The sequence below is a fragment of the Centropristis striata genome, chromosome 2 (assembly GCF_030273125.1).
Source record: "Centropristis striata isolate RG_2023a ecotype Rhode Island chromosome 2, C.striata_1.0, whole genome shotgun sequence".
Classification (NCBI taxonomy): domain Eukaryota; kingdom Metazoa; phylum Chordata; class Actinopteri; order Perciformes; family Serranidae; genus Centropristis; species Centropristis striata.
Window position 1 is genome coordinate 25,060,484 of NC_081518.1, and position 72,089 is coordinate 25,132,572.

The 72,089-nt window shown below is 36.8% G+C and overlaps 4 protein-coding genes across 4 annotated transcripts in view; all 4 read left to right on the forward strand.

Moving 5' to 3' along the window:
* The first annotated feature begins 3,669 nt into the window (after window positions 1-3,669).
* Window positions 3,670-7,011, forward strand: slc35c1 (solute carrier family 35 member C1). The gene is made up of 2 exons (XM_059324139.1): window positions 3,670-4,329; window positions 6,234-7,011. Exons 1-2 carry the CDS (start codon window positions 3,819-3,821, stop codon window positions 6,812-6,814), a joined length of 1,092 nt encoding a protein of 363 aa, XP_059180122.1. The 5' UTR covers window positions 3,670-3,818; the 3' UTR covers window positions 6,815-7,011.
* A 6,417-nt stretch (window positions 7,012-13,428) lies between these two features.
* pamr1a (peptidase domain containing associated with muscle regeneration 1a) lies at window positions 13,429-26,106 on the forward strand. Its single transcript, XM_059354030.1, has 11 exons — window positions 13,429-13,694; window positions 14,599-14,769; window positions 15,090-15,215; window positions 17,848-17,962; window positions 18,955-19,172; window positions 20,674-20,865; window positions 20,979-21,185; window positions 21,635-21,701; window positions 22,529-22,791; window positions 24,108-24,448; window positions 25,186-26,106. Exons 1-11 carry the CDS (start codon window positions 13,589-13,591, stop codon window positions 25,756-25,758), a joined length of 2,379 nt encoding a protein of 792 aa, XP_059210013.1. The 5' UTR covers window positions 13,429-13,588; the 3' UTR covers window positions 25,759-26,106.
* A 1,503-nt stretch (window positions 26,107-27,609) lies between these two features.
* On the forward strand, window positions 27,610-50,069 carry slc1a2a (solute carrier family 1 member 2a). Its single transcript, XM_059323805.1, has 11 exons — window positions 27,610-27,732; window positions 40,691-40,830; window positions 41,690-41,842; window positions 43,494-43,744; window positions 43,842-43,950; window positions 44,332-44,458; window positions 44,638-44,871; window positions 45,644-45,838; window positions 46,616-46,750; window positions 47,648-47,855; window positions 48,910-50,069. Exons 1-11 carry the CDS (start codon window positions 27,674-27,676, stop codon window positions 48,976-48,978), a joined length of 1,680 nt encoding a protein of 559 aa, XP_059179788.1. The 5' UTR covers window positions 27,610-27,673; the 3' UTR covers window positions 48,979-50,069.
* Window positions 50,070-64,225: 14,156 nt separating this feature from the next.
* The window catches only part of apip (APAF1 interacting protein), an 11,409-nt gene continuing 3,545 nt past the window's right edge, over window positions 64,226-72,089 (forward strand). Inside the window, exons 1-5 of the mRNA XM_059323846.1 lie at window positions 64,226-64,444; window positions 68,373-68,441; window positions 70,297-70,397; window positions 71,666-71,714; window positions 71,819-71,936. Coding sequence (XP_059179829.1) covers window positions 68,376-68,441; window positions 70,297-70,397; window positions 71,666-71,714; window positions 71,819-71,936 — 334 coding nt within the window. The 5' untranslated portion in view covers window positions 64,226-64,444; window positions 68,373-68,375. The remainder of the gene's footprint in view (window positions 64,445-68,372; window positions 68,442-70,296; window positions 70,398-71,665; window positions 71,715-71,818; window positions 71,937-72,089) is intronic.

A 72,089-nucleotide genomic window follows, 5' to 3' on the forward strand; every position in this document is an offset into this window, starting at 1 on the left:
GCAGCAACTTCCCTCAATTTCTCTGCCTGATAATAAAGTGTGGAAATCTGCCCAGCTCGCAGGGAAGCAGACTGCCTTGTGAATGGTGAAATTAGCTCCATCGCTCGTCTACCAAAGCCCGAGCAAAAGGGAGCACAATGAGGGGTCAGACACACGCTGATGGATGTGTTGTATCGGCTGAGTCACACCGCACAAACACTGCCTCTGTGTTCTTGGAGGATGATGGAGTTTTACATCCTTGCTGGGAGCATATATGAGTCCATGGGCATTGCTTACCAACTCAGCAGCCTGACACTGGTACACCAGCGGAGTAACTTGCTGTGTACCGTAGCAGGAAATATAACACCAACAGACAACATTCACTTACAGCAATTTTCCAGCAACTGAGCAAGCCTGAAACTGAACGCTGACAGCAGGAAGACAGGGTTTGATACGAGGTCTGGAGAGGGAAGTGAAGTGCAAGTAAAACTTCCTTCAGCGTTTTTTTTAAACACACTTGAAAAGCTACAAGTGAAAAGAAATGTGTATAATAAAACGCAAAGCAAGTATTAAAGCAAGCAAGGCAACTAAAAACCTATAAAAACGTGTTTTAAGGCTGCGCTCGAGGCGATTAACAGATGCCGCAGATAAAATTGGGTTGGGTTGGTTCTGTAGTGTAAGGGAAATTATATTTATGTGGGTGTCCTCTGGGATTTTGGGTTTTTGAAGCCGTTGCATATCACGCACCCCTTTCACTACATTTATTTACTGTCAAATAAAACAACAATACAGAAGCATACAGATGTTTAGCTTTAGAAAAAGTACTCCTTGAAGGATTTAACTCGCCGCATTTTGACATGATCACAGGCTGCTTTGAGAGGCAAGTGAAAAGGAAAATCTAGTAGTCTAAATGGGTTAAATGAATGAATTACTTGTTTAAAGAAAACTTTATAACGCTATGTGATCCAGGTAATTAGTTTTGTGGTTGTGGTGTTTCATTGTTCTCTTTGTTGAAAATATTATTTTCCACTTCGTATTGTTTCACTTCACTTCACTTCAATATGCATTTGCACAAGTTGGGTTTTAATCCTGCAGCCAGCCACATAATCAACATTGAATATCTGCTGCCACCTACTGTCTTAAGGCTTTAATACAGTAGTAATATATTAGTGCACAGTGCGTGCCTGTTGCTGTCTGTGCATAGCTTATGAAAACTGATTGCTAAAGGAGTCATCAGACTAAATAGAACACACCTTATTACGGATGATGAATTCATTAAGGATGTAGCAGGAAGGTGTGGTTCCTTAGAAACACCATCCTCCACACCTGAAAATAAAATAGTCACAAACAAGTCAGTATGTTAACACTGAGGCTTATGATTATGTGTGAATTTAAACATTTGTTTAACTTTTCTTATATAATTGATCAACGCTTTCATTATTTCTAATGCATATAATATTCTAACATCCAAACATCTTCTTCCCTTGTCTAAAATAAGCATCAGACATTGAAGGTCAGTCAATGAGAACATGGTTTCAGTCAGAGCCTGAAGTGAAATAAAAATATATCACAACTGGTGGAAAAGATATCTAAACACATTAAGATAAGATATTCCTTTGTAAGTCACACAATAGGGACTCTGAACTGTAGTTTTATCTCACCTTGAGTACTGCTCAACAGTCAGGTCAGGTGCAGCCAAAAATCATCAGTCTCAGCTCCAAATAGCTCAGAATAAAGCTGAAATGGTGCACTGCACCGTCCATTAGGTGTGAGACAGAGAATGCATGCCAGAGTCTCATGGCTCAGAGTTGAAGATTGGCTGGCATGAAGTTTTTTTTAGGGATATCTATTATAGTAAACAAAGAAATGGTTTCCCAATATAATTATATGAGAGGCAAACACAGTCACACTACCAGGCTGGTCACAAAGGGGTTATTTAGTTAAACAAAACAAAAACCCAGAAGAGAGGCAGGATGCAGAGCTATAATAGAGCCATCACTAAGAGACACAAGTTACCAACCCAATAATTTAAGCCCCCTTTTAGTTTTAAAATACTACAACAACAAAAAACATTGACTAATGATTATGATGACAGGCAATTTGTCTGTTGTGATGTTTACACATTTATTTGTCTTTGATATATTTTTATTAAGACTTTTTATTTGTTTGATATGCTTTTATTTTATTTATGCATGTGGACCCTGGGAAGACTTTAGTTGCAACTAATAGGGATCCAAACAAAGAATAAAGAATGAGGAAATAAAGAGTTTTATCCAATATAACTGATCCAAACAAAGTGAAATAATAATTTTACACCACCGCAGTGATGAATGTAACAACTAGACCTGAAAAACAGGCATAATGACCAAACTTGAGCATGTAATTTCTGTTGTTCACTTCTATTCTAGTTCTTTACTGTTCAGACATCTCTTGTTCAGTGTACGACTGCCATTACTCTCTTTTCTTAGGCTGCCCAAGAGTTGTATGAATTAGTTTCTGGATTTTTCTGCTTGAGTTGCAAGGCTGAGATCTTCAGGCACCTCCTGACAGATTTATAACTTGAAATGTTACAAGAAAAGATAAATAGGGCAATGTATTTATTGTATTGGGCTGTATTTGTATTGTCATAATCAGATGTCAGATTATAATTTCCTTGTTTTTCCCATGCAAATTGTGGATAGCAGGAAGTACAGGTTCTACAGAAGCCACCGGTGCTGCTGCCTCATAGGAGAGTCAGAATGTACAAAGGCAAGATCCTTCCTTAGACACTGATTTTCTTCTACGCTGGAATTATCAAATATGGAGCAGTCCGACAACTTAAGGTAGGAAAATCTGTTAAACAATGCTTCACATGCACAATCCAGATAAGAAAATACAATAGTATGTTGTCAGTATTTGGTCAGATTATATTTTTAAAAAAGGGTGAAATAGATTGGTTACTCGCTTAAAAAAGAGAGAAAAGGGTAAATGCAACATTTAAACTATAGTTCGCAATGTACTGTGGGTCTACATCTACATTAGTGAACTAGTTTGATTGTTGGAAGGTCGGGAATTGTTTAGTGAAAGAATCGCGAATAATGTTGACAAATGATCTTTAACCTAAATGCGTTTATTCAAGGACACTACCACTTTAAATAAAAAAGGAAGTAGTGACTTCCAAGGGACTTCCGGTATAGACGTCTACCTTCAAGATAAAAGTGAGGATTTAAGAAATATATATATTATTTTAACGTAAGCAACCATCAAGTAAAAGACCGGGTTGATCATAATTGTAAAACAAAAAAAAGGTATTGAAATATGTTTTCTGCTTAAACGTCAAAGTAAGAGCAGGTTTAACAAATTAATGGGAGTTTTCTTTCTTTTTCTTCTACATAAAAAGCGCAGAACAGCAATTGTTTTAATATTAAGGCCTATATTTGTATTCATACTGTTGACCTTGCATTTTATGACGATGCAAATTTCCATTCAAGCATGGAGGTGATTTTGTAATTTATTTGGGAAAACTTTCAAACTATTAATACCAGCATGATGTAGCACTGCCCATGTGCCACTTCTCGGTTCCTTTTTTATGTGTGTGTGTGTGTGTGTGTGTGTGTGTGTGTGTGTGTGTGTATATTTTTGGAAGTATAAAGTCTTATTGTATTCTATCTGAAAAAGTGGCTTTTGCAGCGATTACATTTTATTCTGAAAGATTAGACCGGAAGTTGCATTGTTATTGCCATTGGCGGAACTCAGTCGTCATGGTTGTTTCGTGTAGTTAGCACTGCTGGGTTGTAGCTACATATTAGCTCATGTAAATGCTGCACTTTATCCCAGATTCTTCTTCCTTCGTTTAAACCATGAACAGGAGCCAGCTGAAGCGGTCCAATATCTTGAGGATGGCTCTATCCGGCTCGGGAACGATGGAGCATGGAGAGACTTTCCTCCTGCGGGCTGTAAGGATAGGAGCTGTGGTTGCCCTGTACTGGTTTGTTTCAATAACAATGGTGTTCCTTAATAATTATCTGCTGGACAACCAAGACTTGGACGCGCCGTTGTTTGTGACTTTTTACCAGTGTGTGGTGACTGTTGGGCTGTGCTGGCTCATGCAGCTGCTGTCCAAATTGTGCCCGGGACTGATCGACTTCCCGTCGGTTAAATTCGACGTGAAGACATCCCGAGAGGTCCTGCCGCTGTCCATTGTGTTCATCTGCATGATCACCTTCAACAATCTGTGCCTGAAATACGTCGGAGTGGCCTTCTACACGGTCGGTCGGTCGCTCAGCACCGTTTTTAATGTGCTCTTATCCTACGTTGTCCTGAAACAGACCACATCATTCCGAGCCATACTGTGCTGTGGCATCATACTGGGTATGTTCTCTCTCTTTCTTCCTCTAAATGGATTATAACGCAGTTATATATTCTGTATTAACAAGATAAATGGTAAATTAAAGTATTTTCAGGCTGTGTATCAAAAAGTATATCGTCACCCTGTTAAAATAATCGCCTAAGTCATTTTTTCAAGTTTTGCAGGAAACACAAAAAACTTCACCAATAGTGTAACATATGATATTTATTGATCATTTCACTCAAAAAGGATGTACCAAAGGATGGCTATTGGCATAGTAATAACACTGTGTGTAAATTATGTAACTTAAGAGAAATAAATGACTTATAATACAATAAAACACTGATAAACTAAACTGATAACTAAACAATCTCCCTCTAGCTCTTCTTTGCTGGGTTCTTATCTTATCCATATGAATATGGCAAATTGTCAAAGAAGTGATGATCTTAAAGGGGTAAAATCACATGATCTGATCAACTGAGGATGTAGGTGATTTTACCATAGGTGGCCGGCATCATGAGGAGATGATTTAGGCAAAAAAAAAAAAAATTTTAACAAAAAATGACTTGATTATTTTAACAGTGTGACAATTTTGCTCCTTTGTTGAAGATCAGTTATTAAAGATACATTCTGCAATTACTAGATAGCTACCCTCAGACATGTGTTTCCCTTATCTTCATGCATTTAGTCCAAATGTTTGTGGATACCAGAGCACCCATGTGATCATTGAACACTGGTATGATTGAGAAATATAGTTCATCCTAAAAATGTTGGATGTGGTTGAGGTCAGGGTTCTGTGCAGGCCAGTCGAGTTCTTCAACACACAACTAGTAAAATAGTAGTTTGAAGTGTATCTGGCCTTGTACTCTGGGTAATGTTGAAACAGGAAAGGTCCAAAAGAGGAAAAGAACATTTGCAAATGAAGTTGTTAATTCTTTTCGCCATTTGAAAATGTTGTTTACATTTCAGTGATCAGCTCATTCAAACCTAATGGCTGCATACCAAGAAAGAAATAAGTCAATCCCTATTACCATTTGTATAATTTACAGTATACATTTGTGGTTTCAGTTCCTCGGATGTGACTGTTTTCTGATAGTTCGTTATTTCTATATATCCAGCCTGATTCCAGAAAAATTGAGATGCTGTGTAAAATGATTAAGAATGAAATCATAAAAACAAATGTTTCCCAGTATGAGCATTAGATATCTTGTCTTAGGTTTCAGTTGAATGTAGGTCACAAAGAATTGGCAAGTCATTGTAATATCTTTTATTACATCTTTCACAGCATGACATGAACATTTTTTGGAATTATGGTTGTATCATTATAAATAATTGTGATGGGGTTTTTGTTTTTGAAAAAAAAACATTTTAGGATATGACTTTTGGCTCTGGGAACTTTGGAAAAATATAATTTTTGCAGCTCTAGTTTAAAACAGTATTTTAATTATATGCTGAAAAGTGTGGAATAAATCAGAGAAACATAACACAGGGTTTGTACGGGTGCTTAAATTCCTTGAAAATGCTTAAATTTAAATGTTGTATTTTCAAGGTTTAAAAAGTGCTTGGATTTTGGATAAAGTGCTTGTAAATGCTTGAAATTCTTACTGTATTTCTCTTGCAATCAGACTATATCCATCTATAGACTATAGATAATCACATGTTCAATGTAAAAAGTAATGAGTAGCCTATCTGAAAGACCATTCCTCCTAAAAGTGTATACCATCTCTGTTGGTATGGTTCAGTGAAATCTCCCCCTTTTAGTATGTAAGTACTCATCTAAAACATGCAATTTACAAGAGGTGTAAGACACTGGAAAAGCTTGAAAATAGACCTTGAAAGTCCTTGAAAAATGCTTGAATTTGACCCTGCTCCATTGTATAATATGCTTTATCGTGTATTCAGTCCTGCATGTGTCCATGCTTCTCAGGTGGATTCTGGCTCGGTGTGGACCAGGAAGGCATGACCGGGTCCCTCTCCTGGACAGGGGTCTTTTTTGGGGTGGTGGCCAGTGCTTGTGTCTCTCTGAACGCCATCTACACTAAGAAGGTGATGCCAGCAGTGGATGGAAACATCTGGAAGCTTTCCTACTACAACAACATTAACGCCTGCGTCCTCTTCCTCCCACTAATTATTGTGTTCGGGGAGTTTGGTCGGCTCGCCAGCTTCAGCCGTCTCACTGACCTCGGGTTCTGGTCCATGATGACACTCGGTGGAGTGTTTGGTTTCGCCATTGGCTACGTCACAGGCCTGCAGATCAAGTTTACCAGTCCACTCACACATAATGTCTCAGGGACAGCGAAGGCCTGTGCACAGACAGTCATTGCTGTGGTGTATAACTCCTCCAGTAAAAGCCTGCTGTGGTGGACCAGTAACATGATGGTTCTAGGTGGCTCGTCAGCCTACACTTGGGTCAAAAGTCTAGAAATGAAGAAGACTCCCCACAGAGTCCCTCAGGACTCAGCCAGAGAAAAACTGCTGCCGGGAGAGAAAGGAAACCTGGGAGTGTAAAGACTATAACCATGCTGAGAAACCCTTGATTTTTTATTATCTTTCTGCTGTGAGAATGTGAAATAATGTAACATTTAGAACATGACTGATTAGTGACTGAAGTCAATCAATGATTTTTGATCTTGTGGTTTTATACACTATGACTTGAGGACTGAAGGAATTTGTATATATATTTTATTTAAAGATATTCACGTGGATTTGGGGCCTTTTTACGATTATTTTGAATGAAGTAACTGAGATTTATCATAATGTGTCTTAGATTATCTACAAATGAAGGGGGGAAAAATCATGTTTTTCAACTGATTCTTAAACTTGTAATAGTGGGGATGTAAAACATACAAGTGTATGTTCATATCTTATTAAAGGTGCTGTACGTGACATTCGGAAAATTATGAGAGCAGTAAACACATATTTGCTATGTAAAGATATAGTGGAGTGTTGGTTTCCTGACCAGAGAATGAAGTCATGCTCCCCGGTGTGTTTTATAATTTGAGTAGTGTATTAGCAGTAGCTGGACTGGCCGTGCTTGCAAGCGAGTACCCGGTGCATTAAAAAGTGACGCTAAGGGGCGTCTGAAGGGGACCTATGTGGAAACAATCCCTGCTCACATACAGTCATGGAAAAAATTATTAGACCATTGTTTTCTTCAATTTCTTGTTAATTTAAATGCCTGGTACAACTAAAGGTATATTTGTTTGGACAAATATGATGATAACAAGAAAAATAGAAAATAAGAGTTTAATTTAAGAGCTGATATCTTGACATTTTCCATGGTTTTCTTGAAAATAACCAAAATCATTATCAAGAAAACCATGGAAAATGTCTAGATATCAGCTCTTAAATTAAACTTTATGAGCTATTTTTGTTGTTATCATTAGATTTGTCCAAAGAAATGTACCTTTAGTACCAGTCATTAAAATGAACAAGAAATTGAAGAAAACAAGGAACAAGGGTGGTCTGATAAATTTTTCCCAGGACTGTATATGCTCTGAATGTTGTTTAAAGCAACTTTTTTAGGGTAGCGTCTGGCTAAGAACATGTCTCCTTTCTCAAATATGAACAAAGTTGAGACAGAAGGATTTGTATTGTCCTGTGGTAAGGTAATCTAGGTAACATAACCTGGGTAATCAGAAACCTTGTGTCAATAGGAGGACATACAATAGGCCTTTTATCTCCAAAGAAAACACTCCTGCTTTTTAAACTATTGCATTCATAAACTTTTGCATCATTTGCAACAGCATGTGATGTTTCCGAGCTGGTCAAATTTTAAATCGTTAACCCAGGCAGTGGCATAAAGTCTATGGAAATACATTTGCATTTCAAAACAAAAGTGGAACAGACAAAGAGAGCCCTGTAGGAATATCTGCTCTCTCGTGCTAGTCGGACATTTCCATGTGTCATTACCTTTACATTTCACATTATTGTACAATTTCTCCACGGCTGAGAAGTCTTTCTTTGCACTTGTCATTCACTCTTAACTTCTGGTGTGTGGCAAACCAGGTTCCTCTTTACCAGCCTGGAATTACTATTGTCAGTCTTCAAAACCAGCTTTTTAAGATGTATTTAAACTGCTGTGACATTTCAATTTAACAAAACCAGAGCCAGAGAGCTTGTTAAGAAGAAAACATTAAAGATGGTAAACAATTCAACTTTTGCCAAGTTTTCTTATTAAATGGGAACATTGTGCTTGTACTGTTAAAACATGGAAATCATTTGTAATTATGATATTTTGGCATTCTTGTCGAATAAAATATGTTTATATACATACAGAATGTTGTGTCAATTTACATTTTCTAACTGCATGTTAAATTTACAGACTAAGTAACTATATATCTTTGATTTCATGAAAGTTCAGAGACAGAAAACGTGTAGCAAAGTCTGAGCATTGACACCATTATCTGTCTTATACTTTATGAGGGAACTATTTAAGGTCAGCTCAGCTCCCTTATGACTGTGCTTATTCCTGATGTGAGAAAAGTTAATGAAGCTGGTGGTCGTGATTTTTGGCACGTCGAAGCGAGACATTGACGTGCTGTGGCCGTACGTGGGCCTTGAAAGGTCAATATGTCGTCTGTTTTAAGCACAAAAAATCACGAAGCATATCCGCACAGACCGCCGGATCACAGTTTTCAAGGTGACCGATGCTTGGCAGATGGAGCAGATGACCATAAATGCAGAGGACTCTGTTCAGTGAGTATCTGAATGCTTTAACAACTTTCTCCTACTGAAGTTTATTTTTTAAATGAAGGCAGAAGGGCAAAGGAATGATGAATGATGAATGAATGCGTTGATCTATTTATGACCATTATTCACAGCATAAATGAGTGTGAATATCATATATGTCTATTTATTTATTAGCAAAATAAATATACATGCTTCTGAAGATTACTGTATGTAAATCAACTTGGTTTATGTCTCCGTGAGGAAGCCTGAGAAAGAAAACTAGTTCTAGTTGAGGCTTGACTCGTCCTACCTCACACCAAACTAGTGTTTTTAAATAAGAAATAAAGGAATATAATGTCCCCTTTCATTGCTTGAAACTGCAATCAAAAGAGAATTTTTACCAGTGTGACAAAGAGATGTGTGTTCATTTAACTGATGAGGGGAATTTCCAAAAATAAACAGAAATAGACCATATCCCTGTCTATGATAAGATGACAACATGTTTTAATATTATTGCAAAATTTTTTCTTTATTTATTATGGTAATTTCATTATTTTTACAAGGTCTTATGTATCTCTCTACGGTTTGACGAGTCTGGGCACTAGCTCCACCTACTGGAAATGTAAAATAAGTGCAGCTGAAAGCTTTGATTTCTGCCTTAACTGAATTGCTTGTTTTTAATAAAGATTACATTCGGTGAGATGCAGCAGCAGCTAATTTTCAACATACACGGTAGTTCATAAATTTTGAATAATTTTGTTTTCAGACAGACATTTTCATTGAGGTATGTTTGGAAAAGACTGATTAATAAAGTTTTGAGAAGATAAACACTTTATATGTCAAGAGTAAATCCCATTGTCATAGAAAGAGGTAAAAAAAACAACAAATTTTATTCCAACTTTATGAGCAACCTTGTTTTTGCATTTAAGGATTAAGAGCAAATGTAGAGTTACAAGCAACATTTTTTCGTGCTTTTCTATTTTTTTCTTCTTCTTTTTTCCCTGTTTTTAATGTTCAGCTACTGTATTTAATCAAGTCTGCAGGCAAAGACATTCACACACGCTTAGCCTAATATTTATCTATCCTCATAATTCTTGCTACTTGTGTGCCCTCATTTAAGATTATCTGGCATGTTTCAGTGAGAATTCTTTGTGTCACTTGGTTATTGTCCTCACTGAATGGATGTGAGGAAGGTTTGTGTAGATGTTGGAGCACAGTTGGATGAGAGTCTCTGGGCTCCAACTGGAATATTTCTCTGAGCAACAGGGGCGCTAAAAATAGCTGACAGCACACCATGGGCCATTACATGTACCAAAAAAACACTGGTCTCTGAAGTCAAGAACTCATTTCAACAGTGAATGTGGCCTTGTGACACCAATGAAAGTTTTATAACTGTGTCATAATGTGGAATACATAATCCCCCTCTCCTCATCTCTCTCTCTCATGTCTGCTCGGGTCAGGATCAACATGACAGGATGAAGTGAAATCTTCAGCAGTGACTGACAGTTCAAAGGCTGCAAGTACAGTAAGTAGTCACTCATGTTTCTTTATGTGTCTGCTCAAAGTAGTGGTCAGAATGTGGTTGTCACTTTATTGATGCAAGAGTTCATGACTACTTGGACACTTTAAGTTAAAAAAATGTGACTACAGCATCTTCCTTGCAGTGAGTAGAAACATTCACAATGTAAATGCATAATTCAAGTTTCTCAAGGCATCCTGAAAGCTGTAAATACCACTCTACAGTGCCACCTTATAAAGTCGCAATAAGATCTCCATCCTAAAGGACGGAAAAGGTTGTTTGTCAATACCAACAATAACGACACCTGTAAGTGTTTCGCAGTACAGATCGGAAAACGTTCTTATAATAGTGTACACGTCATTATACGTACGTACGTACATACATGCAGGGCACGCAGTTGTAAAAAATAAAAAATAAAAATCTGCTACAAAACCACTGATCTAGGTTTAGGGAAAAAAACTTCCTGGTAAAGTGTTATAAAAGACAGTTTAAACAGTAATTAAATGTACGTAGATGTCAGAAGTGAAGTAGTTTTGAGGGCGACATGACTACCGGAAGTTACATAACATAATTACGTAAAAATTTGAAAGTTCGGGGTCTGTCGAACCCATCCACCCGCCCCAAGTGCAACTTCTGCAATTTATCCTCTGCATTGCCATCATTTGTAATAACTGTGGCCACTAGAGGGCGTGGGAGGACAGTCTAAAACGTAAATATGGGCCATATTTTGCTGCCTGACGGTCGTTTTTGAGGGGAGACCAGTCTCTAAAGTTGATATGGCAAACATGTTAGCAATAGTTATATTGCTAACAAGTAGCTCACTTATATGGAGCAAAATAAGCATTCAGTTGGAGCCATGTTTCTGGTCACATAATGGATCTAAGTCTAATATTCACTCTACTTTGTGCTAGGTTTTGGTCTACACCAACCCCTGAGAAAATGTCTCTTTCGCTGCTAGATGCTCTGCTATGTTTACTAGTTCATTAGATTAAAGATGTCGTCGGAAGTCTATTGTACCTGAAATATTTGCCTTATGCAACAAAATGGTAAAATAGTATGAACCAGAGCTGGGTTTTCAGGCTTTCATATGTTTTGCCTGACCATACATTTGTAAATGAATTGACATGTAATTATAGTTTGTAAGCCACACCTGCTGTGTACACTCAGGATATAAAAAATATTATATTTACTTGTAGTCTTGAGAGTGTGGGACTTAAACATGGTGTGCCATCAAGATGACAAGTTGAAACTATAATAATTATTTCAAAATGTATTCCAATTTAAATGCAGCTAATACACACATGTCTCTAGTTTGTACAAGCACCTTCGGCACTAATTACAGCTTATATTTCCTTTTCCTTGACACATCTGTAATTTTCACATATCACGCCTCCGCATCCCTGTGTCCACACAAACACACACACACACACACACACACACACACACACCTGCATGTTTGTTCACATTCATGTTGAACGTATCTTCACACTAGTTCCCAAGCACCGATTGCCATACAGATAAATGTAAGTAAGCTTGTAAAGAAAGGCCAAACATCTACAGCAGCAAGCTGATGACCAGAGGAACTACTGAATACCACAACAGAAGACTCGATATTGAACTCTTGTCTGCTAGATGTGTATATACATTTACTATTATATCATCATCAAGGTTATGTTGCTATGAACATATTATTTAGATGCTCTGTCCTCTACTGGTCAAAATACTTATTATTATACTTACTAATAATTGGAGCTTTTAAAGAAAATTCTTAACAGTGAAGTCTTGGTTACTGTGTGCATGGACATATGAAGCCATGGATCTCCAAAGCATCCATTTTTCCTGAGCCAATTAAAACAGCCATGCTTTCAGATTTGTGACTATTTCAAATTTTGAGACATTTCTCAGCCCAAAGGAACACAAAATCCTTCATATTTTGTAGTTTCTGAAAAATGTAACAACACAAAATCTCCAGATTCATGGTTTTCACTTGATGTTAATGACATTGCACATTCATGATAATACAATCTAATGAATCTCTGTTTACATTTATGTAAATCAACAACAATATAGTAGATATAACCTATATTAACAAAGCACATTTAATGAGGATATTTTTCAAGTTTGTAGAAAGCCAAAAGTTCCAGAGTCTCTAAATCATCTCTTACACATGCAGCCTAAAGTTTGAAAACCACACCAATTATTTATTAACACCAGAAAAACATCAGATCGTGATACCATCAGATATTCCAAAAAGTAAAAGGGTCTTTATAAACATCAGTTAAAGTTGTGTAAAATTATCAGCCTCAATCTCTCTGCTTACAACCTGCTGTAATGGAGAAGATGAGAACAGATATGAAAACATGGAAACTCCTAGGTAAAGGCTTAGGTAATGGAAAAGCAACCTTGGGCATGAAATGGGCTGTGACGATCCTGTCAGCCTCATTGCTCCTGGAAAATCTATGGAGCCTGACATCATAAACATTTCACATAGAAGACATCTGTTATCTGTCTTCCAAGGAAGCTGCTAATGTTGTCATGTCCAGCATCAGTAAATACATTTGGCACCTGCAGGTATGTATATTTCCACTTCTTCTAAAGTATGGGAAAAAAAGAATGTCTGAATATGTAACTTGCAGCTGAAGAGAGATTCACTGCTATTCTCTCCTTGTAGACTATCTCAGGAAACTGACAGATGGCTTTTTTTCCCTCCTCTGGACTTCCTTCATCACCCTTCACTGTTTTCCTCATTAGCATGTTTTTATTCCCCACAAATGCACTTTCCACCGCCTTTGCCAACAAGTATTTTCCCCCGTTACTATTCAGCACACAGCACTCATTCTGGACTCACAGCAGGAGCAGAGCAACAGGAACCAGTTGGACACCGAGGACTGGATTAAGCTGAGTAATTTCAAAGAAATACTGATCAAAACACCATGGAAGGAATGGGTTAAGGATCTCTGTCCATTATGCTGAGATGGGAGAATTCATCATCCATATACGTCATGTTTTGAGCAGACAGGAAGATCTCTAGAGCTAGTGCTTCTTTCTTGGGGCATATTTGGGAGTTTATTGCTGTGAGTTTGCCAGCAAACATGCTGTCTTTCCTCACAAGAAAAGTGTCTGTATCAAATCTTCTGGACCTTAAACTTTACTGCCTCCTCCTAAATCTTTGTTTGTGTGTGACAGCTTGGCCACATGGTAAGTAAAAGGCACTTCTTCAAGTTTTTGTCAAATAGTTTTCTGTACTTTACATCAGTTGGCCTCTACTTTGTAAAAGTGTTACAAAAAAGTTAACAATTTGTTAAAACGTTGACATAATTGCTGACTAACTGTGGAGTTATTTCATGACGATGAGTCACTTTTGCTGCTAAGACTTGTCTGGGTTCATGCTCCAGACTCTGCCTCACTGAAAAAAAAATATTGAAAAGATATTGGACATATGAGTGAGGGTTCAATATCTGGGAGGCTTTTACACTTCATTTAGCATAGAAATCCATAACTATTGAGAGGCAGAACTGAACCTGTGATGGTAACAATTGGATGACGCCTTTTGTGAACTTCATTCAGAGTTTATTTTCCTCTCCTCTGTTGTATATTTACTCAGAATGGGGTTTGGGGAAATTTCTTTCTCTCAGCTGGGTTTTGGGACATATTTCAACCATTCTCTGCATCCTAAGCTGTTCAAAGTGGTGCATCATTATTGGTTAGAAGCTTATGGTCAGATTTGGTTTACAACAGTATACACGGTTCAACTTGAGCTTGGTTGCATCATCTGCCACATCACCTGCAAAGACAGATTTCACAGCTCGGCAGTTTGTCCCGTCATCATGAAAGCATGTGTGTTGTGCAAGATCTGTATCATGAGATAACTTTTGCTGAAGAGAATTGTTTTTTTATTTCACTTTTCCCCCCACATTTCCATAATCACAGGTGGAAAAAGTAAATATACAGTTGTATATATAGAAATAAAACAAAAAGTGTGACTCCTTTCCTATAATCTTTCACATGTTATCTTCTCTACCTCCTTAAAACCATGAAACATAAGTCTGTGAGTAGCTGCATATTAAGTTTTGTGCCACTGTCCTTTGTATTGCCTCCACAGTTCCCACGGCAGATAACTGCCCGAGCTCCAGGTGGAACGTCATGTGCCGTCCGTGTTGTGAGTACCACCTGATCCAGTGTCTGTGTCCCTCAAAAGGGTCAAAGGTCGGCTACACTGTTCCCTGCTGCCGCAATGCTCTGGATCAGTGTGACCCCTGTATCATTCATCCAGGTACCAAACAGTCTTTTGTGTTACAGGCCCTTGTTTCTTTGTAATAATCTTTCAGGTGCTTATTTTGTCTCCTGCTCTGTTATTGCTGCTTCTGCCGCTTACACAGTTCTTCTGTTTACTGCAAACTCTCAGAGACATAAAATACTTTATTTCCTTGGAAAAATCTACTAGATACTGCTGGGTGTTTGGATCAACAAATGTTCAGCATATGCTGATTCATAACGGTGTTGTATCAGTCAGTGACTAAAAGTCCCAAATGGACTTTAAAATTCAGATGATTTAACATTGCTTTCAACTTCTTCCTGCTTTTGTCCTGCCAGGCTGCAGCCTGTTTGAGAACTGCAAAACCTGCCACAACGGAACATGGAAAGCCAATGATGACTTCTTTGTGAATGGAAAGTTCTGTACAGAGTGCCGCCAAGGCTGGAGTGGAGGAGATTGTAAAAGTGAGTGTGGTTGCTTTTATGCCCTATTGCTTTGAGGCCTTATCCTGGCACAGAATTAAACAAATATTCTCAATCTCATTGCTGACACATGAGTGTGAACAAGTGCTGATGGGTTCTTGTATACCATCTATACAACTCTTTGCTTGACTTCCTCTTTAGTACAATTACAATAGATTACTTACAGAAGAGAAAATAGTGTTATATGGCTAGTCACACGAGAGAAAAGAGATATTTAGAATCATATACAATGACCTGAAGTTAATGCAACCACTAAGTCATTCCACAATGATTGACAGAGCTCTTGAAGACTGATTATAACAGCTTAAAATAAGTTCCAGTATTTTTAAGCTTTAAAGTTGTGTTGGAGGTTGAGAACAAATAATCCATCACCAACAAATACATCTCTGTAGTATTTAGAACAGAGGATTTAAGGGCTGAAAAATACCCTTTTCACAGCAGACATTAGTAGGAAAAGCACAGGTGAAAGTGAAAACATTAACAATGGCTCCAATTCTTCCTTGCACAAAAACAGAACCTCCCATAAGTGAAATGCAGCAGTGGTAGAAAAAGTATTCAGATCCCTTACTTAAGTAAAAGTACTAATACCACACTGTGAAATTACTCCACTACAAGTAACCTGGACTGGACCACCTGGACTTACAAGTAAGTCCTGCATTCAAAACTTACTGAAGTAAAAATACAAAAGTATCAGCATCAAAATGTACTTAAAGTATCAGAAGTAAAAGTACTTGTTATGCAGAATGGACCAGTACAGATTGTTTTATACATTCTAAATATATTATTGTATTATTATTATTATTATTGATAATAATTGATGTATGTAATCTATGTTTTTATTTCCTCAAGGCAGGGCTCAATTTAACTACTAAATTTAATTTTATGAGATCTAATTTTTTAATTTATTTTATTTTTGTCATATTTTTTTATCTTAAATCTCAACCTGAAAAGTAACTAAATTTGGCAGCTTAATGTAATGGAGTAAAAAGTACAGTGTTTGCCTCAAGTTTTAGTGGAGTAAAAGTATAAAGTTACATAAAATGGATATACTCAAGTTAAGTGCAAGTGCCTCAAAACTGCCTTAAGTACAGTACTTGAGGTAATGTACTGAGTAACATTCCACCACTGGAATGCAGCCACCAATAATGTTATTAAACATAACTGTGTTTTTCCTACTACAATAAGTCAAAATGTCTGCTGTGACAGCGAACACCCAAATTTGCGTATTACAATCTTGGCTGCACCCAAATGTGTAATATACCACACGGACACTTGGTGGCGACAATGTTTCTGTTTGTCAGCTTCTAGTGTTTAGTTGTACTTTATGTTCACTTAAAAAAATGTAATATAGACAAGAATTGAAAACATAATTATCAGCATTGTGCTGCAGCTACCATACCCACATGTGTACTGGAAAATCCCACAGAAACATGATGCTTTTGATAGAGGAAAGCAAACAGGTTTACCTGCTGGCCACTCCTTTTATTCAGTATCATTATATTTCACCATTGTTTTTTTTCATGGCCTTGGAGAAATCACCACTTGGATGCCATGTCTGTCACGTACTGTTAGTTTGACGTAGGCCTCACAAAGGAAGGCTTGGAGCCATTATGCAACTTCTGTTGTCCTACACAACCTGTTTAGACTCTGTATGGATCCAAGCAGTGGTGGAATGTAACCAAGTACATTTAGTCAAATACTGTACTAAAGTACAATTTTGAGGTACTTGTACTTTACTTGAGTATTTCCATGTTATGTAACTTTTTACTTCTACTTCACAAAATTTTTAGGCAAATATTGTTCTTTTTACTCCTCTACATTTAGCTGACAGCTTTAGTTACTTTTCACGTCAATATTTAACATAAAAACATGATCAATTTCAAGTGATTAGACATTTTCTAATTAATCCGTATAACAGTATATTAAGTTATTAAGTAAGCCCTGTCTTTACAATATTAAAACACTGCTTACATAGAAGCAATAACACAAATAATGTTATAATATACTTTATAACGAGTACTTTTACTTTTGATACTTTAAGTACATTTTGATGCTGATACTTTTGTACTTTTACTTCAGTAAGTTTTGAATGCAGGACTTTTACTTGTAGTGGAGTAATCCCACAGTGTTGTACTGGTACTTTTACTTAAGTAAGGGATCTGAATACATTTTCCAAAACTGGATCCAAATTAAATAGGCTGCAAGTGTGTTACAAACATGTGTGTGAATTCCAAAATATTCTGAAAGCTTTAACCATTAAATTCCAACTCAAACCTTAATTCCAGCCTTCACCCTGTCCCTTTTAGTAGCGAGGACTGACAGAAATAAATTTGTATGATTTTTAGTATCTTGTTTAGCATTTTTTTATTCCTCTGAAGAACAAACATGCCAGCATGACTACCAGCGTGATGTTTATAATCATGGTTATTGAAGTGTCTGGTTGGTTCCCGTCATCTCCTAATTTTTTGGAAATTATCTGCCCTCTTACACAGCATGTCGCATTACTGATGCTGCGTGCAGCAGTAGAAAATGTTCAGTGCCACTGTGATAACCACAGATTTGATGAGAATGTGAATTTACTAAGTGAAGGTAATTACTGTTCTCTTGTGGGTAGCATGCGGAGGCGTCATTCAGCGGGCTCAGGGTCACATAGTCGTGGAGAGTTACCCAACAAACGCTCGGTGTGAATGGACAGTGCAAGTGGAGAGGAGCAGCAGCATCGAGCTCAGGTGGGTGCATGGAACAGATATGAAAAGGTAATCATGTAGACAAATTTCCACCACAGTGGACAATAAAGTATAATCTATCTATCTATCTATCTATCTATCTATCTATCTATCTATCTATCTATCTATCTATCTATCTATCTATCTATCTATCTATCTATCTATCTATCTATCTATCTTTTATTTATTTATTTAAAGACTTTACAAAGACAAGTGAAAAACAGACAAAAAGCAACAGATAAAAGTAATGTTAGAAAATTACATCATTCTGTGCAATTAAAAGAAAGTTCAAGGAAAGTAAAAATTCAGGTAAAACCAGGAGAGTCTCTCTGATAAAAGTATGTTTTAAGAAGAGACTTAAAAGAGATCAGTTTGTCAGTTTATTTTAGAGTTTGTATAAGTCAGGGCAGCTTTAACTTTATTCAGATGCCACTTTTTTCATGTTATTTCTGAGTTTATTACAATTACATATGATTCAGACAACTGCTAACAAATTGAGCTGGATTTTAGGATTAGGATATTATTATGACTTTTATTGGTTTTTATTTGAAAGATTCTATTCAGTGCAGTTACTTCAATCAGGCTTTTTGAATATGCAGAGCTAAGAAATCTTCTATTTAATACTTTTCCTCAATCTGAAAATAGCCTCAGACCAGCTGCATGCCAATCTGTCAGCTGAAGTTGAAGCAAACTATTGTGAAAGGGTTTGCACTCTTGAATCTCGGCTAGTACTTTCTGTGCATGTAGCCAAACTAAACAGTCCCACCTCATGGGAAAATTGCCTGCACACTACAAAAAAATAGAAGAGGCTCTTCACATGCAAAAGAGTGAAATTACTCCATTTGCAGTGTTTCAGTCATACAGTAGGACCATCATCAACCAACTGAGCCGATGGTGATAGCAGCGTGGGTACTCAGCCCTGCATGAGAGGACTGCTGTTAAGTGTTTTGAATTGGATTGAAAAATCATTTAAACTGTGTTCGGTTATGCTGCAGGTTTTCACTACTCAGTCTGGAGTCTGACCATAACTGTCGATACGACTATGTCGAGGTGCGTGACGGCGACGATCTGAGCTTCCCTGTGATTGGCCGATATTGTGGGGATCAGCTGCCTCCTCCAATAATAAGCTCTGGGAACGTCTTGCACATCCTGTTCGTCTCAGACGGATACCACAACTTTGATGGATTTGTTCTTGCTTTTCAGCAAAGTTCAGGCAGGTACAATCATTGTTAGTAATATAAATGCTACTTACCAACAAGACCCAATAACAGTATAATATGATCTCACACAATTGCTGCAAAATAAATAATCCCTTTTAAAGGTTTGAAGTGTATTTATGCTGAAGCAGTATTATTGGACTACATTGCCTTTGTCCACATGCTCAGCTGTTACATTGTAACAGCTGAGCATGTGGGCAAATCCAGTGGTGGAAGAATTTTTCAGATCCCTTACTTCAGTAAAAGAACTAATACCACCTGTTAAATTACTCCACTTCAAGTAAAAGTCCTGCATTCAAAACTTACTGAAGTAAAAGTACAAAAGTATCAGCATCAAAATGTACCTAAAGTATCAAAAGTAAAAGTACTTGTTATGCAGAATGTCCCCATTCAGATTGTTTTATATATTCCAGAGCAGTGTTTGATTTTTCTCAATGTAAGGCATTTTAACTACTTAATATACTGTTGTGAGGTTGAATTTTAAAAAAAATGTCTAATCACTTTAAATTGATCATGTTTTTCATGTTAAATCTCGACCTGGTAAGTAACTATAGCTGTCAGCTAGATGTAATGGAGTAAAAGTACAATATTTGCCTTAAAATGTAGTGAAATAGAAGTGTAAAGTTACATAAAATGGAAATATTCAAGTAAAGTACAACTACTTGTACTTGAGAAAATATATTTAGTTTCTTTCCACCACTGGTGAAATCCATATAAAAAATGATGTCTGATATTTCTTTTTTTACCATTCATGATATACTGTAGGTATTTACTTAATCATGAATGTATGCTACATATAATGCTCTTCTCTCTCTCCCTCCATGCATGCAGCACCTTTGATTGCATGCACCATATTTGCTCCAGGACCTTTCATTCTGCTGTGTGTGTGCAGTCTCCTATACGGGGCAGCGATGTGAGACGGACAGTCAGTGACACAGATTAATCATACTCATCCCTCTCCATTTGCCCTCTTTGAAGTAAATTATGTATCTAACTTGCATCCCATTTATCCAGCCTCTCTCCTGCTGGACATTAACTCTTACTAGCTAACCTGAACATATCATAGAGGCACTGCTACAGCACTGGTAAAGGTCTCCTTACCCACATTTCTGTAAAGATTACTTTAATAAGTCGAAGAAGGGTTCAGGTATTCTGGAGGGGAAACAATTATATAAAAAACTCTTGAAGAACATATAAAAAGAGACCATACTAAAAGGTTCTGGCTTTAGAGATGAAGCAATTACAGGAGTTCTATTCATTCCTCCTTCAAAAGGTAAACTCAATTAATTGTATTTATTTTTGAGGCAAAAACAAATTTGCTACAGCAGTACTTTTGAAGAGCAAAACATTATCGGACACAACTGGGGAATGAGAGAATTTCCTAACTCAGCTTTGTACCATTTATGTGAATTCAATGAACAGTAAAAATGTTAATGTGTGTATCTTTATTGAGGTTTGTCTTTCATTTATCACCATAATATTTCTCCACAGTTTCAGCCATCAAGACTCCAGTGTGTGCACCCCCAGAGAAACCGCTGAATGGATATTTGCTGCCTGTATATGGACCAAATCAAGAGCTTGTGTCTGTAAAGTACCGGTGCCATCCAACTTTCACTCTAATCGGCTCCCAGAAGAGGATCTGTCTGCCTAATAGCACGTGGAATGGCACAGTTCCCACATGTGTAAAAGGTATTTTTTCCACCAGGAAGCTTCTGGTCTTCATTTCTGAGGCATGTCTGTGCAGTATAAACACCACAAAATGCCTTTATTGAGGGAGTTTGTTCCTTGTCTTTCTCAAACAGATACTCATACAGGCCAAACGAGCAGAGTCCGGTGTTCCACTCCACCCAAATTGCTCAATGGCTACCACAGACCTGCCCCTGACACAGCTGGAGGCACACAGGCCATTGGGTTTTTTTGTAAAAAGTCCTACATTCTGAGTGGAAACCACCAGAGTACCTGCCTCTCTAATGGATCCTGGAGTAGCAGGCCACCCAAGTGTGTAAGAGGTAGCTGTTTCAAAAACACATTAGGGTGGTGAACACACTCTTCTTTTTTTTACAGACAAAGTCAATTATTTTCTGCATCCTTACTATGAGAGGTGGTAGAAAATGTTACAAATATAGTAAGCCTTACTGTTACCTAATTTACAAATCCTCACATGTGGAAAAAGTTATAATTAAGCAATAAGAGCACTATGATGAGTGTGTAGTAAGCAAGTGTGTAATGTAAATTTGTCTGTAATGGTTATGATTGAATATTTCTTCAAGATGATTATATTTGTCCCTTTTATTTCATGCATAGAACAGTTCCTATTTCTCTAAATAACTTCTACAATGTAAATTGGCATCCGCTTTTATCCAAAACGACTTAATGTTCTGCTTACAATTTTACTGAAATCGACTTGTTTATGCAGGTGGTGTGCATTAACAATCACCTGCTTGATTTCTCCCTACAGCATGTCGAGAGCCCAAAGTTTCTGAACTTGTGCAGCAAAGTGTTGTGAAGCCACATATGATATCAAGGTAGCCACAAAGATACTGTGTTGTGTGTATTTGCATGATTTAGTCAACATAAAGTTGCCATGTGTTGCATTTCTAGCCATGCTAGCAGCATCAGGTCAACCTTTTAAATTCACCCAATCCTAATGGCATTCCTATCAGCCTGAGCTTCTTTTTTTGTCCTTGAAAGCAGATTTAGCATGCTAACATGCTAAGGTAAGATGGTGAACAGGGTAAAAATAACTTGCATGAGCACCTTAGCACTGAAATGTAGCATGTAGCTCAAAGCACTTTGCCAAACTACAGCTGCACAGTTCACTAGCGTAGCGGGAGACTCAACTTTTATGTGGATATAATGTACAGATTATTCACCTAGGTGGATATGGAAGCAGTTTCTATCTACAGAAGCATGAATCTAAACAGCTGGCATACTGGCACAGGCTTTGTCTAATTATAATGGATCATATTTTAAATTTTGTTTGTTCGTTTTTTACTTCCAACTATTATTTAACATTGTTAAAGTGTACTCTATCTGATTTTGTTATAGCATCAGGCACCTTTAAATAGAGCTTGTGTGCTTGGGCATTATTGACCTTGGAAGCAGTAATTTGACCAACAACAAAACAAAAAAGGATTAGGACAAAGTCCACTTAAAGGAAATTAGCGATGCAGTTTGCTCCCTGATGCCCTCTGATGAAGGTGACAAGATGTGGTTGAATGTTCCTGAAAAATTCCAGTTAATGGACCAGGTGCCAATATTTTTTTAATAGGCTACCTTAGGCATAGCTAATGTTTGAGACAAACAACTGCATACAAGGAGCTATTAAGCTTTTATTTTTCCCTTTCCACAGAGAAAATCCTGACCAAAGAACCCGGCTCTCATCCAGGTACCACATGCACGATTTGTTATCAGCTGGTTTTATCCCATTTACATTGGACAGACAGTCAAACAGAGATGACAGCACCTTCGTGGAGCTTCCTCGTGGCTTTCACCAAGTCCACACGAGCATCGAGTACAAGTGCGCCTCCTCTCTCTACCACAACACCGGAAGCTCCCGGCGCACCTGTCTGAAGTCTGGCAGGTGGAGTGGGCGCCATGTTTCCTGCTCACCAGGTGAGTAGAGCACCAGCATACACCCCGATTATGAAGTGAAAAAAAAGTTTGTTTATGCTAACAGATACAAATGCTTTATATAGTTTGACTGATGGTTTCTGGCAACTAATGTAAGCAAATGTTATTAAACTTTAGAGACATATTGCACTGTAAGTTAACTAATGATGATTTCATGACACTTTAGTATGAAAGTTCGTTCTTGACCTTGGATATAGATTGACCAAGAAATGTCTTTTTTTTTTTTTTAGATTTTTTTTTGCTTTATTGATAGTGATAGGTAGAAAGGGGGTGATAGAGGGGAAGACATGCGGCAAAGGGAGCTCAGGCCGGATTCGAACCTGGCTCCGCCGCAGCAAGGACTCAGCCTACATGGTAAGCGCTCTACCAGTGTGAGCCACCGGGACGCCCAGAAATGTCTTATTTTAGTTGCAACTCATGTAGTATGCATTGCGTTTGGATTATTTTGTGATCTTCCCTAGTTGTGCTACCTTTACACTAAATTTTAAAATGATCGTAGTCTCATAAATGCCACATGTGGAAATTTTGAGATGATGGTAGCAAAAGCTACACAAGGTCCCTCTAAAGGAATAGTTTTGAGAAATAAAGCTACTCTCTCAGTTGCAGAGAGTTGGATGAAATGAATAGATACCACTCTCATATATGCATGGTAAATATGAAGCATGAAGCCATAGTGTCCCAAGTGAAGCCAAGTGCCCTAACCCTACATTCTTTGTAATGGCCAGCAGGGGGCGACTCCACTGGTTGTTAAAAGAAATCAGATTGTATGATTGTCTGATGATTGTCTCTGAGAAAATTATCCCAATTCTCAATTGATTTATTATGTAAGTGAACATTTTGGTCACCTAAAAATGTTTAGTTAAGCTTTCGGTTCTACTGAAGACACTCTAAGGAGTCGGCAGTTAATTTTGAATCGGGGATGCATCCATTGAACCAAGCTAGCGTTACCTGGTTACCTCCCAAGCTCCAGGCTCTCCTCCCAATATTATCACTTCTGGTTCAAGAGCAGCCAAAATGCCAAACTCAAGGCTGCAACACTGTAGTCCACAAACAAACGGGTGAGTTACAGTGATATATTTTTGCTTTACAGTCTATGCAATCTATTCATCTGACTTTTGGCAAGAAAACTTATTAAAAAATGGGGCTTTAAGTGTTTCAGAACTTTTTTCTTGTAAAAAAGACAGAGGAATTATGTTTTTCAATAATTGGTTTCAACCAATTTTGTACACTACTTTTACCTCTTAGCAGTTTGTTGTGAAATTACATTTCTGACACACCCTTTCTCCTCTCTGACACAGTTTGTGGCAAATTCGTCACTTCTACTCTGCACAACCTCACAGACACGCTGTGGCCGTGGCATGCAGCCATCTACATCCGCTCACCTCCTGATCACACTGGCAACACCCACAGGCTACGTGGACTAACCACGTCTGTCCAGCAGGGGGCCTCAGAGGAGTCCTCATTCTGGTACCTTGCCTGCAGCGGGGCTCTGCTCACACAGCGTGGCGTCCTGGTGGCAGCTCAGTGTGTGGTAGACAAGGACAAGCAGCAGACCCGTCACCCAGCACATGTGAAGGTTGTCATGGGCTTGCAGTACCAGACATCCAAGGACCGTCTGAAAGGCCTGCACCACCTCAGGGTACAATGCAGTCAGAAACACCTCATAACCATCAGACATTTTATAATTTTGTTTTTATTAGATTATTTTGATTTTGTTTTCTTTAAGAAAACTGAGGTAAATAGGTTTAAAGGCTGAATGATTTCTTAAATATGAGTTGAATTACAAATTTAGATGGTGACAAATCATTGGTTATATATTTTCAATCACATTTAATTTCATTAATTTATCCCACTTTTAACCTATAAGCCTGAACTTTACATTTGCCTTACAAATACCAAACCCGATGCTTATTATGGTCTTTGCATGTTCAGGTCACACAGTGCACAGAAGTATTCTAGTATCATGACTTCAAAATCTACCGAGCAGCTGATGCAGTGATAAAGAATTAAAAAAAGGAATCCTCATTAAATAAATGTAATCTTTTGGATAGGTTCTTGTTTGTAAATGGAACAGAAAGAAATCCTTTGGCATTAAGATGTGCACTTAAAGCTTTACCAAGATACAACTATATTTGAGTTGGATAGGAAATCTTTGCACATCTTGATGCATATTATCTAATCTTAAAAGATATTCCAAACACAACAAAGGTTGGCACATTCTTATTGACTCAAGGCTTTCTCAGGTGTTCATACACTTTCACTTTCTTTCTTTCTTTCTTTCTTTCTTTCTTTCTTTCTTTCTTTCTTTCTTTCTTTCTTTCTTTCTTTCTTTCTTTCTTTCTTTCTTTCTTTCTTTCTGTCATTCTGCCCCGACAGGTTTCAGACATTTTAGTCCATCCAAATTTCTACTCTGCACCGGAGTCCAGTGTGGCTGTGCTCAAGCTAAAGGACAAGGCCAAGATCAGTGAGCGTGTGTTGCCAGTGTGTCTTCCCAAAGTGCAAGGCGGAGAGGTGACCGCACAGGAGGCTTACATGGCAAGGTGGATTTTACCAAATGATCACAGGCACCTGAGCCGCTACACTCCCTCAAGCCAGACCAGACTTGTTGAGTTGGGTGATGTTGTTCATTGCGAAAGACAATTTGCTCAAGGAGGAGCACACACCACAACGATCAGTGATAATACACTATGTGTCCTTACAAAGCCACTCAGTCCCCAAAGCCCTTGTCCTAGGATTATTCCAGGTATTTCGACCATAACAGCTGAGTTCTCCCCCACAAGTGGTGTCTTCCCGGGCCACGAGCAGACTCAGGGAGCACTGGGCACAGGATGGCAGCTTCTTGGCTTAGAGAGTTTTAGCGACAAGGAAGAGAACTGCCACCAACAGACTCACACAGTTCAGACACGAATAGCCAACTTTCGAGACTGGATAGAGAAAAACATGAAGTAGTTATTTTTTCTTATCTTGTGTAAAGATGATTTTCTCAGCTTAAATCTTCATTTATTTACAGTTTTATAAAACTCACAGTGGAAATTGGAGAGACTGGAGAGTGAAAACAGTGAGAACACAACATTTGTTGAGATAATTTTGTCCCAGCTATCTGTGTCATGTTCGGTGATAACTGTTTTCCTGGCACTCTGTACTTGTGTCTCTCGTGTGTGCATGTTATTGTTGTATTTGGGCCACATCCACTTCCAACAACTCAATGTGAGCTGGTTGATAAATACACCCACGGACTCATGATCTCTGCATGTCGTGTTTGTTAGGTGTATTTTTTGAGAATGTTAAAGACAAAGACTGCTCTGTAAAAATAAAGTAAAGTAATAAAGTACGTCAAATGTAATTTTGAGTCTTTGATGAATTGCAGTCCACCCAGCTAGAACATTAATCACATTATCACTGGCAAGAAAGAAATCTATAAGTCTTCTAACTGATTATCTTTAGGCACTATGTGCTTCTAGCTATCTCTAGATCCAGGCTTAAAACTGAAAGTGAGTGATCAACAGCCAATTTTGGTACTGTTTATTCTGTGCTTATGTCCTGATTTTGCAGAGTTTTAGTTACCATTGATGAATATATTATAATATTATATTATATATCATGTCATATTACAAGAACACAGAAAGCCAGTTTCATATCCAAAAATCTGCATTAGAGCCAAGTCCCTGTCTCTATCCAACAGTTCTAAATCTCTGTCCTGCTGGAGTGTCCTTGGGCAAGTCACTGGATCGCTGCCAGCTCCAGGCCACTGACCTCTGACTATGCCAGAGATAAACATTTTCCAAGAAGGATAAGTCATTATCTGCAAAGTAGGACACATATGTGCAAATATGCACAAGTTTATTTCAAATATCATTCAAATTAAATTAAAAATATCAGCTTATTTACATGCATTTATCTGTTCAAAGCATGAACATTCAACCAGCATTTCATTTAGATTGCAATGATAGATAATTTCTCTAATTTGCATGCATTTCCAAGCTTTGCATGTGTGCACGTGCATGGCTGTACAGCATGTACGGACTGCATGTTCATCCATTGCAGTAAATATTGTATGCAGAGTACCTGTGTGCCTGCAGCGTGCTTGCATGTGAGACTATGTGTTCGTGTGTTTCCCTGCAGACTGTCCAACATGTGCTGTCATTGAGAAACACACTGAGAGGATTTGCTAAACTTAGCTCTTACTCCTGAGATGCAGACGACCGCTCTGCTCTCTACGGCTTTGTGCAGGACACCTTTTAAGCCTGGGCCAATTATCAATGTGTAGCTCAGCAGTTGGTCTATGCAACTTGCAAAATGATTGCAACATAGCGACCAATGATTGTAATTCTATTGCAAAAGAAATGACAGAACAAATACAGAAGTTGAGACTGGAATATGTATAACTGCGAACACATTAGTGGCTCCACTGCACATCCCTTAATCATAAAAAGAGCCACGAGTAAACATAACATTGATACTAATGCATTGGCAATACAACTACTTTCTCATTCTTTGAGATCTTTTAGCATTTAAACTGACATTATGGGCTTAGGTCTCGTACTAGAAGATGTTTTTCTTTTCACTCTCTCTTACTGTATGATGTCATGATGCTAAAAAAAAAGCTTGAAAGTCTGTTAATCTATTACTCTTTAACTGAGAGAACACCCCACCCACACCTGAGAGGAGGTACTGACCTCTCATCCCAAATCCCCACCCCTCTGTCTCTGCATCAGCGTGCATGTGCAGGGTGTTTGTTGCAAGGTGGAAGGGATTTCTGTACCTTAGAGCAGGAGAGGAGGAACCTGCTGCAACACCTGTATGATTTCTCTCCAAAAAACTCTGCAAATCTTAATGCTGCTTTGATTTCACCCACACAGAAAAAATGAACATCTACTCCAATCAGGAGGGCCCTCAAATGCAACGAGGACAAGACTACAACTCGTGAGTACTTTTCATTTAATAATGCTAAATTTGGTTAATTATACTGTCTTCTTATTATGAAAACATTTGTGCATGCATTTAGCAGGAAAATAACCTGCTAAATGCCTGCTAAAATAGGTAATTTCAAGTTATAAAAAGTGTAAAGGAGAATTTGAGATTTCCTCAGTGTGACTCAAGCTTCGTCCTCTGCAGTGTCATTCAGCATCAACGTACTTAAGATGGTTGCTAGGTTACATACTCGATGTACTGTCATATGCAACTATTAGGTAGAAGTTATAACTATGTACTAGTGCTGTGACCCAATTGTAATCATACCTGTTAGTGCTTTTTTATTCCTACCCCTGAGTGAATTGCTCATTGTAGTTCAACTCAGGATACTGGCAAAAAGCCTTCTAGTGGAAATCATCACTGCAAAAAGTCTTGATTTAAGCTGGGTTGTTCCTTTTCCAGCTAAAATATAGAAAAACATAACAACTGTTGGTGAATTTAAAGATTAATGGCTTTGCATCTTGGGACAGGAACAAGTCAACCCATGCATTTTATGGAAGTGACAGTTTCTTAAAGCAATGCAAAACTGCTGGCCCTGGGCCACATGTGCATCATTAGAGATACAGCGTTCTGTGAGATTCACTCCCACCACACTCCCAAACTCAAGACAAGGCTGCAAGAGGATGAAGTTCAAAGGAATAGCCTGCAGGGTTACACTGTAAACCCTGAGTAAAATTAACTAGATGGGTTGCACTTCAGACAGTTTCTTCTTTTTAATGCTTGTTGTTGGGGAACATCCATATAGTATAAATAAAACAATACATTTTGCACATTTCAAGCCACAGCCTCAATGTACTCTGAGCTTTGAATTGTTCTCAGACTCATCCATTAACAATAATGTCCAACAAAATGAGCACCCTCACTGTTTGTTTTTGTTTTTTCAATACTTGATCAATCCCTCAAGATAGAATTAATTCATGAAATATTATTATTCAGTCTGTAGAATGATGTAAAAAGGCATGTAAAATATGTTTGAAGGAAAAGGGCCCCACTGATTCTTTGGTGCATCAAAGAAACTTTCAAACATCACTCTCAGTGGACTAACTGGAGACCCTGAGGGTAAATATCCATCCATGGGCTCACCAGAAAGCCTCATTTGAGAAATTTAGGGGGCGCTGTTAAATAAAGTAATTCTTAATGCCACTATTTTTATTTTTTTAGTTTATTTTTGTGGATGTATATGTTTTCTGTATATTTAGGTACCGGTAATAAATTATAGTCTGGTAGTAAAGCGCTTCAATGTGCAAGTTTACTGGTGCGTAAAAGTTTCCAATAATTTGTGTCAAATAATTACAAAACTATTCCTGCCGTGGCCATCCATGCACAGAGGCAGACTCAATGCAAGCTGCCTATGATGTATTTGTATTGCTGCCTTGCCTCAAAAATGTTTTAGTTTGCAGCGAGCGTTGGGCTCTGTGTTTCCTGTTGTTTCCAGTACGATCAACACTTAAAGCTGGAGGTATGTTTATAATTGTCATGGGATCCAGCCCAGGTTTTTTTTATTTTTATGTTGTTTTTTTACATAGACAGGTGCATTCACAGTGCATGTTCATGTGTACAGTACCCTCACAGTGTAATTTATACACTGGACAGCATACAGCATCTCAGAGGTCCTCTCCTCATTGTTAAGTTGCTTTCCAAACTTTCCAAACTCCAAACAACACTAAGGTAAAAACCTGGATGTTTTGGTGACTAGCCTATAACATGCAATCCTTGCAGCTAAGCCGGGCTAAAGACTTTCTGGAACAATGTTCTGAATGCACAGAGATGGAAACTGATATTAAACTCCCGGTAAGACAGCATGCAAGCGTATCATCCTAGCAGCAACATTCAGCTTTAATTTGCAATACTCTCTGTGAGGAAGGACAAGAATACTTTGTGAAATGAGTCATTTCCTTTTCAACTTCATTCTCAAGTGGAGGGCATGATGGCAGAGCAAGTCAAGAGCTCCTTATCCATCTGAAATGCTTTAATTGTACATCTCCTGCATAAGTAAGAGCAGTTAACTCTCATAATCAGGAGCTGGTACTGAGCTCTGGCTCAGATCCAACTTGAATCCTGCTCTCACAAGACAGATGTAATTAAAATCATCAGTGAGACATGATCGTGAGCTGTGCATCATGCCTCTGTGATGCAAAACAGGATTGCTATTACCTCACTGTAGCCTTCCCTGATATCTGTCCACAGTCTGCATTTATTCATTATATTCCTTTGTTAAACACATTATAGCCTAGATATTAGTGCTATTATTTACAGTCTGAGCCAACCACCAAAAATTATAAGCTTCATCTCAAACCAGGTCACCTTCTCTAATGTCAGACAAAATTGTTATAATGGTTTTCAGTGGAAAATTAACATTTAGCACGGTTGACATAATGATCTGCCATCAATATATCAATCTATGTTCTTTGTCAGTGTCCCAGAGAGAGTTTGTGATTTATTGATTAATTAATTAATTGATTAATTCATTATTGTAGCATATTTATGCTTTTCCCCTTTCAAAGATATTCATTGAGGTTGAGGTCTGGTGAGTGTAATAAGGCTGGAGATATACTTGCTGTTTAACAATGCGTTGTGTAAATAACCGAATGGATGGCATTTTTCATGTACTTGTCTGTTTACAAGGTGAGGTTTAAACTCGAGGGCACACCAGAGAAGTCAGACCTATAACTACCAGAATTGCAGGATGAAAATAACAAACATGGCTTCAGGACGTTACTCTATTCAAACATACTAGATAGAAGATTCTGAACTGTCTCTGCTGTACTGTTAATTCTGAGATAACGGAAGAAAATGAGACAGTGGTGCCATCGTAGGTCGTTAAATCAAGCAAGTTGTGAAAATGGGGAGTTCTACTGAGCTGTTCATGTGTGTGTTGCATCTTGCGTAGTGTTTCTGGCAAAGTGCACAATCAACACAAACAATGAAACATCATTAAATTGTTTGTTTTACATTGTTGCGTTAATTTCGCTTTAACTTTGATGAAGATTCTAATCAATAATTTTTTGGCATGTTATTATAATTATACACACACTACAGGATCTAAATTATCAGTCATGAGTACCTTTGAGTTCACAGTTCTTTTCTACATATATAAAGCAAAATATAATATCACATTGCAGTACTTCCAAGGGAAATCAAAGTCAAATAAGCAACATAAGTCATTACTTTTTAATGGTCCTACAACCCCAGTTCCAAAAACGGTATGGTGTAAAATGTAAATAAAAACAGAATACATCAAATTCAGAATGAATGTATATTTACAAAAATGTAAACTTTCCAAAAGTTTGAGCATTAAATATTTTGCCTTAGTATTGCATTAAAATAAATGCAGGTCACAAAGGAATTGCAAATCATTGTATTCTGTCTTTATTACTTATTTCATAGCATCCCAACTTTTTTTCGTGTTGTATAAAAAGAAAGTAGGAGGGCGCTTAGAGAGCACAGACCTCCGCTAGGGCCATGCCCTATCTCGCAGTGTTAACAAAAGTGAAAATCATTTGTGTATCCGCCCCCTGATTTGGATCCACTCCAAAATTTGATTGGTTCTTCTTTGGCCCAAAGCGAAATTTCTTCTACTAAGTTTCATAGAGGCATTCCTCTGACTGGCAGATTAAACAGATAATATGTATTTGTTTTGTAGAAATAAGTGTCAAGAAGGGAGAATAACATGATAAACACATGACTCCAACTAACAATTTGGGTTTATTTTCTCACTTGTATTACAATGTTGAAGTGCACTGGAGAAACATTACACGTTTTTGTAATTATGTTCAGTTTCATGACCCTCTGATCTGAAATTTCTGTGTGTGTGGGTTGCATTGGGTGCTTGCCACAATAATTGGCTGTTTGACTTGAAGCCTGCAAAACATTAAATCACTTATTCAACTATGAATCACATAAGATTGATTAAAATTGATCATGGCAACTTTCATAATTGTCAAAATGTAGTTATAGTTATAGTCTCCATGGATAAAATCCCTCAAGTTTTTAAAAGTTGATTTTTTCCTCTACAGCAGATGGAGATTTCTAGGCCTGTAATGAAGCATATAATATTGAACTGATCCGAAAGCATGACATTTCTAAAAGCGTTGACAGTTTGGACAGTTTGGCACATGGAACCATCAGAAAAGCCCATTAATCCTCATTGTTTCTGGCTCATTGAATTATAAGTATTTTACCGACTGAGTGACCCTCGGGTTGCAATGTCCTGAGACTAAATCTCTGCAGTTAATGGACTTTCCACAACCACAGCAACCACGTGTCTGTGTTATGCAACAGGGGTTTGAGAGTGCTGGGAGTTGTATTCTCCAGTAATATGTATTTACCGTAAGTGTAAACACCTGTGGGGAACATTAACAATCAATCAATCAATCAATCAATCAATCAATCAATCAATATATATATATATATATATATTTGTATAACATGATGAAAAAGAAGATGTACAGTGTTACACAGAGGCAACCTGTACCAAACTAAATAAATAAATGAATAAAAGCAACTATTGATAAAACAATAAATAGTTAAATATATAAAACTAAGTAAATGAATAAATAAATTGATACTAATAATACAAATAGATAATTGAATTGATAATAATAATTATATAATCATAATAAAAACAACTATAACCATTATAATTATTATCATTACATCATAAAACTTAACTAAAGACTATATTCAAAAAATAAAAATAAAATATATAGCTAAATAAAGCTGTATTAAAAGCCAGACTAAAACAATAAAAGACAATAAATAAATATAAAAAAGCTCAGTTAAAAAATAGATAAAACTTTCCTTGAGTTTTATTTAAAAAAAATACATCAATATATATATCAATATATATCAATATCAATATATCAATATATATATATATACATATATATATATATATATATATATATATATATATATACATATACATACATATATATATATATATATATATATATATATATATATATATATATATATATATATATATATATATATGGTGTGATTCCACAGTAAAGATACTTTTTATTTTAATTAATACAATCATAACTATTTTATCATATTTGGGACAGTTAAGAGAGTTTTCTCCATTTTACTGTCCCCATTATGACAAACATTTCTGTGGTTAAAATAAAGTTTTTATTAATTAGGACTGGGAGATCTCTGTTCTTTATCATTCATGCATTTGTGCCACTGAAGCCAGTTTAGCATGCTGAACTAGAAAAGTGTGCTCAGTAGAGTGAGATCTCTGCAGAGCATAGGTTTGATTGATCCAAACTCCTCTCAGAAAACAAACATGTTAAAGGTAATTGGTCGTCGTCTTGGGAACAGACCTGACAAAGCATGAATTCAGCCTGTTCACATATCTGCATCGTGAAGTTGTTACATCGGCATCCTTTTGATCTGTCTATTGCAATTACTCACAGCAAAATAGGTTTATTTTGGGTACATACTGCTGTCACAACAGCCCTGACCGTCCTGAACTCCATTTAGAAAACAAGCATTTTAGCACTTGCCTGCCATCTTGCAAGCAGACCTGACAAAACATCACTAATCATGTTGTAGACTTTTAGCAAACTTTTGATCTGTTTAAATTAAGCTACAGCAAAAAGCAGTTTATTTAGAGTACATACTGATGTAGTGCTCTGATGCTGATGATGCTGATGCTGTCTGCTGCCTGATGTAGTATAAGAACAAGACAGCAGTGAAATTGAGGCATGTTGTGCATTTTTCAAAGTAACATTAGTGGTTATTTCAACCATAGCTTATGGAAAGTTATGGTCATATTGTCAACGCTAGTTAATACATATGCGTATACATTCAATAAAGCATTATCAGATGTTAATGATAACAGGACTGTCTGTTTCTCGGCCATTCTTTAGTATTTTTTTAAACTGATTAAAACTTAAACTCTCTGATACTTGATAGCATTTGGCTGTTTTGTTGCTATAATTAAAAAGGCATAACAAACCAAAAAACTGTATTGTATTCACCGAAATCTATGAAAGACTCAACAAAAGGAGAATATTCAGCTTCAACAAATTGCTATTTTCTGTAGGGCCATTTTTAGGTTGTATTGTATAGTAAAGTGTTTTTATTTTCTCTTTTTTCATTAATTGTATTATATTGTATTATAAGTGGATACCATCATACATTCTGCCTACCAGAAATGAAATAATAGTATTGTGTTCCAAATTGTGCAATTTAATAACAATGACTGCAAAAAGAATAGATGGCCTAGATCACAAGCATCGCTCAGACAGGACAAAATGAGACTGATGAGACCAAAACAGACCAAAACAATAAGAAACAAAACTTTTCGGGTTTTAATCTTTTTTTTTATTTTTAAGGGTGTGTGTGTGTGTGTGTGTGTGTGTGTGTGTGTGTGTGTGTTATAACTGATTATATTGACCCCAGTTCGACCTCTCAATAATAAATCAGAACGGTCTCCTTGGCTATTAGCGTACGGTGCCCCAGAACTTCCAAAATGTATAAAGGTTATCAGACGGGTCAAACCCAGAATTCATCAGTAAAATGTAAAGTATTACTGCCCTTGTGCCTCACTTTATAAAAGTTCCTTTCATGTCCTTAGAGAACAAAATGCAGTTGTCAACAAAAATAACCCCTATACATTCATTTCATTTTACACTTTTATGGAGTTCAATATTTTAACATTTTTAATTATTTCATAACTGCCACAATAAATAATAAATAACCCTTTAAATGCCACTTTGTCTTCATAATATTGCTGTTGTAATGGGACAATAGAACATTTAATAAGTTTATCATTTGTTTTTCCTGTTTGGGATATGTAAGTAGTTAGCAGCAACATTCATTTTAGATCAAGCTTTTTTATATGCAGTGCCAGATTAAAACAAAACTCCCAGAGGACAAAAATGTACTCAATCCAAACCTGCTATTAAAATATATAGCTATTATTTTCCACACTTCTCTTACGAACATGTTTTGACCAATATCTTCCCTGATCATATCTTCCAATTCTTTTTTAATGAAACCCTTTAAAAATGCCAGTTTGTTTACATAATACTGTTATTTTTATGAAATATTACACAAAATTATTTTTTCAGTATACTAAATGCTAGGTGGCTTTTCTCTTTTTTCCCACAGTCTGGGATTGGCCAATGATTAGCAACAACATTAATTTTTATTACATTGCATAACATGAGAGTTTAATCTAGTGTAAAATAGTTAAAGCTCATATTTTGAAACTAAGGTTGTAAAGGAGTCTGATATAATAAAATGCATGAGTTGTGATGGAGGTGGGATCGAAAATTGTGGTGTATTGGGTTCAATGGGGACAGTCTCATCCTTTAGGGTCTGACTGTCTATATCTTAGCGGCAAAGTTTATTATTGGAGATGAGGTTGAATTTCCAAAATGATAAAAAGAAGGAACAGAATTACACGCTTGTGGAAAAAAAAGTTTTGCCATATTCATTAACACAGCAAATGAAAAAAAAGCCAAAAATACCCCAGTGAGGCACAAGTGTTAATTATTAAATAACAGTACTACTTCTTGATGTATTTAGTTGTATTTTCTGTTTGGAGATCATAACCTTTTAGTAGATGTGTGCAACAATTAAGTGTAATGAAAGTCGATCACACCTCCGTTATCATACATCTCTATTGCTGACTTGTTTCTGTTCATCTGTGTTATTGTTTAACATTATTTATTATCTAAATGACACAAAGTGCTGAACGATCGATATCAGCATGTAACCGAAGCACCCGAGACCTTTGTTTTATGACTTGTGGAAATATGTTCTAAGATATCAAAGTTGTAGACGTGTTCCCTGAGTATGTCTGATCCATCTCAGTGTGTATGTGTGCTGGATTAGGATGGCTCAGAACAGATTAGTTAATTATAGACACCTGCTGTCTAAGCGTGGTGTGCGTTGTCAGGTGTTGCAGCATGAGGTTGGCCTGGTGCTGAGGGGAGAAAAGGCGGAGCAAGGTGTTCGATTGCATGGACAAATGCTTTGCCATGTGCACTTAGATTGTCTTCCATCTTCCTGTCCAACCTGTGAGAGCAGCTCAGCAGGGGGAGACTTCACACACACTTCACGGATTCAAAATGTCACCTGTTCAACACACTTATGCCCACTTACTCTGCAATCTGCAGGGATAATATGCCTATTTCCTACAGGAGCTATATGGTCTTTTAATGGTCAATCACTCGACAAGTCAGGCAGCAGGTATTCAATTCCTCTTTGATTCCAATCAAGCAATTATTTGGTTCCTATGTCAAACAAGCATAGCCTTATTTCAATGTCCAAATTATCTTATATGTAAGAATTACAGCAATTATAACTGCACATCATCATGGCTGACCTTTTATAAGAGACCAAAGGAGCAAGACAACCGTCAAAATGTTAGAATGGCTCTTCACACCTTAGTAATCATTCGGTCCACGTTAAAAGGCCCAAATGTAACATTAAAGTATAAATGCTGCCATGGCAACACCGTCATAATGACTGTATGTACAAAAGGTCATGTCACACTGTGAAACTAAAAGAAGCCATGGTCTCCCAATCAATGCCTAAGCAGCACCAAACAACTGCACCTCTACAGATACTTCAGATCAAATCAAGAAAGAAACTAGATTGTATTACTGGAATACAACACACAATTTTAAAAAATCATAAAAATGATTTCAATCAATGCACTGTTGGCTGTAGGAGCAGGAGCCGCTTGCACTCTGAAACCTCCATTAGCACTAGTGTGAAATATGAAATCTTACCCAAATATAAACTATAATTGATGTCTGATTAAATACGCAGTGTGTGTGTAGGAAACAGCTGCAATCATTTTTTTGTGTGTGTTTTTCACATAATCAACTTTTATTCTGCTAAATGAGTTCTCTTTGAAGCCTTTTGCCACTTAATTTTAAAGTTATTGTTTACTGTGAACTTCATGCTTAACATTTATTAAGAACCCGACATTAACTCTTGAATTTGTGCCTGGCTCACATATTAATGAAGCATGCAAACAAACAGTTTATCCTTAAAAATAAAAAATCACTGTTTTGAAGACAATTTTATCATTGCACACACTTAATTATTTCAGTACAATCAGTTCTGCACACGGTGGCACACAATGGCAGCACACATTTGATCAGACATAATGAAGTGCATTACCTGTGTCTGAATGAATAACAGGAAAGCCAAATGTGACTTTAAATGGTTATAAGTGGCTACAATTTGAGGAAATCACAGTACATATATGTATATATATATATATATAGATAGATAGATAGATAGATAGATAGATAGATAGATAGATAGATAGATAGATAGATAGAGCTATAAAGAGATGTGTAAGCACACGGGGGTTAAACTCCTGGCATTTTTTGAACCTGCTGTGCAGAATAAAAGCTCTGCAAACCATTAATTTACTAAATGCATGTTGTCAAGTTCTGCATCTGCATTATGTAGACACTTAAAGAATTGCCCTGCTGAATATGAATTGTTTCACTTTGTTCCTAAAGTTTTGTTCCAGTATAGGTTGCACTTTCAATAAAGTAAGATCATTCAAAGAACTTACTTATTTGTACTAGCCTTCATCTGTTATTTTCTAAACGTCCAAAGAATTATAAACCAATGTCGCTGGGTTCAGAAGTCAACAAATAAAAACACAGGCAAAAACAGACAGCAACAGGGATTTCCCCTCCCTTGCTAATCTTAGCAGGTTGACTCCACCCTTCCTGTCTGGGAGACTCCTATCGGACCTCCAGGATAGTCACCTTACCTTTACACACCTCCCTGAGGCTGAATGAGCAGGCATCTGTGACTGTGGATATACATCTAACGCTGGCAAAGAAGTCATCTGCAGATTTTTTCAGGACTGAAGAGCTCTTTCCGCAGGAACAAAATACTTCATAAAGACTTCTGACTGGACTTACTGATGCATCAGCCATGACTTATATTCAGTTATTTTTTTCACTGACGCGGATGGCTGTGTAGTAGCTCTCCACGAATACAACTTAAATTCAAAGCAACTTACGAAACAACTGGTAAGCATTATTGGTAGCATGTAGTGATAAAGTAGTAGTTTCTTTGATGAGTCATCAAAACATTGGCATTGAAGAAGGGCCATCAAAGCACTATTCAGCAGCTCCTGTGCAGCTAAAAGCTGAATCATGCGTCAATGATGCAATAGCTGTGGTCTTTTGGGTCCAGAAATAACTGCTTTAAAGGTAAACTTATGTCAGTTTTACATCTGCAATAATCCTGTTGTTAATATATTAATAGAGGATGTTTGAATTTTCAAATATCTTTATTTTTGCTCTTTAAACAGAGTGCATGCACTCCTGTTTTGCCCTTTGACCTTTTTGTGTCAGCCTTACATTTTATGCAATCTTGAGTATAAAATGACTAACTTGCACTTGAAAAAATATAAATGTTTCCTTTGTCTGGCCTGAAATTGTTCGTGAAGATTATTTTCTTAAATGATGTGTCCACTGCTTTTGGAGCACGAAACTGTAGAAAAACAAAGAGAAATCCAGCCTGACCACGAAAGTTTGGTATTCAAATTAATAATCCCCTGCATAACAGTTGTCAGGCGGGTGGTGGTGACACCTTGACTTTTCCTGGGAAGCCCCTTTTCTGTTGCATAACTCAATCACTTGTGTACTGGAGGTGCTAATTTTATCCTCTTTAAAGGCTTAAGTCTCATTAATGCTAGAGCACAGTGTATCAGACAGGCGTGATTGACTTGGCACTTGTTGTGTCCTCACCTTATATGTTCCATCTTCCCTTTCATGTATGGTGCAGAAGGTTATTTAAATAATGAATAACCAAACATGTTATTAAATGTAAGAAGAAACATGGCATATGTTTCCATAGAATTTCACCTTTGTTGTCCCTTTGTAATGTGTGTTGAAAGGAAGTCGTTTTTCTGAAGGAAAAATTTAACTTGATCCACCACCTTTCCTTAGAGAAACGTAGTGATTTTTTCTGATTTGCTTGCTGCCTGCATTGATATTCCAGTTGTTAAAGTCATGAAGGTCAAGAGTGTCCAAATGTCATCCTCTGTTGCATAACTGTGCACGTCTATGCTCTCCAGAGGATTTAAAGGCTGCACAGAGGAGAGCTGATCTTTAAGTCAAAGAGGCTTTACGGCAGACCACAACAAACCTGAGACACTTGTTGCTTCAGTGAGATGATGAAGCAGTAATGTGGTCGACTGGACTGAAGGATGAGCAGGATCACTGCCTGTAATTAACACCTCTGAGCAATGAAAGTCCTGGAAACTCACAGGAAACGTGGCGCCAAATCACTGACCACATAACACCAACAGATATGTATATGAAGTACTTGCTCTGAGGGTGAAAAAAAATACACAGAATATCTGAAATGATCATAAATGATATGCAAAGACATCCAGCAGAAGCAGCAGCCGCAGCAGCAGAGGGGAGGATATGAGTAACAGCTGGTGTTCTGTTTATTCAAATCGAGTGAAACTGGAATAATTTGTTTAAAATGCAGATTATAAACAGGCTCTTTATTGATTCTGTGTTAATTGTTTGGGAATGTCAGTCGCTAATTATGAGAGGCCATCTGCAAACTTTTTACAACTTTGCATGCATTACCAATGCAAAGTGTGCAGAATTAATTGAATTTAATCATGTGTGCATGCACTCTCATTAATTACTTAATGACACAAGGGAGCACTTTTTTTACAATAGTATTCTTGCATGCAATATTGTGATTTCAATCAATGTTGTAAAAAATGTTTAAAGCACTATAACATATTGCTGTCATGACTCCTTTTTGATGGGTCTTGGCCCTTTTTCTCCCCAGTTTGGAATCATCACTATTCTGTCTCTGTGTGTTTCCATCATGTCACTTTTGACTTAACTGTCAGACTGGTGACAGTTTCAGACACACATGTCTCTTCCAGTGCAGATGGTCTTTTTCACCTGTCAGTGAGGAGCTGTTGGTTAGGAGGGTGTAATGCATGGAAGGATAACTTTATCCCCTAATATCCCACCTGTGCTGTAGTACTAATATGAGTTGATACTGCAGTGACAGAAATGTGATCAGAAGCCCTGAGAGGCAGGTGAGAAAAAAATCTGATGTGTGATCTGTTTTCCTTTCTGTATCTATGACTTAAAAACAGGCAGAATTACATTTTATTTTATTTTTTACAAATACAAACTTTGTAATTACCTTAATGATGTGTTTTTCCATCTGTGAAAACAAGAGAAAACAAAATTTGCCAGGATAATTTTCTAGATGAATATATATATTTTTACAACAAACAGCACTTAAACAAATGTTCTTGATGAATGATTAAAAAAAAAAAAGTGATACAGGTGATAAAAATGAAGAACAGGTGAAATACTCTTTCCTAAAAAAAAAACATTGTTTATAACTACTATTACTACATTAAACTGATGTTTTTTTTTTGCTTTTGGTAACTAAGAAACTTTTTTTAAGTAACTAAAAAAGATTATTCTGGCAAAAAAAATGTAACCTCTTCTCAAGTCTTAAAGACAGTAGAGGAAATAATGTATATCAGAAAAAATGGACCAACAGAATAGTTTTTATTCTTATTTGCCTCTTCAGGCTTCAGTAGATCCCTCACTGGCTTCCCACTAACAAACATTACTGGAGCACACAAGCAAGCTGCAAGTCCCATTTTTACATATTTTTGTGAATTACAGTAAAAAGGTTTTCTCAGCAATGATTGGCCTTGCATAAATCTTTTAATATTAACATACCATACCCAATTATAATATAACACCTCCACTAAAGGGGCCAACTAGACTCTTAATCCTAATGTAACGCATGCTCTGTTTTTCACCTCCTTCAACATTGTTTATGTCTGCTCTTAGCTTAGAAATCGGCCTATAATTAATACCATTTATTCTTTCTTCTCTACTTCTTTCAGTGCCAACAAAATGCAGAAGCAAGTTGAGGTCAGGATTAGCGAGAGCCACATGGAGCCCATTGTGGACCCTCCTGAGAGCGCATGTAGCAGCCTGTGCGATAAAATCATGAAGAACATGGTTCTCACTCTCACAATCCTCGGTAAGTTTTTGGTCCATCCACAATTCATCCATTCTCTCTTCCTGCTCAGGGGGGCTGGAGCCTTTCCTAACATGCATTAAATTAGACAAAAGGCAGAGTGCACTCTGAATAGTTTGCTCCTCCTGCACTGCACTAAAACTCATTGAGACCTCTGGGCAGTTAACCTTACCTGCTTGTGTTTGGACTGTCGGGGGAACTTGCAGCACCAGGAGACAATCCACCCACACATGAGAAAAACATACAAACTCTACTCAGGCTGTACAAAGTCTTTCAAATCCAGGGCCCTCTTGCTGAGAGGCACCAGCACTAACCACACAGCTACTGATACTGCCCTGCATGAAGTCAGAACATTTTAAAACTACTATTTGAATATAAAAATGCCTCACAGCTTCTTTCTTTATGTTAAAAGCAACAGAAAATGTGATGTTCTCTCTCTGGGTTCATATTGCATTTGAATTACACTGAAGTGAGAAGCTACTGTAATATTTTATATGAATGTACCAGAGGCGAGCTAAAGAAGAAAATGTCTTTCTTGTTTTTAACTATTTCTTTCTATTCTACATCTTTTGACACATGTACAGTAATTGGGAAAAGTTTCAGATCAAAGTTACTTTCTCTTGGTGTCATTATCTTATTATTGTGGGAAAAATAAGCGAACTTAGAAAATGAAAAGTTTTGTTCGTCAATTATCGCGGTATTTAAAGGTAGCGCCATGACTCCGTGACTCTCAGATGACAGGTTGTGATGTTGATGTCAGACTCTAATGAGCAAAAGGTTTTTATAAGTATCACACAGTTAGTATCTCACGGCTCCGAGTCACTTGGCTCTGTGTTTGATTTGTGTTTTCTCGCCGGCTCAGGTGTGTTTCTGGGTTCCATCGCTGGCATGCTGCTGCGGCACATATCGCCTCTCCCTCCTGATGTTATTATGATCATCGCCTTCCCTGGAGAGATCCTAATGAGGATGCTGAAGATGCTTATTTTGCCTCTTGTTGTTTCCAGTCTGGTCACAGGTGGGTGAGGTATAGTAGCTGCTGCAAATGTTCTGCTCAATTTGCTGACAACTGTCCTGAAATGAGGTCGCGTTGTGCGACTTGTTGCTGTCTGAGATTTGAGTTGCAACAGTAGAGACGAGAGAGAGAGAGAGAGAGAGAGAGAGAGAGAGAGAGAGAGAGAGAGAGAGTGGGCGGAGGTTTTTGGCATTTTGTGTATAAACAAGACCTGTGTGCAGGATGTTGTGTACAGGTGTTTTTGTTTTTCCACACACCAAAGTTTATGAAGATAAATTGTACAGTGTCTTATAAGTATTTCGACATTGGGAGTTATCACACATAAACCACCCAACAACGTGAATCTAGACTGGTAAAACAGGTTGAGATGAACACATGTGCAAAGCAAAATAAAAACATCAACACAATTTTATTATATTCCAATGAAGGTTATTCATATGCTCTTTATTAATTCAGTGGAAATGTTGCCAACACAACTAGGCCACCCAGTATACATCTACAGTATGTAATGTTTATCAATAGATTTTTAGGTCTGAGTTTTATTTTTATGATGTTTATTTTTCACTAGAAATAGTTCTAAAAGACAATGTGGTTTTGGACACAGTCCCTAATAATGATTCAAAACTGTAAATCAACACATGCAAGAACTGGCTTGATTTAAAAGTACAGGCCTCGGGTAGTTTCAGCTGTCAAGCCTGAACCGGAATATAAATTATGAATATGTACAACAACATTACAACTGGAGGAAATGCAATCTAGTCCAGCTATTCAATTTATATGTTGATCTAGCCTTGTCTCCTACAACCCAACTGCAATGTCAGTCACACTTCGAGGGAAACATGTTTTCTCCTGGATTCCTTTTTTTCCCCGACAAATCACAAATTAGTTTCTAAAGTCTGGGAAGGTCAGTGTACAGAAGAGGTTGGATGGAACTGTTTGTGTCCTGTGGAAAAAAAAAAAAGTCAGTGTTGACCTACATTAACTTATATACATGAGTTAACTTTTGACTTCCTTCACATACATATTTTTACCCAAACAGTGTTTATTTACTAAAGGTAACCAAGTCGTTTGGTTGCCTAAACCTAACCAAGTTTTTTGCCCCAAACCTAACCTCACAATATTATCACATTTAGGAGACATTAGAGATTCATTCCATGCTGTTCCAGAAGTCAATATGTAGTGCTACAATGGCTTGTTGTCAAACTGGATAATTAAACCCTGTTTTCAAAAGATAAATCCTGTGGTATAGCTAGGAATAAATGTGTGATTAAAAAGCATGTGTAGGCCTGTTTCTTTTATGTACTCTAGCAGCATTTTCTCAGGGTTTGCTGGATGAGTCATCTCACTTTGGGAGCAAGTAATGAAATTTCCAGGTACAGAATTAGTTATTCCAATATATTTGCACAATATGTCTTCACAGCGACAACAGTCACAATCACAACAAATGAGCCTTATGTGCACAGGCTTCACTAGTCAAATGCTGAAAGCTGGTCTGACAAGAAGGGAATTAGCATCTATCTAAGAACTGATCAACATATGTGATGTCTTAATCAAAGTAGATTTATAACTACCTAAAGAAGAGGACATATTTACCACAAAATAAAGCATACATTTTGAATCTATTCACAAATCTAACTTTATTTGATGCCAACAGGACTTGCCGGTTTGGATGCCAAATCCAGCGGCCGCTTGGGCACCAGGGCCATGGTGTACTACATGTCTACGACGGTGATCGCAGCTGTCCTGGGAGTGATCCTGGTACTGCTCATCCATCCCGGAAACCCCAAACTGAGGGCTAATCTCGGACAGGGAAAGAAGAACGACGAGGTGTCGAGTGTGGACGCCTTCTTCGATCTTATCCGAAATCTTTTCCCGGAGAACTTGGTGCAGGCCTGCTTTCAGCAGGTAGGAGTCTCACATAAAAGATCTCGCCCACCACTTAACGTCTGATTCATATGCTGGTTGCTCAAACTCTTTGTTCTTTCTTTTGCCACTTGTCCAGATTCAAACAGTAGTCACCAAAGTACAAGTGCCCACTAACAGAACCAAAGCACCTCCACAATTCACAGTTAAGAGGGCTCTTCAGTTCAAGAGTGGGATGAACGTCTTGGGTAGGTGCAAAGTCTGAAAACACACCCACTGCAGAAGCAAAAAGAAATAGCAGTTGTTGAAGAAAGACATTGGTTATTTTCATTTTCAATTACATAATAAACCCAAAAAACTGTCAGATAACACATACCTCCACCAAAACAAAACCTCCTTAGTGTATATAACAGTGAATTTAAATGTTTTTTTTTGCCATCTATTTCTCTTCAGTACTTTACTTTTAGGAATATTATTTTATCTTATCTTTTTGTTGCAGTAACACACACCCCAGAAACTGCACCTTTCCATAAGGTCTTTCAATGAAGGATTAGCTTTCATCCCAGGCTATTTATTTTCCAGAAAACAGGTTCATCCCAGACTCATTCAACATTACTCTATTCTCACAGGTTTGATTGGCTTCTTTGTCGCTTTTGGAGTTATTATGGGGAAAATGGGAGAGAAGGCCAAACTCATGCTGGAGTTTTTCAACGTCCTGAATGAAATCGTTATGAGGCTTGTTGGTGCAATTATGTGGTAAGTGCTCTCCTCTTCAGCCGAGGCTGCACATCCAGTGACATTGCCAGACCATTTCACTGTTTTTTTTGCTTTTGTATCTCATAGCTAACCTATGTCTCAGTATATTCAAACAATATACCTGCAGTAATATATGAATATTACATAAAATATCATGTTAACCCTGTGTCTACCTTCAGGTACTCCCCTATTGGTATTGCCTGCCTTATCTGTGGAAAGATCATCTCCATTGCTGACTTAGAGGTGGTCGCCAGGCAGCTGGGGATGTACATGGTCACTGTGATAGTGGGTCTCATCATCCATGGAGGCATCTTCCTTCCGCTGATATATTTTGTGATAGTAAAAGAAAACCCCTACAAGTTCTTCATGGGAATGTTCCAAGCTTGGGTCACGGCTCTCGGAACAGCATCCAGGTATGAGAGATTTCTTTCTCTGCTCCTGTTTTATATTCCATATCAAACTGTCTGACCCTGGCGAGCTCAGTATAACCGTCTCTTATTCAGGTTTCCTCCCCAGTGTGCTGCATGTTTTTATGAATACCCTGATTTCCCTTTTTCCCCTCCATGACCATGTGGTAAATAACAAATGTAACCTTTATTTCAAATGGTAACCATGACGCAGTCTTGCCAGCAATGGCTTCTCACTTTGCCTCCATGCGGGATAACTTTCTTGTACTCAATGTTTTATTTATGACATAGATGCACTCCTGAGGTGAGCTCAGTTCTGGCCTGCTCACTGCTCCACCATCTGCGAGAAACACTTATTAATTATCAGACAAAAACATGCCAAACAACTGCTGTTTTCTCTATGAGATTCACCCTCAAAGTGAATTCGATCTAGAATAACTTTTTGTTACTTTGGTGAAGTGAAACTCATGAAAGGCCTTAGCCTATATTAGTCTATTTTATGTAACAAATTAACCATGAATAAATTACCATAGTTCAGAGTGGATTTATGTCAGTATGAATAGAAGAATAGCGTAATTAAGTTTAAAAACCACTGCAACATCAAGTGTGACCCAGTCAGATTTATTCTCAACAGACATTCTATAATTTGTTGTAGACTTCTTTGTTTCTGCAAGTTTTTACTGCTAAATAGGCTGCAGAGTTTGCAAACTGAAACCTCACTGCATGTTGTTCGTGACTGTCATAACAAAGCATTTCTTCCTGTTTTTATTTGCTGCAGTGCCGGCACCTTGCCCGTCACGTTCAGGTGCTTAGAGGAGAACCTGGGCATCGACAAGAGAGTAACGCGCTTTGTCCTCCCAGTGGGCGCCACCATCAACATGGACGGCACAGCGCTTTACGAGGCCGTAGCTGCCATCTTCATCGCTCAGATGAATGGGATTGCCCTCGACTGGGGCCAGATTGTTACTGTCAGGTGAGAACGTGGCTACAGATATCACAACTGCCTTAAATCTGCCTGAGCAAAGAAGTAAAGTAATACTAGATTATTTATAATATTTTGCTTAACCCCTTCTGTTATGTTGTGGGTCAAATTGACCCATTTCAAAGTTTAAAAATCTAAAAAAAATAAATAGTTAAAGATATTTTTTCATTGAAAATAAAAAAAATAAATGTAAAATAAAATTTAAAAAAAGTCAATGTCATGTACAGCCATTGTATTTTATATGTAGTTCTTTCCAGGGTACATAAAAAAGTTTTAACATGCAATTTTTGATAACAAAACAAGCGAATTATCCTCATTAAACCATGATCTGTGAGAGGTAAATTGCATTGCACTAAATTTTGATTGAAATGGTTAGTAATGGAGTTAATAATGAAATGTAAACAATGTTTATTGGGACACTTTTGGATAATCAAACATGCCCCGGGTCAAATTGGCGCATGAACATTATTACTGTTCCTGAGAAAAGAATATAACAGGAGGGTTAAAGTAAAACTTTCTTAACTACAGTAAATCTCATTGTTATTTAACACGACTTTAAAAAAAACTGTCGATTTGGAGTTATATTACCTTTGCAGACATGTTTGGGACAATTAATGAAATAAACACCGATTCTTCACACTTCCTAGTTAGCTTATTGATTAGTTATTTTAATCATCATACCATCTTTGTTAGAAATAAATTGACTGATTTTTCACAGTGCCTTGTTGCAGCCTTACAGTTTGTGACTTGAATTTGCTTCCTTATCAGTATGACCGCCACCCTGGCCAGTGTTGGAGCAGCCAGTATCCCCAGTGCTGGACTTGTGACCATGCTTCTGATCCTCACGGCGGTGGGGCTGCCCACTCAGGACATCAGCCTCCTGGTCGCTGTCGACTGGCTGCTGTAAGCTACAACACCAACACAAATACTATTACCAAAATGTAGGAATGCATTTCAACACCATGAAGGGGTTTTCTTATCTCCAGGTCTAATGCTAGATCATCTCTATACATACATCATTTTCAAACAATGGTGACTACCCCTCAGTGCTAAACCTTTCATATTTCACTTCTGTGCTACTTTTAATTTACACCATAGCAATCCAATGTTTAGATTATTTATGTTTTTACCCCCAGAAATCACAGAATTCAACAAAACTAATGTTTTCTTAAGCGTGTGCCTCAACAACACAAAGAAATCTGCTAAAATGAGAAACTTATTATACTCACTGGGTTTTTAATAAATAACCAGCAGCTTCAAAGCATAACCAAGTATATTAAAATATTAAGTTAGAAAAACAACAGCTTGCTCTGTGCTGCTTTACACTCTTAATGATGTAAATGACATTAAACAGTTAACCCAACACCTCCTCCTCTTTAACGTATAAGCAAACTTTCACTTTTTAATGAGACATATGTGTGTTTTATTTTTTTCTCTCAGTGTTTTTTCCTCAGAACTTCTTTCCAGACTGGCACATGTATACACTCGTACAACTTGTACAGTGTTTGTAAACCACTGTAAGCAGCCAAAGTGGCATCAAAACAGATGCTTTTTAAATGTACAGATTTTTGTATCTCATTACAACATGACCGTATGTACCGGTATGTAACATATGTTCTGTGGGTGTAAAAAAACTCAGGCTTTGATAACTTTTCTGCAGACTTTTAATCTCCATATGCCCACGGATATGCTCAGGGACATCTCTGTGTGGAAACAGAACCAACAACATAACTAAAACCTCACTCATTTTCTTTCTCTTTCAATAATTATTTTTCCATCATCTTTCACATCACTTTCCAGGGATCGTTTCCGTACCTCAGTGAACGTGGTTGGGGACTCCTACGGTGCTGGTATCGTGTACCACCTCTCCAAGGACGAGCTGGACTCCTTCGACCAGCAGGCCCGGATGGAGGACTTTGAGATGGCAAAGACACAATCCTTCTTTGAAAATAACTCCAACCAGACTGTATACGCTCACCACAACTCAATCTTGATAGACGATTGCAAGGTACATTTCACGTTAACGGACATAGAGACTTGTATGTAGACAGTCCTCCCCAGCTCTGTGTCTGTGCTTGTCTTTCTTTTCTTTTCCTTTCTGTGTTTGTGTTTCTTTTGTATGTGACTTCTTGTTTTTGTGTCTTTGTGAATAGTAAATGTCATATTTTCATTGAAGGAAAAAGGGTGAAAAAGCTGAATAAATATTTCTTTTTTTATTTATTCACCTGTTACTCATGAAAAAGCAGTTTTTGTGGTACCAGGTTCAGCAACCTGTTTTTTATATTATACTTTTGTTTTTTATCACCTTCAAAAACTCTGTTTTACTTTTATCAAATCCAATTTTATGAAAGTGTTTCATTTTAAGCATCAACCATTCCCAGTGCATTGTTATATTTCACTTGCATTTTGTTGTGGCATGTTTTGATTTTATTAAGAAACTGTTTTGTTTTTTCTTTTCTTTTGTCTACTTAATTGGACATGTATTTGTGGCAGCCCTGACCAAATTACAGTTTTCAAACATTGGCCGTTTTGTAAAATGTTTTGTAGCCGATGGTATACATAAAGACTGCTGTTTCACCATTTTTCATCCAAAGTGATGCATACATTCATGAAATGCCTATCAGAGATCCTCTCCTGTCAATACTGTAGTAACAAACGAGCAAAAGTGTTGTTACTTCTAGAGAATTTCAAAGTAGAAATTTGTTGATATTTTAGTGTCTGTATGATGCAACTTTTGCAAGCTGGTATAAAGTTGCATTTGGATTATTTTGATGACTAGAGATTGTAATTCGGTTGGGCAGAGAATCCATAAAATACATGGCCAACTCTGAATCATTGTTTTCAACTAAACTTGTAACTGAAAAACCACATTGGCATGTGAACAGTTTCACTGTATCATTGTATCAGTGTATGAGTTGACATGTATGGAAATGTTTGGGATCCACACATTAATTCTGGACAGTGGCCTGAGTGTTCTTGGCTTCTCTGCTCCCAACCGCTGACGGTTTGTAAATGACGGTGCCTTGGCCCCATAGTTAGACGTTCTCGATAATTACTTACAGGTCACCGTGGACAATAATGGCAAGAACTCAGGGTTCTTTCTTGAGGAGGGACCATGGAAATGCGAGTAAAGCAGACCCAGATGCTGCTCCGCCTTACCCTGAGTTCCAACAACTTTAACTTTCTGTCGACACAAAAATCTACAAAAGAAATCACATAGACGAGAAGAAAAAAAAACAGTTAGCAGAGTCAAGTGTACCGCAGGAATGAACAGTCGGCCAAGTCTCTTTCTTTCAATTACCCATCCGGGTAGCTTCTGGAGCAAACTGCAGATGACTCACCATCCTGTATTAGATCTTCAATTTGCACTAACTAGACACAAACTGTAAGGAACTGGTGCATTTCATGCACTTTGTACAGAAGAATAAATCACTCGGTTGAATACACTCAGGGCCTTACTTGGTGCTGCTGCAAGCTTCCTGTTCTGTCAACGAAAAGAATTCTTCAACCTTGTGCGACATCACATTTTTCTTTTGTATTGAAGCATTTTCTTTGTAGCTTAAAGGGCAAAGTGATGATACATGGATGATGGCCTTGCCGGCTACATTTAATACAAGGACCAAGTAAGAGAAAATATGAAGGTTGGTGTAAATGGCTCAGAACAAATGTTACAGAGCAGCATATCAGAATGTGACAGACTTCTTGACTGAACTGTTGCTACTATCAGTGTGTAATCTGTATTCTGAGATGCTTTGTCTTCTTCAAAGACATCCATACACTGGACCAAAGGTTCAAAATAATGCAAACTAGGTTGATGAAAACAGAACTTGAATGAATGTATGAAACAGTGCTTCGTATGGCATTATAATGTAAGTGAAAGTGACTGTTGACTGTTTGACTTATGGGATTACACGCTGATGTCACACACATGACAAAGCCTAAGAAGCAAAGCTTAGGACTTAGAGGGGGTGACCTCTAAATGTGGCAACAAACAGAACAGGATGTGTTGCAGAGAGCTGTAAAGCAGTACATAGAGTACGTGACCGGTGCCCTCACAGCTATTTATTCATTTGTTATTTTTTGTATGTTTATGAGTGATGCACTCATGAGTTTCTGTTTGTAGTCAAAAAGCATGCCTGTGTACTGGAATTTCTTTGTTCATGTGTGTTTCTGAGAGTAAGAGGAAGGTTCACGTGGACGGAAAGTTGGAGGTTTATTAATAGAAAAAAAAAGGTGGGGGTGGGAGGGTTTTTCAGCAGACCAGTGCATTGATCTATGTTTTATTTCAAACTGTTTATTTCTTTGCTATATGACAACCTTGCCTTGATGATGTCAACTGCAGAGTGCAGTCAGTGTGATGACTAACACATTTCTGGATATAAAAAAAAATCACCATTCATTCATTTCAGTAGAATATTGGCAATCACATTTTAATAAAAGTTACTCCACCTCTCAGCTCCACAACTCTCACAGCGAGGAGGGCTGGGCTTTCCTCTCAAGAAATCATTTAGAATTTGCACAGTGTAGATTTTACACAGCAGGTTTAAATGTAAATAACACGCCTGTAATTACATTAGTTAGTTAATTAGCAAGTGCACACGAAAATTCTGCCTCCAGCACTCGCATAAATCTCAAGCCGTAACAACAAAGTCATCGGATGTTAGCTGAATATGTACATCTTTTTGAGTCAAACTTAAGACCAAGGTAAAAAAAAAAAAAAAATGGGATTCTTTATTTCTCTTTTCTTATAAGCGACAGCTTATATTTTCATGTTTAAAGTGCCTCCTTGCACTTTGTGTATATACTCTCTTTAGATAAGGTGTATAAATGAAATGTATAGAATATGACATTTTATGTCATCTCTCAGAATTGTTTTTGCTATGCTGAAAGTTTCTATAAAGACTACATATATATGAGACAGTGTTAGTAAGTGCAATGTTTATTTTCTTTTTATGGGACCATTAGTTGTCCTGTTAGGTTGTGACTTTAGGGTTATTTATTTAAAAAAACACAATGCATTCAATGTTTTTAAAAGAAACTGAGCTCCAAATGTTTGTCAAGGAAAAAAGTCAGACATTTCTCACCTCTTTAATGAGTTGATGCTTTTATTTATTAGCCTATTTAAGGGTTTTGAGCACATTAAGGCAGTTTTGTGTGCATGATACATTGGTGTTGACTAGAGCTGCAACCAGACACCAATTGATTAATCGATTGACAGAAAAATAATCACCAACTATTTGATAACTAATCAATCATTAAAATAATTTCCATGCAAATATGGCAGAAAATGCTGTTTCTAGCCTCTCAAATATATTTTCTATGATTTATATGATATTAAACTGAATATATTTAACTGACAAACACAGCATTTAAAAACATCACCTTGGACATTTTTCAGCATTTTCTGACATTTTATAGATCAAATGAAGTAAATAATTGGCAGATTCGTTTGATAATGAGAATAATTATTAGTTGCAGCCCTAGTGTTGACAGTATGTCTACATGCCATCTTCCTCCAAAATGGAAGAGAGTAGTAATTATCAGCATACCCTGATTCATGTCACAAACCCATTATCTATTAATTCATGGCCTCACTGTTTCCTCTGATGCATTTGTAATTGGGCCTTGATCTAAATAGGAATATGCTCGTAGTCGACTGGCCTCGTGTAGCAAGTGTTTTCTATGCACATGTGAAATTGTACTGTAGATAATAAATATATATTTTCTATCTTTCGTTATGATTCCATGCACATAATGGTCCAAGAATGTATTGAACATTTTCCTTGTGTCAGAGATTCATTATGAAGCTAAACTTCCGACCAAATGCAAGCAGGATTGAATGCACTCGTACTAAATAAACTACAACAAAGCACAAACAATATTTGTCAGGTAAATGGACTGAAAGTGTGTAAATGTTTTAATACTTGTGTGTAAATATTAATGGCAATAAATAAATGTTTATTGATGAGCCAGCGGTGTGTTTATTTCTCCTGTGAAGGCGGGTTTGATGCGGCATATGAACATTGAGTAAGTAAGCGCTGTTAAGAGAAGCTAATGACTTAATGGGCTGGTTCAGTACTCAGAGTTTCTTTAATGAACGTGGAGAAAACAACAGAGCATCTCAATAAGAGTTAAAATCCACAGCACATCAATAATATTATTATTACAATTATTACAAAGATTTAAAATAACATTATAACAAAGACATTTGAAATAAAAACAAACGGTTTTAACAGCCCAGACACAACAATTTCATTCATTATTTACAAGTGGGAAAAAGAAAAAAACAACAACACTGTAAGACTTTGTTTGAAATAAATGGCATTTGTGCATCTTACTCGACCACTTTTCTATTTTACAGTTAACACACGAGTTGGCAAGTGAAGATAAGAGCTTTGGAAAATCAGCAGGAAAAGCCAGATCACAATTCTGGTTCAGACTAGCCTCAGAGCTGTGAAAGTCCACAGAAACCTCTTGGTCAGCCCTGACAGGTTTTTTTTCTTCTGATCAAATCCATCTGCTTCAAACACAGTCTTGTGGTTCTGTGATGAGTCTCAGGCCTCCAGAGGATCTGTTTCTGAACCTCAGTGTGATGAATGTTTCTCTGGAATCTCATCCAGGGGGATGACTGTGTACTCTGCTGCCTTTCCATTCTCCCTGGGCAGGAATGTCTCCATCTCTAGCTCCCTCTGCTGGTTTGAGGAGTTAGTTTTGGTCTCTATCTGGGGTGCCTTGCTTGGTCTCGGCCCATTCCACCTGCGCAAAAAAAAGGAATAGTGAGAGTTTAGTTCTATGCTCAAAAAAGTAAAAACAAATGATTTTTGTTTTTATCAGATTTTTAAAGTCTTACTTGTCTCTGGTAGCGATGGCAAGACAGAGCAGTACGAGTGCTGCAACACCAACAATAAAACCAACAATGATGATCCAACCTGGAGAAATGAAAGAGTGAGAGTTAATAAGACGGACTGTCTTAAGCCAGAGTTTACTCTTGCAGAAATGTAGTTTATTTGATGCATTTGACTTTTCTTGACTCACCTGGTGTACTGTGTCCTTTGTTATGAGGCTCTGGAGGAGGGACCCCTAGTGGTAGTGAACCTAAAAAGAGGAAAACAGAAGTTTTAACATTTTCCAAAGCCAATCAATATAAAAACTGATACTGATTAAAGGCCTAACGATATATGATATTTACCGGACTTCTGAATGCCCATCCTTCCCTTGCCTACAGTAGCATTTGATTCTGTTCTCAAGACCGCTTCTGATTCATTGCCTGATCCTGATCCACCCTCACTGCGAGTTGGATTCTCAGATGTTGTTTGCGTTGTTGTCTCTTGAGTCGTGGTTAATCCTGGGCTGAGCTCCATTCCTGATTCAGAATCATCGCCTGATCCTGATCCTGATCCTTCGCTTCTTGCAAACACCACTGGAACTTTTGATCTGATTATAGCAGCCGTGGAGGTTGATGATGCAGTGGTAGTGTCTGTGTTGGAGTCAGAGGTTGAACTGGAGGTTGATGTGGTAGTGCTAGTGTCTTTGTTGGAGCCAAAGATTGCACTGGAGGTTGATGTGGTAGTGTCTGTGTTGGAGTCAGAGGTTGAACTGGAGGTTGATGTGGCAGTGCTAGTGTCTTTGTTGGAGCCAAAGATTGCACTGGAGGTTGATGTGGTAGTGTCTGTGTTGGAGTCAGAGGTCGAACTGGAGGTTGATGTGGCAGTGCTAGTTTCTGTGTTGGAGCTCGAGGTCGAACTGGAGGTTGTAGTAGAGAACTGGCCGAAACCCTCTCCATCTCCAGAACCTAAATCAGAACTCTGTGTGCTACTCTGTGTGCTCAGGACGTCAAAAATGAAGGTCGTAACTGGGCCAGTAGTCTGAAACACTGTGGTGTGGTCTGGGGTGGCCCTTGACTGGTCTTCACTTGCCACTGCTGATGTGGTGTGGGCTGGGGTGGCCCTTGACTGGTCTTCACTTGCCACTGATGAAGAGGTGAAGCTAGACTGAGGGCCTTGGGTGGTGGTCAAATCTAGACTGTTGACAGTTGAGAGGCTCTGAGTGTGTGAAGAACTCAGAGTTGTGGTTGCAAACTGGAGGAACACGTGGCTCGTGGAGTCCTCTCCGCTGCCCTCCACCATGTCACTGTCTGTGGAGTCAGAGGACGGTGGCTGGGATGCTTGAACAGTCGTGTTTCTTTTCGCCGGTTCAGTCGTGAGTGAAGGGAGAGAGGAGTGTTCGACGAGGAAGCCGTCCATCACCGCCACTCTGATAACTTCATCCTCAGCTTGGGCAGGGATCTGGGTCACGGCTAGGACAAGCAGAGACAGAAAAAAAACCACAGGTCACCTTGAGTGTTTACCTGCCAGCCCTGACATGAGCGGAAAGGAAAGTTACCAAGGCTTTTTGATGTATTACAAAATCCGCACACAGGGATTACGTGCTTCGCCCCAAATTCTTGTATAAACTTGTGTTGCCTTTTTCTTTGATGAGGCGTGGTGTGAAACAGTAATGATTAACTCGGCTGACTAATGGTCTCTGAGTGAGTGAACAAAAGAGAGGCAACCTCATCAAAGCATCAGTTTAACAAGAACATACACACACTTTTGACACACCCAGTATTACCGAGTAAACCAAAACCATTTCTCTGTTTTAGTTGGAAGGCAGCCATTGTCAGGGTTTTTGTGCAATGAAGGACATTAGGCAACGTATAATTAATGCCAATATTATTTGTTTTTTGCTTATTAAGTCATTGGTGTTTTTATATTTCATTGCATATTTTAACAACCAGTGATGGACATTAAGTATGTGGCATATAGTATGTGACTTTCCATGTTATGGCCACTTTATTCTTCTACTCTACATTTCAGTAGGAAATATTTTTATTATAAATTTACCTGACAGCCTTAGCTTCCATTTAGATTTCAGAACAAGATTTTGCATTAAAAAATATACAATAATAATAATAAGCATTCAATTAATATTTAGGGGCCAAAATGATCTAGTATTTCAAAATTGTAAAAATATAAAATAATAATAATAATAATTTATCAAAAGCAACAATTAGAGGATACTAAAAAAATTCAGATTTTTGTGAAGAACTTTGTTTTTTTTGTTCTTCTTCTTCTTCCCATTTATCACTTCACGACCCTTGACATTTATCTGGTGACCTCTTGGCCCAGCCAAAAAAAGTTTTACATTTTTCATACTTGAAATATATTTTGCTTATTATACTCCTGTAATGTTGTAACTTAATTAAATCATCTAATAACTTTTCCTATATCTGATTATGATAAGCAACAATCTGATGCCTTGAAAATCTAAATATAAAAAAAAGTTAATTAAAAATCAATAAAAAGGCCTAAGAATGAAACTACACATTACTCTCCCTTTCTGCCCAGTCATGTTCAGCTCAGGTGTTCCCTCTGAAGTTACCAGTTGCCCAAACTTGTGTAACAGCTCTCTGCTGATCTTTGGTTTCATCTTACCCCAGACATACGCATTAATGCACCTCCTGGAGCAGCTCAGGACATTTTACAAAGATCTCTGTGTGTAATCTGAAGGTGCCAGTGAAATACTACTCTGGAATTCTTACAGAAAGAGTTTGAGCTGAAACATAAAGAGCATCTTAGGTAGAGGAGTGCTGACTCATGGGGTAAGAAAAAGGACACCATGGGAATTATTAAAATTTCAGAGGTCTCTACAGTGCGGTAGAATTAAAAGTCGTGAGGTGAAAGAACGTCATTTTGCCAAAGAATGTCCCTGATCCCCAGTGAATATCTCACATTAAAAGGCTGTATCGGCAGAATAAATCTACCTTGATTTTGATCTTATTTTTTACACTTAATTCCAATTAAATTAAATCCCACAAATACTCAGTGTTGGTTAAAGAGACATACACTTTCAAAATAAAATAAAAAAAAATTCACTTACTGGTAATGGGTGTTGAGTGGACAACAGCAAGAAGTCCAAGAGTAACAACAAAAATAAAAATCCTCATCCTGATGCCTGAAACTTGTCACGGAGCCTGGGACTGGTGTTGCCTGTCAGAAGTATTTGGCACACTGAACTGATAATGGAGCAGATGAATCATGTGCCTTTTATACATAGCAGCGGGTTGGTGTCACAACAATGGCAACACACACAACACACGCAGGAGGGCTGGCACACCTGTGAACACACCCTCTTCCTCGCACACTTTCTCACGCTTGGCTTTCCCCCTCTTCCTCAGGCACAAACAAACAGAGATCCAGTTGTTCGGGAAGTTTCTGTTTGTTTGTTTTTTTCAGTTAAATGTTGCTTGATGAGGATCAAGGGAAGAAAAGATGGAATCTGTTTCTGAAATGTGGGTTAACGATCATATCTACCCTTCAGTTCCATATTGTGCAACATAAAATGATAAGAATCACTGTCAGTGAGCCGAAAAGTTACTGTTACTACATTTTAATGCTTAGAGGAGGTTGGATGTGAACTTTAAGTGATAAAATAACAGTTTTGATATCTGACTGAATCATGTCTTATACGTCAAAACTGGTAGTATAGTATACACAATAGGAAAGTAGAATAATTCTTCATATAGACAAATGTATTGAACTAACGTAACAGTCAAAAGCAGGATGAAAATACATACAAAACTACATTCATACAAGATATACAAACTGAAAAAAGAAAGTTATAAAGTTAGCACCCCAAAGGAGAAAACTTAAAAATATATATATCAGGAATTAAGTGGAATATAAAATTTAGGTAAATATAGTGGCTGAATTTTCACATTAAGTGGCATTCTTATCACGTTTCTCACTCAAAAATGTCAAATGTCAGCACAACTTGTCACAATTCTGCTTACCTATGTATGCCCAAATAAGGAGTTGGGGGCAATTTACATTATATAAGTAGCATTTTAGTAAGATTTATTTGATGTAAAAAAAAAAAAATTTTAATAACCTGGTCTGAAATAGCAATAAACATGTTATGGTTAAAAATGAAATCAAAATAAAGCTTTATCTATATATACTGTCTTCATGGAATGGAGGGTACAAAATAAATAAAGAGATGCAATAGACCATCAACAATCAAGACACTGTTGTGTGCAGTAATGAAGTTCATCCAGCCGCTTGATAATATGCAACATGCTGTAGTAAATCCAATCTGAACACCGTGTGAAACAGTATTCAAGGAAGTATCAAATCCAACGCCTGGCATTTGGGAAAACACCTTGGAAAAAGTTCAAGATCAAATCTAAATGGATGATAAATCATGTGTGTTCTGATGAGCCTCACCAAACAATACACCTTTTGTTATCAGAAATTCCTTGTCATTCTATCTAAGCATCACAGGTTTCAACAGAGCTGTCACTTTTTGGTCCAGTTTCAAAATTTGCATATACATCTTCAGAACTAAGCAACGGCTCACCACAGGCAGTGTATATGTGTAAATAATGACTGCTGCGATTCGCCGGTATTTGACGGAAATGGGTGCGTCACAGCTGAGCTTCAGCCTCGGGCTATCTGGCACGTTTATCAATCTGAGACAGTCGTCATGAATTACTCAGCGTGTGTGGGTGAGCACTTGTCCAGTCTTGCACTCCACGCCCAGAAAGGGCTCATTTCTGTTACTGTTCAGACTGGAAGTTTACAATATATTAGCAATGATTCATCACACGAATGACCCCAAGGCCCTGCAACAAATGTGCTCACAAGCGTGCGGTAGTCAGCTTCTACTGGCGAGACACTGCTAATGATTCAGCATTGAAATCATTCTCACTAGTGAGTGGTTGTCTAGGGAAACACATGATGACACAATATTCTATGGAAGACGTAAAATCCTATGAGGTAAAATGTGAGGAAGTCAATGTCATTTTACAGTGTAAAAAGATTTTTAAAAATGTTGTCAGAGGATTTTAGGTTCAAAAAGTCAAAAACCTTTATATGACTAACCCTTATAACAGTGCAGTTTAATTACATTGGTTGTAACAAAATATGCATTTCAGGCCGACTAAATCTGTATTTCATCATCCTGCAAACTTCAATTGCCTTTCAACTCTTCAAAATATGAAGCTGAATCATTGATGACTACATTTTGAATGTTTTCTTTTACAATTGCACTGGATTTTTCAACCTATGGCAGTATTTCACTTTTTGTTGAACACTTTTCAGTTTTCAAAAGCATGCCTTGATATGAGGCAAGGGATGTTTGAACCCAGTGTTTTTTTGCTTAAGGTTTTACTTCAGAAGTCCAAGTGAATTTAAGTGTATTTTCACAAAACAAGTGCTTCTGCATAAATTCTTCACACCTGAGAAAAAATGTAAGAGAATTAATTTCAGTTTTCACACACACACACACACACACACACACACACACACACACTATCTCACATTATCTCAGCATTAGCAGATTATTCAAACACAGGGTTTTCTCTGTGTTCATGTGCAATCGAACATATGAATGGACTGACACTTGAAAAGCAGCAGAACACAGGGTCTTTTAAGGGCAAGTCCACAGGGCCCGTGCAGGCCAATTAGCAGCCATTGTAAAAGACTTCCTCCCTCTCTCCCTCACTGCCTCCACCACGCTGTTATCTCATGTTTCATGGCAGCCACCATTGTTCCTGGCTCCAAAATCCCAAGGCAACGGAGCCCAGCGACCTGTGCACTGCATCTCTCACATCTATTAACGCCATGAATAATCAAGAGGAGCTACTCAGCCTTGCTCACCTCTATCCTAACATGGACACACACCTGCTTCAGTTCACACATTTCTAAATAGGATTTTTTTAAACACACATACTAGCAGTGCCACAAAAAACAACACTGGAATGTTTGTTTGACTATTATCAGTCAAATCTGAAAAGCAATAATTCATTCAAACTGAGGGAGATAAAAATCATGTTTATAGTCAAAAGGACATATACCATTTCATGTCATACTATACTAGGACATTATCTGACCGCAATGTTATCTCTTACTATATTATGAGAGTTTCTGACCACAGTTTTATGGCATACTATAATAAGACATTTTTTACCCAAATGTTATGCCATATAATACTATGACATTTTCTGAGCACAATTTTACTTGACATTTTTTGACCATAGTTTTATAACTTAATACACTATGACATTTTTTGTCTATAATTTTATGTCATATATTACTATGACATCTTTCTGACCATAATGTATGGTTTTTATATTATGACATTTTTTGATCAAATTTTTATCTCATATTTATTTATATGTTGATTTTTGTCAAAAATAGTCAAATTTTAAAATACCTAAAGATGTGAAAAAAATACTTTATTATAGTCTGTTGATACATAATAATTGTACAGTTTGTCCATAAATTACAGAAAAACACCATATTATGGGATGTCCAAAAATTGGTGGAAAGAAAGTCATACTATAGAATGTTGATTTTTGTCAAAAATGGTCAAATTTTAAAATCCCTAAAAATGTTTAAAATGTCTTTATTACTGATACATTATTGATACATATTATAACATAGTGTGTCCATAAATGTCAGAAAATCACCATATTATAGGATGTCCAAAAATTTGGAAAAAACAAAAGTCATACTACAGCATGTCGATTTTTGCCAAAAATGGTCAAATTTTAAAATGCCTAAAAACGCTAAAAATGACTTTATTACAGTCTGTTGATACATATCAGAACACAGTGTCTAAAAATTGGACAAAAAAATCATACTATAGTATGTTGATTTTTTGTCAAAAATGGTCAAATTTTAAAATGCCTAAAAATGCTAAAGAAATGTAATTAAATTTAAAAAAAAGACTTTATTATAGACTGTTGAAAAATAATAGTTGTATACCATAAATTACAGAAAAACACCATATTATGGGATGTCTAAAAATTGGTGGAAGGAAAGTCATAGATGTCCAAAAAATGGGAAAAAACAAAAGTCATACTATAGTGTGTGGATTTTTGTCAAAAATAGTCAAATTTTAAAATGTCTAAAAATTGTAAAAATTACTTTATTATAGTCTGATGATACATATTACAACATAGTTTGTCCATAAATGTCAGAATATTACCATATAATGGGATGTCCAAGAAATCGGTCTTGTAATCAGAGGTCTTGTTCAATTCCCAGAACAGACAGTTCAAGGACTGAGGAGCCCTTCAGCAAGGCACCTAACCACTTTCCCCGGGTGCACAGAAATGTGCTTAATATTTTGTCCAGAAATGTCAGAAAAACACTATAATATGGATCTCCAAAATGACAAAAAAAATCATAGTATGTAGATGTTTGTTGAAAATGGTCTTTTTAAAAAAAATTACTTTATGAGTGTGTTGATAAATGTTAGAATACAGTTTGTCCAGAAAGGACAGAAAACGAGAAAAGAAAAAAAGTCATATTATAGTATGTCCATTTTTGTCAAAAATGGCCAAATTTTAAAATGCCTAAAATTGCTTAAAAAAATACTTTATTGGAATGTGTTGATAGATTTATTAGATTTTTTTGTCCATCATTTTAACACTTAACTGGAATTTGTCACACCTAAGAATATGCAGTAGCTGCATCTTTTGTGATTCATCATCTTTTGATCTCTTAATACATTTGAGACACACCCAGTGTTTGAGTCTCTGGTTCAAACTGTTCAGGTGATGAAGGAGAGCAAAACACAGATGCCTCCTAACCAAATCTGCAATGACTGTAGCTATTGCATCAGTTCATAACTGACAAAAGTTGACTTGGCAAGCTATCACAAGGGTATCACTTTAAAAAAAATAAAAAATCTATAGGTTAAATATGTTCCATAGGCTTAGTGCTCCTCTTTAAATTGATTTATGACTTTTGATTTAAATTGATTTGATTTATTGTCATATAAATTGCATTTTTTGCTGTTTGACAAAATTAAAAATGCAGACATCAATTTTTTGCCATTTAAAATGCTTAATTTTTATTTTATATTAAATATTTTTCTAATGTTCTTTGTAGACAAGATGTTTTCATGCCTGCTGTTATTTCTGAAAGTCTATTTTTTGTGTCATTTTCACATACTAATTTAATGTTTGTATCACATTTCATGGCATTTTACCTAATAGTTGTCATATATGAACAAAAATGTCAGCCCAATGATGTATCTTGATGAGTAAGCAAGGAGATCACCAACATCACTTACATCATTGTCTGATCACCAAGAATATTTGTACAAAATGTTTGCGCCAATACACCAAAGCTGCACAGAAACAGCTGTACAATGCAAGTTAAAATGCATTTTAGAAAGCATTAAAATCAGCAAATAAACACACAGAGCAGCTCACTGAAATGATGAAAAATAAAGAAGCTGTATTAAAGATTGTGGGGGTGTTTCAACTCCTTTTCTACAGCCCTATTCAGCCTGCTGTGTCTTTGCCACTTATGCATTTGGAAAATTTAATGACACTTGAATTTTACTCCGACGAGCACTCTGATAAGAGGCAGACCCTCGCCGACATCTGCCCAATCAAAGATTGGCCAGGAATGGGAACTTTCACAGAGTACTCACAGTTACCCTTTCCAGTATGCAATAGGACTTGGAGTCTTTTCAACAGGAAACAAAGCCAAGCTCCAAGAGGAGTGGCTGTCTGTATGGAGCAATTGCCAACCATTCCAGATATGAATCTTTCAAACCAACAGATAGCATGTTCAGACTAGATGCACAAATTCTTATGAAATAGACCTGTTTTACATTTATGACTTGCTTTGAATAAATTCAAAGGCATGGTATTTGCATTTATGAATTGCATCAGTGGTATATGTACAGTTCGCTCATATGACTAGCATGTTTCTGTATTGGATCAATATTGAGGTGTATTTAGGTAAGGAATGGGTAAATAAAAAAAAACATAAATAGTTTATTCCATTCTTGCACTACTTGTTTATTGGCTCTGTATATGAAGTATACCATAAGAATATTACCTGTGTCATGTATTTTTGTTATCTTCTTTTAAATGTGTCCTTGTGTGTGCAACCATACAAGATCGACAAGTTACTGGCCAAACGTTATTGGCCTGGTGCACCTTAAGTATATACTAAGTGTTATGTTGACAGGTACTACATACAACATGATGCAGACTGTAAATATATCAATGGACAGAGATGCAGTGTGTTGATAAAAATAAAATAAAAAAGATATAAAAGAGCAATCATTCATTATGTTAGATATGATATGCCCATTACTGTGATCACAGTTTTTGAACTACATTTGAAGTAAACAGCTGCAGCAGGGGGGTGTTGTAAAAAAATAAAAATAATAATAACCCAAACAGTAAGCCATCACGCTGAGCAGTAATTGGACATAATACAGACTTCAGCAGAGCTTACACGTTGAACAAAAAGAAGGCTGTCGAAAGTAACCAAAAGAAACCATGGACAATAAAGTGAGAGACCATGGAACATGTTTAATGACGTGCGTGGTGCTGTAGGAGAAATTGTACAGGAAGAGTAAAATAAACAGATGTGATTTGATGAGATTCAATTTGTAGTCACTGTGAGTACGTGCAAAAAGTAACAAAGTCCATATTTAAAGAAGCCAGGTAGTTGTTATTGTAGTCACTACATGCACAAAGAATAATTCTGTAAAATATGATGCATTGTAGATAAAAAAGGAATACAAAAAAATATGTAAAGCTGTTGAAAGCTCCACCTAAATCAACTGCAACATCTAAGAACTGCTTTCTCTTCTTTCATGAAGGCAGTATAGGACTGATCCACTTCTAAGGTCTGAAAACTATAATTATCTTTAAGCAGTTTAGCTTTAGTAAAAGCACTGTGTGGTGTGTGTGTGTGTGTGTGTGTGAAAGCTCTTGCTATGTTGTTAAAGCGTCTAGGCTTTATTTTTTTTTATAATAAATACATATTTTGATATTCATATTGCTTTGAGATGTGGATATCAAGAAAAGATTTTCGTTATGATCATCCATTTAATGAAGCCGACATATCATATTATGATTATGAAAAAACATGTTCGTGGTCTGTTCTACTTCTGGTCAGGGTGTCTAAAAAGAAAAGGCACTTTGAGGATTTGTGCCTTTAAAATGAATAATAATAATAATAATAATAATAATAATAATACATTTTTATACTATACTATACTATACTATACTATACTATATCATGACATATTCTGACCATTTTTTATGGCATACTACACTTAAGTATATATTTTACCAGAATTTTATGTCATACTATACAAAGATTTTTTTTGTTTACCATAACTTCATGTTATTCTATACTGACATTTTTTTTAACCAGAATTTTATGGCCTACTTTACTTTGACATTTGTTTACCATAATTTTGTCATATACTACACTATGACTTTTTTTTTTTAACCACAAATTTATGTCATACTATACTATGACTTTTTATTCTTTTTCCCCTAAATTTATGTCATACTATAATATGACTTTTATTTATTTATATAATTTCATGCCATATTATACTTGGACTGTTAAACATTTTTAACCAAAATATTATGTTATACTATACTATGACTTTAAAAAAAAAAAAATCATAATTTCATGTCATACTATACTATGACTTTTTTACCATAATTATATTTCATACTATAATTACGTTTTTTAACCATCATTTTATGACATACTATACTATGACTCTTTTTTTAACCATAATTAAATTTCATACTATACTATGATTTTTTTAAACTCTAATTTCATTCTATACTAGGACTTTAAAAAAAAAAAAGAAATTGCCATAATTTTATGTCATACTATACTATGACTTATTTTTTCCTCTTTTTACCCTAAATTTATCTCATACTATAATATGACTTTTATTTATTTCTATAATTTCATGTAATATTATACTTGGACTTTTTAAAGTTATACTATACTATGACTTAAAAAATATAATTCCATGTCATACTATACTATGACTTTTTTGTTTATCATAATTATTTTTCATACTATAATTACTTTTTTAAACCATAATTTCATGCCATACTATACTATGATATTTTAAAACTCTAATTTCATTCTATACTTGGACTTTAAAAAAAATAATTACCATAATTTTATGGCATACTATACTTTGACATTTTTTTTGTTTACCATTATTATATTTCATACTATAATTACTTTTTTAACCATAATGTCATGCCATACTATACTATGACTTTTTTTAAACCACAATTTAATTTCATACTATACTTTGACATTTTTTTGTTTACCATAATTATATTTCATACTATAATTACTTTTTTAACCACAATGTCATGCAAAACAAAAAATAATTACCATAATTTTATAGCATACTATACTTTGACATTTGTTAATCATATTTTTATAGCATACTACATTATGACACAGCACCTTTAAAAACAGAGTTCACAAAGTGTTTGACAGACTAAAAGCAGGCTGTCCAGAAGGCAATGACACTGACAGGCAATATGTACAGTAAGAGAGAGAAGAACGATTAAATAGCCTACTTAAAATAATATCCCGAGCATACTGTAGAAATGTTTTATCCCGAGGTGAACAAATTTCACGTCCTGTTTGGAAGTCGCACATTGATGACGCAGTGATATCAGTCATGTTAGGCTAGCTGTTTTAGCACCGTATATATTTTGACCACAGACTTCACAGCATCAGAAAGGTAAGAAGTTATGTTATTTACGTGCATTTTACTGGTTTTGCGAGTAGAGTTCAAACCGTCCTAGTGATGCCGGAAAATGTTGCAAGCTAAATAAACATATTTACAAAGTTGCTGCAGGTTAGCCACAGCTGGTAACATATGAGGCAACATTAGCACACGCTGCACAGAACTTAACTTATATTTTGTCATACTTAATGAGGCAACAACTTCACGTTTCATGATACGAAACTGGGACAGCAGTGATAGCGGACTGCCCCTTTGTTAAGCCACATTTAACATTTAATATGCGGGAAGCGATTGACTTCTTGTAACTGTGTGAGTTAATAAAGTTAATTAACCACTAAAAAATATCCAACTAGCCTCATATTCTCCTTTAGTCAACGACATAAATAAGCTATTACGTTATATTTCAATAGGTCATTTTATTGTACAATATACTACTAGTGCAAACAAGTTTTTGGTTGCAATTTAAAGCAATGTCACTTAATATCGTCACCCTGTTAAAATAATCGCCTCATAATAATAATATAATAACTCATTTTTTCAAGTTTTGCAGGAAACACAAAAAACTTCACCAAAAGTGTAACATATTACATTTATTGATCATTTCACTCAAAAAGGATGTACGTATTACAATTGGCATAGTAATAACACTGTGTGTAAATTATGTAACTTAAAAGAAATAAATGAATTTTTTTGAACATGCCTTTGTGACTTAAGCAAGATATGATAACACTTTATTTTGAAGGTGTCTACATAAGAATAACACAAGACTGTCAGAAAAATGACATGACAAGTATCATGAGCATCGATGTTACTTCAAAGTGTCATTAATGTTAATGCGCATCCCATGTCATATTTATGACACGCTCATGTCACTCTTATGTAGACACCTTAGAGTAAAGTGTTACCAATATTAGTGTCAACAATAAAACACTGATAAACTAAACTGATAACTAAACAATCTCCCTCTAGCTCTTCTTTGCTGGGTTATTATATGGTGCCTATGAATGTGGCAAATTGTTAAAGAAGTGATGATCTTAAATGGGTAAAATCACATGATCTGATCAACTGAGGATGTAGGTGATTTTACCATAGGTGGTCGGCGTCATGAGGAGATGATTTAGGCAAAAAAAACCCAATTTTGACAAAAAATGACTTGATTATTTTAACAGTGTGATGATATGAATGCCAATTTGTTTGGCCCATGCACCACATAAACAGTAATTAAGGGATTTCGACGTGGCGCCTGGTTTTGAAGTGAATGGAGCATCTATATACCAGATATTCAAGTTTGTTATGTAACGCATAACCCAACGCCAAGACTACAGCAGGTGATCTCACTGATATATAGTTCTTCATATGTAGCACTAGAAAATGCACAGGTGACATAATGAACCCTGAGGGCTTCTAAAAGGAAGCTGCCACTTATCAAAAATAATGAGATTGCATTAAGTGTTTGCAAGATCTATGTTGCTTTCTGCACAGCATTTAAGTGCAGTATTTATTTATTTTTTTCTTTCCTTTTTTTTGGTTTAACAAAGCAAAACAACATATGACAGATGAGAAGGTTAAGTAACAAGACACATGGGACAAAAACAAGTTAACACAAGTTGGTGACTATCTAGTAAATCATACAACACCAGACTGAGGTTTGAGGGAGGAAAACATAAAAGCAACCGAAACTTAATTAAAGTTGGCAGACAAGAAAAGTGGTAAAGTAAATAAATGAATGGGTATATTTGTAGGTTATTAAGTGTCACCAGTCTAGATGGAACTCCTGTATTCTGTATGCAAAAGTCTCAGGGTCCTTTTAATGAAGGAGATGTAATTTTCCCACTTAATGTAATATTTCTCCACTTAGTTGATGAGCCTAAAAGAAAGCCCTTGTTTGTCGCCACAATACCCAGTTGAGAAAACCACACCCTGGTTGGTGGTAGTGTTAACTATACGCTTTCCCCAAAATCCCCCAAATCAAATAAACTGGGACAAAATGACATGTCCGATTTAAGTATCAGTGTTTGATGTTTTCATGTATGGCTGACCACAATTCTTGTGCAGCTGTGCAGGACCACATCATATGAAAAAGTGTTGCAGTGCTTCCCCCACACCAACAACAACTCAGACTGTCTCTTAATTTCACCCCTGTAACCTTCAGGGGGACCAATAAACCCTGTTCATTATTTTAAACTGCACTAATCTTGTTCTAAGTTCACAAAATGTTTTCTCATAGTTCTTTAAAATGTTGCTCCACTCTTCCTCTGTGAATGAAAGGTTTAAGCCCAGTTTATATTTTTATTTGAATCTAGCATTCACATCTCAATGAAAAACAGTGAATAAATAAATAATAAATGTTTATGCTGGAAAAACAATAATAAAGGCCTACCACCAATTTCCAAACAATCACAATACTTAAAAGAAAGAAAATAATACAATTTCCAAACAAGACAACAAGAAATAAACACACAACTTGAAACTGTGAGATTAACATTTAATTAGATACAATGGTACAAATTTGCATATTAGTCTTTAGTGACACTGGATCCAACTATGCATGCCGGCATGTACAGAAAAGTCACAAGAGAGATTTATAACTGAAAACTGGCAAATGATCACAGGTCTCCTATACATACCTAAGTCACACAGTATTTAAATATGACATTCCCAATCTACAGCAGTAATCAGGCTTCAGATGTATAACACCTGTTGAACAAGCTGTGCTCCTTAAATCTAGTTAATATAGCCTACATATTGTTATGTAATATTATGTGTGGTGAAATGCAAATTTTGCACAACAGAAGAGAATGAGTCATTATCATAGAATCCTTTGCCATTGATAAGAACTAACTTATTACTTTTATGATCAATGAATTAGGTTATTACTTTATATATATTTTAGATATATTTCTACAGACCGAAACCATTTTGGTATCGGGCCGTCAACATGTTCATTCCTGCTTTAGAAGCATTTTAACCTGGGGATCTGCTGGGAGTGAGTCACTTTTGGAGCCAGCCTCAAGTGCTCATTCAAGTAACTGCATTTTTTGGCACTTCCTCGTTGGCTCCATTTTTAAGTTCTGGAAGTTTCCAGTTGATCGAAAAATAATGAAAAGTGTTTGCAAGTTCTATGTTCTCTCTGCACGACATTTACATATAGTATTTCTCTTCACTTTTTCTCTATTTCAATTTTTATATTTGAGTCTCAATGAAAAACAGTCAGTTATTTAAAACAATAAGAAAATAAATAAACTATATTTTTTTTATGTCACAGAGTTAATTTATACATTAAACAGCTGTATTGTATTTAACTTTGTATTGTTTGATCTGTTTTCATGTCGGAATTTAAATCTTCCACAGTTAATTCAATCATTTTATCTTGTTCTTGTATCTTAACTGACACTAATCACAACAAATCCACGTTGTTGCCTTATTTGCCTTTTTTCCACATCTATTAACAATCAATTTCACTTGTATATCTACTTGTATCTTCTTGAGAAAAACTGTGTTGATTAAGAATGCCACAGCTTTAGGGGTTTTCCATTGTACAATCGTTTGTATGAATAGAAATTCAAATGAATTGTTGGATCTGAGATTTTTGTGCGGGGCCGCCTATCGCCCTTTCATCAATGGAAACTGTGGCTTCTCCGTAACTGACGTGTGGGCGGAGAAGGAAGGAGAGGAATTGGTGAGAACTAAAAAGCATTTCTCTCGTATTCCTCCTTGCGTTATCTCAACAGTATCTGATTTCAACAGGGAATAAATCAAAATAAGGAAGTAAGACACTGGCAGAGTGCTGTTTCATTGTGACTTCAGAGCACTAAGTCTGTCTCATATGACACTAAAATCAATGTTACTGCAATCATTTCCCACACATCTTCTTTTGACATTGTGAATTGTCTCTAAATGTGGTCAACGTTTTTCCTCACAGGAGATGTCATCCTTCTGTGGCACCAGCAGCAGCTGCCAAGATGCAGGTCAAGAGGCCACAGAGAAACAGGCAAGCATGACGAGACAGATAAACACTTTGAAATGCATTTGTATAAAATGATGCTCTGGAAACACACTTGGAATTACCTGACAAATGTCATCTATGAAAGTGAGAAGCTTTACATCCCCTTTTAGTAGCAGTATGCATTTGTTCCACTGAATGCCTAGATTAGATTAGATTCTACTTTATTGTTATTGTACAAGTATGGAGACAACAAAATACACTTAAGCAGCTAACCAGAAGTGCAAAAAGCAGTAAATGTGCAAGAGTAATGTATTGAATTTGAAATATACAGTAAGGGGTGGAAATGAGGACACTACATACAGTATACATACAGCATGTACAGCAGTGTGGCAGTAAGAAGTAGGGTGATGCAGTAGTGTAGCAGCCAGCAAATGTTAAGTCACTGGAGATAGGGTAGTGTGGGGTGGTATCTAGTGGGTGGGGGGAACCATCACCATGATTGATGCAGACTAGTTCAGCAAGGTGTGAGAGCTGAGGGGACGGAGCTGTTCCTGTGCCTGGTGGTCCTGGAACTGAAAATCCCAGAGGGGAGCGGAGGGGGGACAGTGGAAGCAATCTGGGACTGGTGTGAGGGATGTTCCTGACGATGCTGCGGGTCCTCCGCAGACATCACTTGTGATGAGCTGGTCCGAGCCAGAGAAGTTTAGCGAAGCAGTGATTAGGGTTGCAGAATTCTGGGAATTTTCAAAGTTGAAAAACTTTCCATGGAATTAACGGGAAATTATTGGAACAAACAGGGAATTTACAAAATTGAAGGTTGGTCCTTAACGGGGAACTTAAATATAGTTGGGGCAAATATATTTTAGCTTTGACTTAGAACAACCAGATCTGCTGTTCCTTAATCACATCAATTTTTGAATGGGTGGGTTTGGGGGAAAGAGTTTTATTTATTTATTTATTCATCTTTTTGTTGTTCAATCAAATAATTGATTGTTCAATAAAATAATTAAAACTTGATCTACCTACAAATAAATCTTGTTGAAGTGTTTTTTTTAAAAACCGTATTTTTCATGGATGTCGGTTTATAGCAAAACAAAATGTTTATATTTATGTTTGGATATGATACAGTTCGTTTAATTTACAGCCAGTTTTCAGTTAATTCCAATACATTTCCATAATTCCCGTTGAAAGTTTCTGATTTTAAATATTTCCAGAATTCCCCAAATGTTCTACCCCTTTGCAACCCTATCTGGGAACTGATAGGGTAGCAAGGTCTGAGCCAGAGCACTTTTTGCAACAGTAGAAGATCTGCAGAGGAGACATATGGACTTTTTTTAGGTTGTGGCTAATCCATTCTGTTTTTGTTATTGAGCAAAACCAACAATGCATTAGTCCGTCTCTTAATACTTGTGACTTCCCTTCACTGTTTCTGGCTCCCAGCCTTTAGCCCATCAGTATGTACTCGACTATTTTCTGCTTTGGATCAATACACATACGGTGCTCTAGTCTAGTGTGTGTGTGTGAGATTGAGTCGAAACTACTAGTGTGTGTGTTTAGGCTAATGAAGGGACATGCCAAGCAGCACAGTGATGCAGCTCGTTGATGTTTTTTATAGACGGAGCTCTATGAAGAATTCGACTCTAAAGGCAGTGCTTGTTAGTGGGATCAATGTATTGTTGGTTTTGATCTTTTCAGGTGATTTATTGACAATAAGAAACATTGAATGAACGGTTGAATGGTTTTACTCAATAACAATTTGCTGTTGTCATTATAGTGAAAAAATACTGGGAAATACCATCAGCATTAAAAACAGTGATGTGAATTTCAAGTTACATGACTTGATGATTTGTGTAAAACTTGAGCTATAACAACTTGGTTGACAGCTTTGTGTCTGTTGCAGGAGCAGGAGCATCCTCGCGTGCTCATCCCAGAGTTGTGCCGACTCTTCTACCAGCTGGGGTGGGTGACAGGGACGGGAGGAGGGGTCAGCCTGAGACGAGGGTACGTATGTCAATTAATTTCTTGTGAAATATTGTGAAGGATCAGAAATGACACACCTTCAATTAACTTTTCTGTGATGTCAAAAATTGGATGCCGTCGTGGAGTTTCTTTGTTTGTCTGCTGACAAGGTCAGAGGTCAGTTACATCAGTTTTGACAATGCGTACAAATCTAGGGTGAAGACAGAGGGCCACAGTTTTGCCGTAATGAAACAGAATTCAAACTGAAGGCTTTGACAGGTTATTACAAACATCTTTGAACTGTGTTGTTTTCGATGGCAGCTACAAAGAAAGCGCCACCCATCAGCAAATCCCTGTTTGAAATGGGGAATGGCAGACATTTATTTAAGCCAACAGGGGGAACTTGATGAAACCTCAGATGAAACCAAATAAGATTTACTGACTGCGGCTCCATAGATGCTGGTATTTCATTTAGATATAAAAACATTGTAACTCTACAATGATTGACAGGCAAGTTTCCTTTTCATGTTGGTAAATTATTATACCTTTTTTAGATTTCTTTGGAAATAATCCGTTCTGAATTCAGCTGCAGTATGTCAGCTTTGCATAGTATCATTCAGTGTTTTCTGCTTCAGTTTTTTTATTATGAAGTTAGAAAAAACACCAGAGATTTGAAGTTCCAATCTGTGGCTCCAAGATCGCCTACATGATCTACTAAATGAGAGCTAACCAAATTACCCATATTGTGTTCAGCTTAGGAACCAAAAAGCAGCTTTATTTAAAAGAAAATAAGCCTCGAACACATATTCACTTACTGTAGTTAAAATGTTGCAATCTAAACAGACACTAGTGTTGTCATTTAACACAACAACTCTAATGAGTGTATTTCTATTTTCTGTGAATGCTGGTCTGAATTTTAAGTTTTTAAGCTTTTTTTCTCCCCATTATTGCTTTTGTTTGACTCAGAAATGACTCAGAGCCTGAGGCAGCCTCGCAGAACCTTGCACAAAAAAAAAAAAATCAATACTCCTTTATCTGCTGTGTTTGTTGCCCGATAAAGAAGACTACAATGGCTTCTTCATGTTCTATAGGAAAACTCTAAGACTGAATATTTAAGCAAAAAGTATAATTATTAAAGATTTTGAGAGGATAAAATGAGGCTAAATGAGATACTTTTTTAGGCTATTTTTCTGTCCAGGCTGTAGAATAAAACATTTTCAACCAATGACTACTTTCTTGTTAAGGGAAATTTCAACTTTAACACCCTTGTCCTTGATATTTACACGTGTTTCTTGTTATAAATGTAACAGAGAGCAGATCTACATCGCACCATCAGGTGTCCAGAAAGAGAGAATACAGGTGAGCAAGTTGCTCTACTCAGTACAAATAATGAGAGTTCTGACTTTGTCGTATTCACATAACGATCTGTGTGTTAATATATTTCACATTTTTGTGTTACTCAGCCTGAAGACATGTTTGTGTGTGACCTGGAGGAGAGGGACATCAGCTGTCCTCCTGCCTGGAAGAGGTTAAAGAAGAGTCAGTGTACACCACTTTTTATGAACGCCTACACCATGAGAGGTAAGTCACTGAAACAGTCCGTATAGAAGTCGATGATGAACTGTCTGTGTTAGAGTCCAACCCATAGTGTTCTACAGCACAAAGAAAAAAGAAAAGATTAGAATTCTAAAAAAAATAAAATAATTTAAATCAGTTACTAATTCAGGCTGAATG

What these genes read in the sequence shown, in the direction of transcription:
- slc35c1 (XM_059324139.1), top strand. Translation starts at nt 3,819, where the DNA reads ATGAACAGGAGCCAGCTGAAGCGGTCCAATATCTTGAGGATGGCTCTA. An exon ending in GTGCTGTGGCATCATACTGG is followed by an intron (nt 4,330 to 6,233) that starts GTATGTTCTCTC and finishes CATGCTTCTCAG; the next exon opens with GTGGATTCTGGCTCGGTGTG.
- slc1a2a (XM_059323805.1), top strand. Translation starts at nt 27,674, where the DNA reads ATGAACATCTACTCCAATCAGGAGGGCCCTCAAATGCAACGAGGACAA. An exon ending in CGAGGACAAGACTACAACTC is followed by an intron (nt 27,733 to 40,690) that starts GTGAGTACTTTT and finishes TACTTCTTTCAG; the next exon opens with TGCCAACAAAATGCAGAAGC. An exon ending in GCTCTCGGAACAGCATCCAG is followed by an intron (nt 44,872 to 45,643) that starts GTATGAGAGATT and finishes TATTTGCTGCAG; the next exon opens with TGCCGGCACCTTGCCCGTCA.
- pamr1a (XM_059354030.1), top strand. Translation starts at nt 13,589, where the DNA reads ATGCTGTCTTTCCTCACAAGAAAAGTGTCTGTATCAAATCTTCTGGAC. An exon ending in TGTGACAGCTTGGCCACATG is followed by an intron (nt 13,695 to 14,598) that starts GTAAGTAAAAGG and finishes TTGCCTCCACAG; the next exon opens with TTCCCACGGCAGATAACTGC. An exon ending in AAGCCACATATGATATCAAG is followed by an intron (nt 21,702 to 22,528) that starts GTAGCCACAAAG and finishes CCCTTTCCACAG; the next exon opens with AGAAAATCCTGACCAAAGAA.